The sequence below is a fragment of the Hevea brasiliensis genome, chromosome 15 (genome assembly GCF_030052815.1).
Source record: "Hevea brasiliensis isolate MT/VB/25A 57/8 chromosome 15, ASM3005281v1, whole genome shotgun sequence".
In the NCBI taxonomy this organism is placed as follows: Eukaryota; Viridiplantae; Streptophyta; class Magnoliopsida; order Malpighiales; family Euphorbiaceae; genus Hevea; species Hevea brasiliensis.
The window spans coordinates 54,098,764-54,170,852 of NC_079507.1; the positions used below are offsets into that span (position 1 = coordinate 54,098,764).

At 34.8% G+C, this 72,089-nt stretch overlaps 2 protein-coding genes and 1 pseudogene across 2 annotated transcripts; all 3 read right to left on the reverse strand.

Moving 5' to 3' along the window:
• Positions 1-7,341: 7,341 nt before the first annotated feature.
• On the reverse strand, positions 7,342-9,729 carry LOC110668360 (cytosolic Fe-S cluster assembly factor NBP35-like; annotated as a pseudogene).
• Positions 9,730-12,629: 2,900 nt separating this feature from the next.
• Positions 12,630-21,966, reverse strand: LOC110668361 (glucose-6-phosphate 1-dehydrogenase 6, cytoplasmic). Its single transcript, XM_021829557.2, has 16 exons — positions 21,576-21,966; positions 21,028-21,243; positions 20,692-20,777; positions 20,189-20,249; positions 19,731-19,917; positions 16,291-16,448; positions 16,125-16,193; positions 15,797-15,855; positions 15,462-15,498; positions 15,050-15,121; positions 14,631-14,778; positions 14,359-14,454; positions 13,980-14,050; positions 13,402-13,517; positions 13,144-13,189; positions 12,630-13,059 (listed from the first exon to the last, which is right to left on the reverse strand). The coding sequence occupies exons 2-16, from the start codon at positions 21,199-21,201 to the stop codon at positions 12,892-12,894; spliced, it is 1,548 nt and encodes a 515-aa protein (XP_021685249.2). The 5' UTR covers positions 21,202-21,243; positions 21,576-21,966; the 3' UTR covers positions 12,630-12,891.
• A 3,056-nt stretch (positions 21,967-25,022) lies between these two features.
• On the reverse strand, positions 25,023-39,759 carry LOC110668365 (plant UBX domain-containing protein 1). Its single transcript, XM_021829563.2, has 7 exons — positions 39,538-39,759; positions 38,268-38,361; positions 38,081-38,149; positions 37,695-37,762; positions 37,413-37,542; positions 37,186-37,290; positions 25,023-25,639 (listed from the first exon to the last, which is right to left on the reverse strand). Exons 1-7 carry the CDS (start codon positions 39,619-39,621, stop codon positions 25,437-25,439), a joined length of 753 nt encoding a protein of 250 aa, XP_021685255.1. The 5' UTR covers positions 39,622-39,759; the 3' UTR covers positions 25,023-25,436.
• Between the last annotated feature and the right edge of the window lie 32,330 nt (positions 39,760-72,089).

Genomic DNA, 72,089 nt, shown 5'->3' on the forward strand with positions numbered 1-72,089 from the left:
TCCTTTATCATTAAATTAATACACCAAAAATTTAATTTAAATATTAATAAATATGAATAAGAAATTAAGAATAATATTAAATTTTTAAAAATAATCAAATTAACTCTATTCTAAATGCAATAGACATTTATGAGAATTTAACCCAAAATCGTTGAAAGAAAATTCATATAGTCAATTTTAAATTTTTTAGATAAAATTTTAGTTCAGTAGTGAAAATTTTTAAGTGTTTTTTTAACATTGAATTTCACTACAATTATTTAAACCTTCAAGAGATAGACTATAAATATAAATATAATAAGGTTGAGCACTAAAATAAATTGATATCATAAGCTTTCTATATTAGTGCCACTTGACATAACTAGATATTCATATCAAAGATTTAACAATAAAATTTTTTTTTTTTATTTTTTAACTTTTTATCTCCTTCATTCATTTAAAAATTTATGACAATAGTTACAAATTAATTAAAAATACTAAGAGTTATAATTATAAATTATAAAACCAAAGCTACCATTTCATTATACACCATAAATAAAATTATGTACTTAATTCATTAAAATTAAAAAAGTTATGACAATAGTTAAACTTAATTAATATTAGGAAAACTAAAAGTAATAGTCACAAACTATATAAATCAATAGCACACATCAAAAATCAAACCATCTATGTAAACAGAAGATATAATGTCCAACTGAAATTTATTCATAAATCTACCAAATAATATTTTAGTAATTAAGATATTAGAAAAAGATTAAAAATAATTTACATAACTATCACTAAGGCAATTTTTTTTATCTTTTTAGAATTTATTTACATATATATTATTTGCATCTTATCTTTATTCTTTATTTTTATTTTCAATTTGTATTTATTTTTTATATTTATTTTCTTTATATTTTCATGATTATTTTTACAAATATTTTTTAAAATATTTCAAATAAATTAAATACAAATAAAAAATAAAATAATATATAATCATATCTTTGTTAAGTAATAATACAAGCACAACTCACGAACAAAAACCTAGTTTCTATCATAACATCCTTCCTTCACATAAATGAACAGGATAGAACGTATATGCAACAGCTATGGTTGTTAACTAGTGATTAGTGTATATACCATATTTTGGTCGACCCTCAAATGCATAATTTAATATACAATTTTCTTTTAAAGTTGTAATGAAGTTGTAATTTCAAATGTTTTCTTGAATAGATTTTCCATCTTAATGTTATCCGTTCTCAACTAATGATCCGATCACAGGTCACCTTTCTAAACTCAGCAATGGTTTGTCTTCGGAATAACTCTATCTCAAGTTCAAGTTAGGTTATTTTCCGATCTCTTCATCTTTATTCGACGTGTTTGGATCGATATTGGTTCTTCGGGCCATCCGATCTTACATGCCATTATTTTCCGATCTCATTATGTTTAAATACCTCAAAATTCCAAATCTGCGTATAGTTTTGTGATCAGGTATCTCGCTCGAATTGTTCAAACATTTCACAACAAAGCTAAGGTTTTATCTTATCTCTAAATAATGATTCTAATCCTAATAAGCTTAAGTCATTTTCAAATCTTTATAATTTTACCAAATCACTCTTCAAATGTTTCAAGGTTTCAGTCGATATTCGGTCACAGCACCGTCTGATCTCATGTTCACGTGTAATGGTTTTTCGATCTCTTGAAGTGGCCTGATGTTTTATGATTAATAACCAGTCTCAAGTTTAATGTTCAACTTTATTCAGTTGATTAAGAGTTAATTCCATTAAGTACTCATGCAACTTGGTTTGATGTTTTTCGATCTCATCAAGAAAATTGAGCATGAAAAGACTTAATTCATTTCAAAATAGAAAATATACAAGTCATTCGGCAGGAGGGTCTCCCCTAACCTGCTCTTCAGATACATTTTCAGTTTCATCATTCCTTCTCTCTCTCTTAGGCTCCTCCTGGCTATCTTCTTCAGCTCTCGGGACGAGCTCCTCCATCCAGGAGAAGTCTTCTTCAGGATAGCACTTCATAAGCTCAGCCAGAAGATCGCCATGTGCATTCACATAGGCACCAGCGCCTCTCACCAGAGCCTCTTCTTCTTTTGCTTTGATCTCTTCGGTAAATCAAGTGAGATCGGCAGATCGGCAAGCTCAAGCATCTTCAAGTTCTCACTCCAATTCAGCTATCCTTTCTTCATAAGACTTCGTCCGATCTTCAATTTGGGCGATGTCGTCCTGAGCAGTTGAGAGTTGGGCTTTGGCGGTAGCTGCATCCTGAACTGCCTTCAGAATCTCCTGTCTCAAGAGATGAGCCTTTTCTCTAATCATATGCTAGTTCGCAATAGTCTCCAAACCCAAGCTCATTGTCTGAGCCAGGAGATCATCAATGCTATCCTGGGCCAATCTATTTTGATCTTCTTGAAAATAGATGGTGGCGCCCAGGACCTTGGCTAAATCAGGATTACCCCGAACTGAATGGTTCCTTTCTAGAGAATGGATAAGAACCTGAGCACCTCAAGAGAGTGTCCTTACGACTGGTCGGGAAGGCCCCCCTTTTGCGCTTGAAGAGACCGATGGAGGTGGAGGTTCAGCTTGTCAAGGTGGAGAAGGAACGATCTCTACCTCTGAGGTTGGTTGCTCTGGAGGTCAAAACGGAGAGCTCGGTACTTCTACCAAGTCTCACCTTAGCGTCTGAGCAGCAGCTGTAGCAGCAGCAGCAATTTTCATTTCTCGCACTTTTTGGGTTAGCTCCCTCTTTCGCTTGCGGCTCTCCTTTGCACTCTCGCCTCCCGCCATACTTGCACAGAGAACAAGTTAGTGAGATCACAAAAGTTAAGAGACTAAGGATCTAGATTATATCGATCCTGAGGCTAAGGTCAGAGAGTTGCTGCTCATAGTTCTCACGAACGATCACTCGCATCATCCACCATTTCAGTTCGGCTATGGTCACATCCAAACATTAATATCTATGAGCGGTCGCCTGATCCTTCAACTCCTTCAACATGGCGTCCTCATCTTTATTTAGGACGATCTTCTTTGGAACTGAAGGAACTAAATACTGCCAACTACATGGAATGCCCTCAAAGCCATTCAGGTCCTTGCTCCTCAATATGAAAAATCGATCTTTCCAGTTCTTCAACGAGGAAGGGAGATTGGTGAAGAGCCCGCAGTTCGGCTTGGCTTGGAAAAACTAATATTCATCATCTTTTCGCCGAGCAAGTCTATGCAATTCAGCAAAAACCTTTGCCGTGGGCTTGAGCTTTTTAGCTTGGCATAAACCTCTGAAGGGCACCAGAGTCCGCCAGGAGTTCGGATGCACTTGGGCTACACAAACATGATGGAACTTCAAAACAGCTCTATAGAATCCGTCAAGAGGAAACCGAAGCTTGGCTTTTAGTTGTTCTTCGTACATCATGATCAAATTAGTTTCTTCAAAGAAATGATCGGCTTGAAGATCGCCATGACATCTGATAAGTTTGAAGGAGTCAATCGGAAGGTTGTACTCTTGGCTAATAGACTGAAAATCAGACTCCTTGAGGACCGATGGCAACTCATCCACGGGTAAGTTCTCTTCCCTAAAGATGACGCTTGCTTTGACTTGGTCGCTCGACCATGGACCAGGACGATGGCCGTAGAAAGTTCAGGTCACTCACTCAGTCTAGCCACATCACCTTAGTCCGATGTCCATGAAATGTGAATGGATGGAGGACTGGCAGCTCTCTGACCATTGGTACCGCTCATTTTCAAAGATAAAGATAAAACTGATTAAAAAAATATTAAAGCTCTTACCGGAGTGTAAATCAGTGCCAGAAAACTTTAGAAAGCAGGAAAGAACATCGTAGTTGGTCAGAGAATTTTAAAATGGCATAAGTAAGTAAATGGCCAATGCTCCTCCCTATTTATACCTGCCCGAGCATTAAATGCTCACGAAGCCCCAAGAGACGCATCGGTTAATGGGATTGGACTGTTTTGATGACTCATCAAAGGTGAATTCCAGAAACATGGCAGGGAGATCGGATATTTAAAGAGCGGTCAGAAGAGATTAATGGATGAGTGTGAATTGTGAAGATCAGATCGTACACAGTCATAAGAGATCAGAAAATAATGCAATGATAAAATAAAATAAACAATCAATTTTGAATAAATAAAACTTCATTTCATTTCTAAAAGATCATATTACATCACTTGGGTGATCTTTCAAGATCAATAATTATAAATTTCCCTTCACTACATTCTACCTATCTTGTTCCTGTGGTTTGGACTACTCCCGATTTCAAGATGCCATTCAAGAGATACGTGGAGATCTGGAGGGTAGCTCTCATCAACTATGGCAAAAACTACAGGAGGCTCGATGTCTTCATCAATGTCATTGACTAGAACCGAGCTACGATAGGGACCCCCAATATGGTTGGGAGCCAAATAAACTTCAAGAGGCGGTCACTGATATTAAGATTGAAATTAGAGGTTCCCTTGTCAGAGATCGGTTTGTAAGCCATACTGGTAAGCCAATCCGAGATCGGCACGGCAGTCAGTTTCGACCTTGATCGGTCAATTAGTCCAGTTCCCTCACCGTCATCAGACGATGCCCTCATAAACCTCTGATCACTAGAATTGTCCATTTTCAGGAGATGGACAAAGAAAACATTCAGAAAAAGATCAAGGTGGTTGTCGTGAGAAGAATTTTGGTCGAAAAAGCCAATAACGGAAAAAAAAAAAAAACATTGAAAATTCACCAGAGGAGGGAGGTTATGAGTATGTGAAGGAAAAAATTCTCTTACATATATATAAGGCCTTGGCATTTATTACATGTAGAACTCGAAGTGGTTCATTGGTAATCAGAAGATTTATCGCTTTGACTGGTATAGGTCGGAATCAAGGAATAAGAGAGATCGGGTAAAACAAGGAACAACCTATAGAGATCAGAGGTGATGGAGGAGTCTAACCGTTCCCAATCATAATCTTTAATTTATGAGTTTATCCCCTTGCCGTTGGATTGCAAACGGTTAAAGCAGCCCAGTACATTCCAATCTACACCGTTGATCATAATTATAAGGACGGATTTGAAGCCCTTAGATCAAAAGTAAATAACTAATTCAACACCTTTTGTTCCCATCCTTCGGATCCATTCTGTAAGGCATGACTCCTAACCGTTGGATGAAAGGATGAAGTACAGAAATTTGGAATGCAATCATAATCTTCAATTTTGATCCTCTTTAATTCTGGAACGTAGGATTATATCCTTTTGGGTCCTAACCCTCCATTTCCTCCTGCTGAAATCTTAACCCTCTATCTCCGAGTACCCATCTCCTATAAATACCTGCATGCAATGCTATGAAGGTAGCGGTGATTATTAAGGAAAAATCCTGAAATTTTGCTATAGCTTCATTATTTTCAATCAGAAACTCCCAAGGTTTCTAGAGACTTTAGAACAAGTTTTATAAAGAATCTTATTGCGGAAGCTATAGGTCTTGCAATCCATACCCTGAACAATCGCACACCATTTTGGAAACTCAATCACCGCCTGTCAAAAAGATCTCATTTCAATCACTTGTGACTCCTTAAGATCACCTTATCGTTTCAATTTTAGTGACTTTGGATTCACAAGGACATCGGTACCAGCTTACTCATTATTTCAGCCTTTTCTACAGGTAAGTGCTCAGTTTATCATTCTCAAATGTTCATGACATAAAGTCTTTGTTAGATTCTTCATTGCAATGAATCTTCAGAATAAGTTTACATCGAATCGAACTTATCTCACCTTTTTCTTATGACGTTCGTGAGTTTTACCTTTTGTCTTTACGTTGTCCTTAATTTATTTATGTTATTTCGTGTAAAAAAAAAGGGGATAGTTCAGGACACTAATATTCTGTAAGTACTGTAAAGAGTATGGATGGGAAATGACAACATGGAGATTCCCAATCAGGATTAAAATGATTAAGAATAGTACGGACAAATTGAGAGGTTAGCAACTCAGACTAGCTCTGCAAAACAGGAATGAGGTCGAGATTCGGGATTAAGCTTGGACGGGAAACCTCTGAAATAAGGTGTTTAAAAGATTCTAAATGAGGAGTCGTAATAAACTAAGGGGAGTTCGTATAAATAAATTATGAGATCAGAAATTAAAAGTCTGGGATAATATGAAAAGCGAGAGATAATGCGTATAACGCTCTTATATCTAATAGGGTCAAAAGAGTTCAGTCTCATGACCGAGACCTTTTAAAATTTACTTTTGACAAATTAGGAGGGGACCAAGAGAGAATCCTTTCCTAAATCCTCTCAACGAAAGTTCTAATATATAAGGGATCGGGAGAGAGTCCTTACCCGAATTCTCCTAGCTAAAATTCCAATAAAATAATCCAAAGAGATAGAGAGAGAGTCATTACCCGAATTCTCTTAGCTAAAACCCTAATAAAAACATTTAAAGAGATCGGGAGAGAGTCCTCACCCAAATTCTCTTAGCTAAAACCCTAACAAAAACATTTAAAGAGATCGAGAGAGAGTCTTTACCTGAATTCTCTTAGCAAAATTCTAATAAAAACATTTTAAGAGATCGGGAGAGAGTCTTTACCCGAATTCTCTTAGCAAAATTCTAAGAAAATTTTAAGAGATTGGGAGAGAGTCCTTTCCTGAAATCTTTTCAATCAAAATTTTAATGTTACTAACACCTAAATACCGAGGTACATAATATGTTAGCCGAGAATCCTCCTAATTCATTACGAATCTTTAGGGACCAAACAACACCTCTTCAGAATTAGAATCCTAATTCAAAGCAGGAGAAATTGGACAAAATACGTAACAAATCAAACAAATAAAACACCAATTCACTGTAGGGTCATTCCATGCACCTGTGTTCTTGGGAAACCCAAAATGGTGAGATATTAAATGCTACTTTTATCAATAATAAGGACCGACATCGTGACTCCAAACCCCCAAAATTATCAATAGAAACCCCCAAAGTTATGAAGAGCACATTATTAAGTTTGTCGACCCTCGTTAAGAGACGAGGTGGGGTGCCTAACACCTTCCCCACCCGTGAATGAACTCTGAACCTAGAATCTCTATTTCTGAAGTGATTTTTATTTTCAGCAATGGTTTCCTTTAATTTCCCTTAAAATTAAAGTGGTGACTCCTCACTTTTTCCACTTCGGTGAGAATCATTTAGCGACCGCAAAACCCTTGCGACAACTAGTGTAACTCGAATGAATCCATATACCACAAACAAAAGACTCCACAAAAATTAATTCAGCAAAGAAGGAATATCAAATATAAAGTTACAAGAAGAAAAGAAAAATCTAGCCATAAAATGGTGTAGAAAATCATTTGTGATCTTTTTTTAATCTGCTGCAGATTGTATTTTCTAATTCCACCTTTTTGCCACCAGTAATTTTTCAATAATATTCTTCAGTGCTGGTGCGCTTACTCCACACTTCTGATTAGCAAAGCAGGACCACCCTTCTTCAGCTGCCTTGCACAGCTATGGATCCAATGGTATCTTCCCAAGAAAAGGAACACCCATCTCTCTACACATATGCGTTGCACCACCACCACTGCTATCAAATACTTCACTAGAAGCAATCAAGCCAAGCATCTCTGGAGCTTTCTCTCTCATCTATTGCAAAACCTTTTCTGTGACATCTTGTTGTTCACCAGTCTCAGTCAATTTCATAAACCTAAAATCCATCAACAGTTGAAACAAGCCACTCATGTTCTCAACAACCCCAAGGACCTCGACTCTAACTTTCTTACAGAAATTCACTTCTTTACACACATCAATTAGAGAGACCTATTATGGAGTAGTGACAATAATTGCACCATCTATTCTAGTGGCCTGAAGGAATTGGACAATTGAGATATGCTCATTTGAGGTCCCAGGTGGGGCGTCCACTACTAGAAAATCAAGCTCTCCCTAGTACACATCCTTTAGAAATTGCTTGATGAGACCTTTCTTGCGGGGCCCCCTCCATATAACAGTTTCATTAGGGTTAGGAAGCATGAACCCTATTGACATGACCTCAAAGTTCGACTCAACATATACAGGAGACCAGCCAAGGTTGCTCTGATGAATGTTTTGACCTTCTAGGCCAAGCATCTTAGGAATGCTTGGTCCACAAAGATCAATGTCCAAAAGGCCAACCTGGAAGTCCATAGTCGCAAGTGCAAATGAGATTTGGGCAGAAAATGTACTCTTGCCAACTCCACCTTTCCTAGATAAAATAAATATCTTAAGTTTTAATATCTTAAGTTTTACTGTAGCCATTCGTTCTGCAATTGCAACCAAGTCTGCAGAAACCAATGAACAGAATATTAAGCAAACACCTGATTTTGAGTTAAGAAATAATGTTGTCATAAAAGCAGGAAAATATCAGAACAAGTCTAATCTATATGGGATGCATGGTTGCAAGTTCTTCCATTTTCAAATGAAAGAACCTTTTGAACACAGAATATCCCATCATATGAAAGCTCAAACGCATTCCTCCACACTAATAGGTTAGCAATACAAAATCCATATCAATATTCAATTTAACATGGAATGTTGCCCAATAAGGTTTTGGAAGAAAGAGCTAAAACTACATGCTCTTTAAACCATTAAAACAATTCTGGCTCATACATTCTTTAGCATAATCTGCCGACTATCCTAACTATCCTATCACTCACCTTGGTGCATAGCTATAATTTCCAAGGTTGTCCACCAAAAGTGAAAATAAAGAGGCAAAAAATACCAAAGATCTTTTCTAGAATTTGTTTCCCTATAATGTCTCAAAGCTTATGGAATAAAATCACAGTTTGACAGTATGTTTGAGGGCTTGGGGAAAGTTTTACCAAATCTTAATAGCTTTCTTTCCAAGACAATCCACAATCTCTTATAATTTGTAGCTTGTCCTATATGGCTGCATCCCAGAATGAAAAGTTATTTGATACTGTAGTTGAATAAATGAAGCAGCATTATTTTTTTCAGCTTTACAGGTATGGAATTTTGAACTATCCCTGTAGCCAAGGGATTCAAGTCTAAAGTTCCACCAACCAAAAGGCCATTGTAGTTTTCTGCACTCACAACACCAAAAGGGTGGCTGACCTAGAAACTATACTACTAAAAGGCTTAATAACAAGTGTAAAATAGGATTCTCAGACATAAGAAAGCAACTATATCTAAGTCCATGAGCTGAACGATAACTAGCATAAAAAAATGACAAGAATATTAATGACAGAAACAGAGACATAAATTACCTATTAGGAGATAAACAATCAATAACAAGCAATCAAAATCAGGATAATATCACAATTTTCTGATAATGTGAGCTGCAGAAGAAAATAAAGTGGCAATTTCATCCCCAAACTAAAACTAATGATTGTTTTAAAATATAACAAAGTAATTGGAAAAAAAATACTTGAAAATTCTGCATCACTGAGTATGGCAAGCACAATAAACTACAAGAACTAAAATTCTCCCAAATAAAAGTACATAGAGAGAGGGATAAGGAGTGAGAAAGAGACCAGGGTCAGGGCCTTTAGGGGCAGAGGCACAAGCTTCTTGGTTAGGGCATCCTTGGCAAGCATCTGATGTTCCAGCTAATTCTGATTGAGGACCAGGGCAATTTGTAATTGACAAGTTCCAGCAAGAGAAAAGGTGGAAAAATTAGGAACTGAAATAAATTTCAGGAGGAAAAATTAAGACATATAAAGAGGAAGAAGAAAAAGGAAAAAACATACTTTAGTTTGCATTTTCAAGAATTTCACCATTCTCCATTGATGCGGCTTTCTCTTGTTACTGTAATTTTGTTGTTTGCTCCTCTACACCTCCTTTCCCTGAAAGTTGATGGAAGAAGTGATTACTCGTGACAAGTCAGTGCTACGTCAGCAATTTTATTATTATTATTTATTTTAAGATCTAAGCATAAAAAGCTAAAATCACATATCCCTTAAGTGTCAAAGGCTGAAAGCACATGTCCCTTAAGTATCAAAGAAAGGAAAACTGAGACCTTGAATGCTAAAAGTTTGAAAGTATATGATACTTTAGTGTACTTTATACTTTAATTTATAAATAAGTCTTTAAATATTATAATTATTTATAATTCTTTTTACTCTATCTCTCCCCCTTTCTCTCCCTCTCAAAGATGGAGTGAGGGATACTGAGATGGAAAAAGACCCAAGTAGAAAGAAAGAGAGAGAGAGTCAAAGAGATGGATAGAGGAGACAGAAATGGAGAGAGACCCAAATAGGAAAAGAGAGAGAGAGAGAGAGAGAGAGAGATGGATAAAGGAAGAAAGACTTAAATAGGAAGAGAGATAGCGAAAAATATGGACAAAAAGAAAAGTGAGAGAGAAAGATAAAAATAAAAGAATTAAAATAATTATAATATTTAAAAAATTATTTGTTAAAATATGAGGATTTATTATAAATCGAATATAACTTAAATATTATGTACTTTAAATTTTTAATATTTAATATTTTATCTTTTTTTTTTATACTTAAGAGATATGTGTTTTTAATTTTTTATATCTAAAATAAATAAATAAATAGTAATGCTGATGTGACATTAATATCATGCCTCGCCAAGGTCACGTTTGCCAAGTCATTATCACGTCAACGCATACTTGCCGCAAACTTCATCCCTTAAAACACTAACAGTTTTAAATCACATGCCTTTATTTAAAAATTATAAAAAAAAAAAAAAAAAAAAAACTTCATGCCCCTTTTAATAGAACACATAAATAATAGGATATTTAAGTATATTTTTCCTTGAAATATATTTATATTGTAATCAAAGTGCCTACGCAATAATTTTGATGGAAAGGATTTAAATCGCATATGATAACTCACCATAATTCATGAAATTTTATTATTGTAAAATAAATTTTAAAAATGGTGTAAGGCATTTATCTCTCATGCGCAACAGTACACGTGGCTTAGCTTTTAATATAAAGGAAGTTATATTAATATTCGTAACTATTAACTAGCATATCTAATCATGTTTATTATGGCTTATCAATTGTATTAATCTTGATTTTAATGAGATTTATTTTATTTTATTTTTAAAAGCGAGATTATTAAAATTTATTCAATAATTTAAATGAAATATCAATAAAATGGTTAGGAGGTGGGTAGTTGAATTACAATAAATAAATTTTGGAATAAATATCAATTTTAATCAGCAAAGATTAAATCATTGCCTAACCTAACTTACAATTGATTGTTATTTTGGCTTTTAAGTTATGTCTAAGTAGTCATTAAATTCTTAAAATATTTTGAAATCCAATTAAATCATTCAACTTTAAAAAAAAATTAAATGAATGTTTCAAATTTTAAAAATAAATCAAATAAACATTCGGTGATAAATAAACTTTTAACTTTTAAAAATATAAAAATGAGTAAATTATAATTTATCACTAATATAAATCTAATTAGCACTGTGCATAGAATTCTCATCAATAATTCTGCATATCTAATTTGTAAAATCTCAATTGATATTTGTTATATTCTGGAGAAGATTAATAAATTATTTTTTTATTGAATGGTTCAAAAAAACTTCTCTAAAAAAACTATGAAGAAAATAATGAACTAACAAAGAAACTTATTGACTTATTAGATAAATAACAACTTATTAATATGTTCTATGACACAACAGATATTTATCGGAATATGACAAATAAGATATGCAGAATTACTTATAAAAAACCTATGCACTAGAAGATCATGACTATATTAAATGTAAATTATAATTTTTTTTATTTATTTTAAAAAATGATAAGGCTTATTTATTTCTAAAAATAGTAAAACTATTTATTTAATCTGTTTTTAAAATTTGAAGGATTTATTTTATCTCTTTTAAAACTTGAAAGACTTGTTTAGACCCCAAAATATTTTAAAAATTTATATAACTATTGGCTGATATTTTAACCAAAATTAACCTTTTGGCTTGTTTATTTATATATTTTTCAATTATACTTGCCTTCAATGGAATAAAGTTCTTATAAGAAAAGATAAAAAGGGTGATAAGGAACAATATGAACAAAATTATCCGCATAGTTTTGTATATATATATATATATATATAAACAACTTTGTCTTTGTCAAGTGTTTAGTCTATAATTTGACCTAAAAAAGAAGAGGTGATTTTAGTCTAATGGCAAAGTAACTCGTCAATAATTTGGAGGTCACAAGTAAAGTTGTATACATCAACCTTCCTCAAAACTCACAAGTGTGAAATACTTCATATTTGAGTCACTATTTTTTATAATATTATAAAACAATTATTAAAAAATTTATATTTTATATTTTATATTTAATTTTATTTTTTATATTTAATCTCTAAAATTATGTTATGTTTATTCATCTTATATAATCACATTTTTAACAATCTGTAGTCACTATAGTACTGTTAACCGTAGTGAGACACAATTGTGCATATATCATATAGGTCTTGAAAAGCTTGATATTAGAACATTGAATTGATTTCAGTTTAAGCAATTAAACTCAAATGGGCTTTCAAAAGTTATAGCCTTTTCACCAATTATTGTCCTTCTATTGTAGCTCACTTGCAAGATGCTTATCATTAGCAAACTGAAGTCCTTCATGTTGGTTTAAAAGCAGAATTCATTCTTTTGTGGGAGAACTGGAGAGGACTTTGATCCCATAATGGATATTAGGATATTCTTCAACTCCACATTTATTTCACAAATTTATTCTGCTGTATATTTATTATACACACAACAGATTTTATGTTCTGGCTGGGTGGCAATTGATCAAGATTACAAGAAAAGTTCTCTCAGCAAACTATTAACAAAAGGCTGTGGTATGTTAAGCATAGATAGGTTGGATTACAAAATTAGCTATAATAGACTCGCAGAAAACCCTATAAAATTGTATGGCAACTAGATGAAGGATTATCCATGGCCAACCATGCTGCATTTCTACAGTGTGGGAGGAATCCAGATATAGCCATGTGTTTGAACATAACCAGCTTTTTCCAGCAGTTGATCGGCTTCTGCAGGACCTCGGCTGCCTGGTTCATATGGGATTGGCTTCATTTCACCATTGTCAATCCTATGCAGAAGGGGTGTGAAAATCTCCCATGCCGCCTGATGATTGAAAAATGGCGTAGCTGTCAAATTTTGAACTTTTCATTTCAGTCAAATAAATATACTTGGTTGAAATAATTTTACCTTCAACTCATCTCTGCGAACAAAATGCTGCTGATCGCCCCTGATTCTGTAAAATCAAATTCCATTCTCAGTTTCTCATTATCATTTTTACTGTATATATCACACTACAATTATGAAACTTTATCTTTGTGTTTTAGCATGTATAGCCCTTCTATGTTCATTGGACTTCAACGCATCTTTCTAATCATACAATAAAAGCAGCATTAGTGGTTATTGCAGCAGAAACATGGCCTGCATAAATTAGGATGGGAATCATACGTGTCGAGAATTAGACGTTCATAAGCCTCTGGAATGGTAACACCTTGGTATCGTTGCCTGTATGACAAGTCCAGTTCACTTTGAGCAGTTGACATCTCCAATCCAGGCTGCTTGACCTGCAGCAATTCAGAGAACAAGTACAAAGATTGCTCAAATCTGTGTAGCTATCGTCTTCATAGCATAAAAATTTCCACTTGACCTTAATTTATTTTATTTAGGCTGGGACATGTTGCCAATTGTTAAGAAGGAATACATGATGTTGTATCTCAAGAACACATAATCATTTATTTCATTTTTATTACATATGTAGTAACAGGTAAATGACAACAGTAAAATAATAGGACCAGAAAAATGATAAATGCAACTGATCTGAGACCCAGTTGTGGCAGCCTCATACTCGGATTTTTTTTCAAATTTTAGGAACATATAGAAGGGAAGGTTTCTAGTAACATCTGCAGCTACAACATTCCAGCAGACATAACATACATGCAGTTCTGGATGCAAATATAATAATAATAATAATAATAATAATAATAATAATAATAATGCTTTGCATAAAATACGAGTAACATACATACCGTAAGTTTCATGTAGATAGCCTCTGAGGGTTGCAGGCGTATTACAAACTCATTTCTTCCTTGCTTTTTACCTAAATCATAAGACACAAGTCAAGCAACAAAGCAAAAAGGAATATGCCAAAGCCACAAACATGGACAGGCCAAAATAAAGAATGCCACAGCAGCCAGCAGAAATAATTGCTCATAAAGGTAAAAGAGTTTGAGATAAAAACTAATTGCAAAGCATCCACTCATTGAGTGCTATTCTGCTTATTGTGAGACACTGCAATGTTCTAAATTCAGATTATATTGTTACTTCCTTCTCCCAAATTTAACATAGCCGCAGCACAAGTGCAATGGAAACAGGAAAATGCAGAATTCTAAAGTTCCAGTGTCATACACTTGAATATATCACCAGGAACATCCTTAAATTGAACACGTATCTCTGCCTTTCTTGAGTTTAATGCTTTCCCTGCCTTTAATATAAAAGGAACGCCTGAAAAACAAACCATACAGTTAGCAGCTAGAACAAATTAAAATAAGGATTTTGCTTTGATCAAACTGATATGCAACACGTACACAAAGTTCCAAATGGCAGATTGAGAAATCAAGTCTAAAAGTCAGAATAAATTTCATAAATAACACATTAAAGAATAATAAGGTAAATATTACCTTCCCATCTTTCATTATGTATGCGCAGAACAACAGTAGCAAATGTTGGGGTGTTTGAATGGTCAGGAACTGTTGGATCATCCCTATAGCCTTCATACTGTCCAAGAACAACCTCTTCATCTTTGATTGGAAGTACTGATTGAAGAACCTGAATTTCACCAGCAATAAGAATTGGCATTAAAATGATATATTCAGAATCTACAGCACAAACTCTGAAGGAAGATGAAGTATATTCACCGGAGTGGGAAAATCCACACAGTTAGGTCCACTAAAGTTCTTTTAATCCCTTATGGAACCAACCTCTTGGTTCAAGGATCAACTTGTACTGACTACTGAAGGGTCTCAGGCCATATGTTTTGGAAAATGAAAAATACAAGGCTGCTGATACCTTAAGTTTGTGGAGTGAAAAGAACACAAACCTTCACTTTCTCATCTCGAATGTGCTCAGGTTTTAGAGAGATGGGTTTCTCCATGGCAACCAGGCAAAGAACCTGAAGTTAATATAGAAAAGAACAAATCTATCAGGCAAAAAAATAATTTTTTTTCACTTTTCATTCTCTGCTTTTTCACTTGCATGATACTGTTGGAAAAAAAAATTATACACGTAGTATTGGGAAATTGTCCAACAGAATACATGGTCTCAAGTTTTTTTGAGTTACCTACCCTAGAAAATCCAAGCACACAGTTAAGTTATTTTATATAACACGAGAAATAAATAATTTTCCAATATCCAAATGCTCCAATAAAAATGGTTTCTCCTATATGCAGGATGATTTGCACTTCAAATAAAACTTTATTAAGTTATATTTCAGCTTAATATTACACCCTTACCTGCAATAGGTGGTTTTGAATGATATCACGGATGATACTGCAGGATGAAAACAAAAAGATAATTAATAATGTCAACTTCTTAATTTTGTAAATGTACAACATGCAAAAAGGTCGACAACAAAAAATATTTTTTTCAAAATTCATTTGATTTTCCCCACATTTTTGTGAATACATCAATTTAAGTTGCACATTGAAATATTTTCTTTTGAAAAAAAGGGCCTTAAAAAATGCAAATATAAATTACATATATAACAATAATGGAGAAAATCCACGATTCTTTGCTAAGAGATCCTGCTTTATAGACTATCTGGGAAGTAACCATTTATTGAGCATACCCGTATTCATCAAAATATCCACCACGTCCTTCCGTTCCAAAATCCTCCCTGAACACAATCTGCCAAATAAGCAATCCAAGGAGATACAGAATAAAATTTCTGAAAATGTTAGTGCCAGGAAATAGCCACAGGTACACTTGACAAACAAGACTCATTTGTGTACTGAGATAATCATTGATAAATGTAAATTCAAAGCTCTGGAGCATGATCCAAAGGCTAACATTATCAAGATCAGTTTGGTTATGTGTTTTCCTTTGGTACACACAATCTACTTGAGCTACCTTTTTTATTATGTTTAAAACAAATTGACTAGAAGAAAGATACTCACCTGTACATTATCGATGTTGTCACGATTCCAAAGGGGTAGAAAGAAGCGATTTGCAAAACGAAGTACCAACTACAAAATTCAAGCAACAAAGAGATAAAATTAAGCAGAGTTACCAAACCAAGATGAAATATGATAAAGCACCTATTTACACATATCTTATTCTTACCATGTTCTGCACCAATTCTTTTCCCAAATAGTGGTCAATGCGGTAAATTTGTGGTTCCTCAAACAACTCTCCAATCTGAGCACTAAGTTGTTCTGAAGATTCCAAATCCTTGCCAAAAGGCTTTTCGACAACAATCCGAGTCCATCCACCAAAATCAGCTGGAAAGGATCACAACAAGAAAGGAATTCCTAAAAATCAAGATAGATGTTCTGTTCTGGAGTTTGAGGGCCACAAGATGCCAGCATATGCTTAGAGTGATTAAATGCCAATTGTTTAACCACAGACTCTAGCTCAGAGGAACATGAATTTCACTGTAACATGTGACTATGCTATGCAGATTATCATGGAACATCAAAAGACCAAAGAAGAATTGATATATGGGCATAAACAGAGAAATTCAGAGGTCTCATTATTATATTTGCTAAAACCCAGTCAAGTATCAGTCATCTAATAATTACCACCTCAGTCATATATTTAAATATTATGTGAAAATAAGTTCCTGAATATTGCTTACGTTGTACTTGAACAAAACTAGAAAGTATTGCAACCACTACAACATGATATCCTTGTCAAGCCAATAAATGAGCAAATTAATTTTTCTAATCCAAGCAACTGAAGAAAAGTAGAATGGCAACTTTAATCTTTAATTAGGTTTTCTGGGTCAATGAAATGCATGTTGAAGGCAGTATCTACTGCAATAACTCAACTCAACTAAACTCAACTAAGCCTTTATCCCAAAAATTTGGAGTCGGCTATATGGATTCGCTTTCTCCACTCTAAACGATTTTGAGTTAAATCCTCGGAAATGTGTAATGCTTCTAGGTCATGTTGTACTACTCTCCTCCAAGTCAATTTAGGTCTACCTCTTTTTTTCTTTCTATCCTCTAATCTAATGCGCTCTACTTGTCTAACTGGAGCCTCCGTATATCTACGCTTCACATGACTAAACCACCTCAATCTCCCTTCTCTCAACTTATCTTCAATTGGTACCACTCCTACCTTTTCTCTAATACTCTCATTACGGACTTTATCTAGTCTAGTATTGTCACTCATCCACCTTAACATTCTCATCTCTGCAACTCTTATCTTAGACGCATACGACTCCTTCAGTGCCCAACACTCACTACCATATAACATAGCTGGTCGTATGGCTGTACGGTAAAATTTTCCTTTCAACTTATTGAGAATCTTGCGATCACATAAAACTCCTGTGGCACGTCTCCACTTTAACCATCCGGTTTTAATCCTATGACTAATATCCTCCTCACATCCCCCATCTACTTGAAGGACTGAGCCGAGATATTTAAAGTGATTACTTTGGGACAGTACCACTCCATCCAAACTAACTCCTTCCTTATCACCAGTTTGGCCTTCACTGAACTAGCAATGCATGTATTCTGTCTTTGTTCTACTTAACTTAAAGCCCTTTGACTCTAGAGTACTTCTCCAAAACTCTAGCTTTCTATTGACTCCTTCTTGTGTCTCATCTATCAAAATAACATAATCCGCAAACATCATGCACCAAGGAATACTCTCTTGTATATGTTTCATCAATTCATCTAAAACTAATGTAAAAAGGTAAGGGCTTATGGTTGATCCTTAGTGTAATCCAATTGAGATTGGAAAATCTCTTGTGTCCCCTCCCACTGTACGCACAATAGTAGTTGCTCATTCATACATATCTTTCAACACTTAATAAATACCCTCTTTTGTTCTAACACATTCCATAAGACATCTCTTGGAACACTATCATAAGCCTTCTCCAAATCAATAAAAATCATGTGTATATCTTTCTTCACATCTCTATATTTCTCCATCAAGCTTCTAATGAGAAAGATCGCTTCCATAGTTGAACGATCGGGCATAAAACCAAACTGATTGACAGAGATAGAAGTATCATGACGTAGTCGATGCTCCACAACTCTCTCCCACAACTTCATAGTATGGCTCATGAGTTTAATTCCCCTATAGTTTGAGTAACTCTGTATGTTTCGCTTATTTTTAAAAATAGGTACTAAAATACTCCTCCTCCATTCATCAGGCATTTTCTTTGAGTTTAGAATCTTATTAAATAATTTAGTTAACCATGCCAATTCCATATCTCCCAAACACTTCCACACTTCAATTGGTATTCCATCGGGTCCACAGGCTTTACCCACTTTCATTCTCTTAAGTGCTTCCTTTACTTCTAAAGATCCAATCCTTCTAAGATAATTCACATTCTTTTCTATTGTTCTATAGTCTATATTCACGCTATTACCATTTTGACTATTATTAAAGAGATCATTAAAATAATTTCTCCATCTTTTTTTAATGTTCTCATCTTTCACCAACACTTTTCCTTCTTTATCCTTAATGCACCGAACTTGATTGAGATCTTGACATTTCCTTTCTCTCCTTCTTGCTAATCTATAAATATCTTTCTCCTCTTCTTTAGTTCTAAGTTTCTCATATAACTTTTCAAAGGCCTGTAATAACATATATAACTTTCTCATATAAATATCTACTGCAATAACATTATTTAAAATTGAGGGACAAACAAGAAACATAAACTGAGATTGTCCAGTACAAGCAGACTCCATGGTGGTTGAACACATCAGTGGGTAACCAAATTTCACCTGTCTGATAATTAAACTTTACAAGTACACTTCAGAAATATTTCTAGGCCAATGAAGAAAGGTGAAAAGGAAGGCAACTTAATATTCCCATCCCAAAAACAATCTCCATGATCTTATGCCTTCAATATGGATGAAATAAATGAATTCATTCTTTTTCATATTCTCCTACTCTGAAAACTAAAAAACTACAAATGATCATATGTTATGACACAGAATATGAACTTTAAAAAGTGAATGATCAGATAACGACATCCTGATATATTGGCCCCATTTGTTTCACAGAAATATATCCTCAGAAAACATTAAATGCATTTTCGATATTTGGAGTCCTCAAAAAATTGGTCAATGGAGAATAGTTTCTAGGTGGAAGGGAAAAAGTAACCCTTTTTGAAGGAAAATGACGCCCATTTTTAAAACAGGAAGTCATTTCCTGAATTTTACAAATTTATAAAAGGAAAAGGAATTTACAAGAAAATCAGATAAGCACATGCCCCTTAATATATTAACTACCACCTATCATCTCCAGCCATCAGCAACTCTCTGTGACGGGCAGCAATAACCAAAATTTGTCCTTTTTTTTTTTGGTAAAAATTTATCTCATATTCAACTATAAATAGAAAAATATGTTAATAAAAAAAAGAAAAATATAAAGTACTTATTGAAAGAAAATAATATTTCCAATTGCCCAAAAGCCACAATATTTTCCAATTGATTTTTAGTATTTAAACCTAACGATAGAACATTAATTATTATGTTAGAAAATATTTTCCAAAAATAAGTTACTTTCTGTGACACATACAGGATTAAATCAGCAAAACTTACATTTATTCATGCAACATTTTTTTATCATCTTGCAAACAATTGGATATACTGATGGCGGAAGTGCAAAATAAAACAGTCTCCGAGATGATCCTTCTGCACTATTTTTGGCTAATTCATGCTCTGAAATTTCCTTATCCAACAGCTTAAATCCCTCTTCAGTATCATAAGAACCACTTACATACTTGATCTGCAAGATCACAAAAGCATTAGCCCATTACTGTTGGAGGCAAGCAGATGGGAACAGTCACAATGACGGAGCTAGGTCACAAATTTAGGGGGGCCAAAGTAACATATAGTATATATTTATATTTATAGTTATAATATATTTGTTATTCAAAAACTGTGTAAAAAAATTTTTTTTTTCACAAATTTAGGAGGGCCATGGCACCTCTCAGGCCCCTAGCTCCGTCGGTGAGAATAGACAACGGAATAACAAAGTAGAAAAGGACTGAACGAACCAACTGTAAGAACTTTGATACATCTTCTGAGTGCCCAGGTGATGCATCTTTGCCAAGATATCTGCAATTATTGTTTCAATCCGAATTAAATCCTATCATTTGAAATAGTCATTTAACTTTGGAAATTGACATTTCAAAGCCACAATTGGTGAGGTGATAAAAGTAACGTTTTATATGGAAATTTATAAGGAAAGGATTACCAATATGATCATATGAAAATGAAAATTTAGCATACATAATGTCACAAAGAAACAAATAAGTGAAAAATAGCAAGCAGCTGTCATCAATTACAGCTCTATTTTTCCAGTATGAAGGAAAAACTTGAATCACTACCAATATCAAAGCTGAAACTAGAAATCACGTATCAATGAAAAACTTTTTTTTTTCTCGCCCATTATGTATGATACCTGGAGGATTCTTAAAACACACACTTCTCACTCATGCAAGCCAACCAAAAAAGAAAAAAAAAATTCATGAACAAACAAAATGGCAAGAAATCTCACCCACGAACACGATTTCCAAGCTCATCGTCTGAAATCTTAGTCCTTGCATACCCAAAAATATGAACTTCATTTGATTGCAGAAAACCCTGCAAATACCCCAATATAAAGATGATCAAACTTCAGCTAATTACTAGCAAAAAGAAGAAACCGAATATGTACTGTTTGATCCAAAAATCATGCCCACCATGTAGACAGTCTTCTATATCAATTAGCAAGACAATTGAATAATAGAAGATCAATTGATCAATAGCAATTCAATTCCAAAACCAAAAAAGAAAATACCGCACTATAAAACTACTAATTCCACATCAAATTAGAAAAGAATTATCGCTATACCTGGCGGTAAAGATTAAAGAGAGCAGGGAAAGTCTTCTTCTTGGCGAGATCACCAGAGGCACCAAGCACAATAATGGAAAGGCACCCAGTTTCTGGCACATTCTCGTATTCTTTAGAAAATGAATCACTTCTAAAACTAGATCTCTTCTCCATTAACCACTGACCCGAACCCATTTTCTACCTCGTTACAGAGTCTTTGAATCAAAATTTGGCTTCCTGAAATATATAAGCAAAGAAGTAAGGTTCCCTTGATCTGTTTTGGCATAAGAAACGAGAGAACTCGGCAAAGATACTGTATCATAGGAAGAGAGGTAAAGGAAATCACCACTGATTAAGCAAATTATACTAGGCAAGCAAAAACAGAATTCAACAGCTTTTTAAGAAAAATCCATGAAACAAACGGATCCAAACAAGAATCAGAAAACGTTCAAAACCCAAAATTAAAACAAAAAAAAAATATGCACAGAAACCCACAACAAGAGTAAGTTTGAACTCACGAGCTAGAAAAGACATGGGAAAAACAGAAAAGGTACAAACCAATAACATACCAAACAAAGGTCCACTGGGAGCTGGAGAGTCAGAGAGAGATATTTGATGTCAAATACAGAGGAAGAGAGCTACTTGAATTCAATGTTTTGAAAAGTGGTTCACAATTTGCTCTGATTTTTGTTGTGGTTGAATTCTCCACCAAACTCCTCTTGTCTGGTATGAAATTTTGAGTTACGTCATTAACATCGCCAGCTGCCGAAGACTGTACTTTTTTCACACAAAACTCCCTGTGTTTCCTGTTTATTTCAACTTGTGCTCAGCTCTGCAAAAGAGAATTCAATTGCATCCCATGAATGATTTCACTATGTAGGGATATGCTTATCCATCTAGCTCAGCAGAAATTCAGCTGGCACAGTGAAAATGGGAAATTCTTGATTGGATTAAAAATTTTGTCATATTTGGAATATTATAATAAATATTTAATATTTTATAAGATTATGAAATTTCTAAAAATATTAACATGCATAATTTTATTTTTATAGATAAAAATTATTGCTTTTCATGAGTAATCAATATATTTAGTATTAATATAATTACTGGATTATAATTTTTTTATTTTTTATTTATGACCTTATTTGTTTTTTCTTTTTTCCATAAATGAGAATCATTAATCTCGTTCATTTTAAAAAAAAAAATTATTTTTGTATATTTAATTTAAATTTAAATTCTATTAATAAAAAAGTTTTAACAATTATCATTTTCAGGAAAAAAAATATTCTTTTAATGTTTTTTATGCTTATTATATAAAATATGTAAACATACAAATTTTCATTATCACTATTTTAGTATTTTTAAATAAATTATATATATGCTAAAAGTTTAAATTATAAATTTACATAAATTAAAATTAAAAAAAAATCTCACTGTTTGAAACTCCAAAATGACAAATAGAAAAAGGATGAGAGATTAAGGTCCAAAATGTAAAATCATAAAAGCAGAGGGGCACAAGTGAAAAATATAACAAAATTCAAGGAGTTGGCAAGAAGAAAGAATTCGGTGGCGGTTGGGCGTTCCCACCAATGCATAGTAACCGTAAATTAAGCTCTAATCAGGTGCGTTAAGGATCACGGGAAGAGGATAGTTTCCACTATCTTATTCTTATTCTTTATTTCACATTAAAAAAAATAAAAAATAGAAAATTTTGATATGGACGGACTAGATTGAAATGACCAGAAAAGAAGTCGACAGATATTGACCAATGGACTGCTTCTTTTAAGATTTGAAAGGGCCCCACCTGACGGCCGTGCCGTTTTGCAATAATCCTCTATTCAATGGATTTTTTATATTAAAAAATTATTTTCTTATTCTTAAATAGAATATTAAAAGATATTTTGTGCTGCAATCGATTATTTTATTTAAAATTATGAGTATATATAAAGTGTGTATTAAAATTATTTTTTTCTTCTATTTTAAATAGATTATTGCATAAAAATATTAAATAATTAATATTATAATAAGTAATTATTATTACAATACATTAATATATATTTATTTTATATATCTATAATTTTATGAATTAAATACATATTTTTTTCATTTTACACTATTTATATATTTTTTAGGTTATTAATATTATTTTTAAAATATTATTAAAATTATTAAATAGAGATAATATTTAATATATTATATTTTGGAATTTTATTTTTAATTTCTTTGGAACGGAGGAAAATATATGAAAGATATTAATGACTGCATATTTATTTATTTTTAATTATAATTTTTATTTTTAAAATAACCTTTTATTTATCAAATAAAGAAAAAATTTTCAATCTCAAAACTTATGATTTTTTTATTTCCATTTAAATTAAAAATTATAAATTTATTTGATTATGCAAATTTCATTTTATTTAATACAGCCAATATATTATAAATAATATATAGTTATTAATATTTATATGAATTTACATTCTATATATTTATTGTAAATCTTCTTTATTGTTATAAATATAATAATTATATGAAATAATTTCTTTAATCTTTTTAAATAATTTCTCTAATTTTTTTTTCTTTGACTCTGCACGCATGATATTTTCCATAAATAGAGGTTTATTTAAAGGAAATAAATAAATAGTTTAGTCCATGATGTCATTGTTTCTGGTTAGTTGATCACATGACTTTACAAGCTTATATATATATATTTAGAGAGAGAGATTAGGAAATAAATAAATAGTTTAGTCCATGATGTCATTGTTTATGGTTAGTTGATCACATGACTTTGCAAGCTTACATATATATATATATATATATATATATAGAGAGAGAGAGAGAGAGAGAGAGAGAGAGAGAGAGAGAGAGAGAGAGAGAGAGAGAGAATGAAGTTAATTAAGCTGCTCACAATAGATGATAATAGAGAGGTAGTTGAACACATTTTTTAACTATAAATCTATAATAGTAGATAGGTAGAGCTTAAGTGTTTCCATTTGGCTATGATCAACATTAACCCATTATTTATGCTAAATACTAACCTAAATGCCATGTGAGAGGAAGGTGAGTGTGTGTATCACCAAACAACAATTGCCAAAAATAATATACATGGTTAGTTGGTATTATAAAATAAATACTTTATTATAAAATATCATTTGATTAAGGACATTTTACTATTTATATTCTCATATGAAATATTAAAAATTATAATCCTTTAAAATTGTGCTAATAATCTTCCAAACTATGCTAAAAAAGTGTTGAGGGTAGGTAAATGGATAAATCCCACAAGAATTGAAAGGGAAAGAACAAATGTTGGTTGGTGGGTTGATGAAGAATGAAAGAGGAAGAAAGAGAAGTTTGTGATAGTGTGGGAAAAAGAGTTTGCATTTTGCAAGCTTTATTGAGGATGCAAAATGGTCTCAATTTTCTAAGTCAGAGACTTTGGAGACACAAAATTCCCTCTCTAATGGAAGACCAAATTGGAATTTGACATTCTAATCAAATACCAAATTGGAATATGCAACCCCATAAGTAACTATTTTTCCTAAATTCCTTTTCTTTCATCTCAACTCTCAATCTTTTACTAATATCAGGCTCCAACAAGATAGCCTTATCTCACCCTAATTTTAACTCCTCACATATTCTTAAATATTATCTCAATTTAAAAATGTGAATAAATAAGTAACAAATTATCTAATTACGCATCTCACGTAATATCATCTCAGCCTTAGTAATAAATCCCTTATGTAGGATTAGATTAAATTGAGTACACCAACAAGTGATCCTAAGCCTCGAGTTTAAAAGAACAATTACCATCATACCCGAAGAGTTCTTTTTTTTTTTTCTCAGATAAAAAACAAAAAATCTTGTCAACATCCTACACTTTGCTTGGCAGGGGATAAAACAAAGAACAAGCACAACAGTTATTGCAAAAGTATAACCCATTACTTCAATCCCGTCCCATTTCCCAAATCATTGCTAACACACAAAATTACTACTTGCATCACATAATAATCACCAAAGACCAGTTTAAGCCTTGTCAAAATGGATAAAAATTCGGAATCAGTAGGGAAATTATAGTTACATTATGAGCTTCTACATTATTATTTCATTAGATGATTAGAAAATGCCGCCTTTGTGAGCAGGAATATTGTGATGGCCTACTTCCACTCTTTAGTACAGCTAAAGAATGGATCAACATACGAAAATTATCAATTAATACAAAGTTACCAACAGAGCAATGACAAGCCATTCGTGAAAACTTGAGGCAAGGCACAATTAATATTCACATGATACACGAGCTGAGGGTAAGAAGCAAGTCATTTCCTTGAGCCTTTTACAACTTCCTAAAGATTCAGTTTATAATGGATTCCACACATTCTATATCCCTTCAGTTACCCTCAGGAATGGGGTGCTCACTGGCAGAGTTGGTTGTATCACATTTTCAGCCACTTCGGTTTGATGGGTTTTTTCCCAGCAGACTTGGACTCTTGAGGGACAGGGGAAGGAGCCACTGTTACAGGTTCTGGTCCAGCAGACTGAACAGGCTCTGCTGGTTCCGAAATCAATTCCCAACCTTTCAAAGACATTATCTCTTCTTGGAGGAAGGGACCAGAACTGAGAGCTGCAGAATCATCTCCTGAACATTGCAATAAGAATAAATATTAGTTATGACATATCTTTTATTCGACAACTAATAAATTGTGAATATCAAGATGGAATCTCTGAAATTTCACTTCAAGACAATATGCCCAAAGGAAGAAAAGGTCAGGTCAGGCTCAAAAATAGAGTAGAGAAACAGTAACACAATACATTCATGTGATATACAGCAACCAAAAACAAATGCAAATGTGAAATGCACAAAACTCTTGTTTTTTAGAAAATACAGGTTGATTTAGTAATATCCACAATCCAGTAACAAAAGAAAATGACATTCTGTACATACCACTAGTTTCTAAATGCCTCAGCCTGAGTTTGATCAAGTTGATTGAAACGAACTACTATTCTAAGACTAACGGCCATAACATTTCAGCTATAAGTTTTAGAAGGTTGCCTCAATTACTCTGGTAATTATCAATCCAAACAGTAAGACTATTTATCATTCATGTCTATTTCTATTTCCCGTCTCTTTTTTTACGGGGGAGAGCAGGGAAATCAAAGATACCTGCAAACATCAGCGAGTTCTGCAACTTTACATTAGAGGTCAACAAATAAACTGGACTCTAAGATTAACCAACTTTACCTACTTACACAGTTTCACTAGGAACTCTCCATACGCTTGAAGATGCGAGCGCAGCTAACCTGCACCCATCACATCTATAGAAAACTCAAAATTGGAATCCAGTTTTCAATAATCTACCTCGGGGAACGAGGCAGCTCTGACAATGAGTTGTGGGGACCACAAATTTGTTTCTTACAATGTGAGCACCACAGCCCCATTTTCTTTCCCCCCTCCCCTCTCCCCCTTCTCGCCACCTAACCACCCCTCCCCTCTTCTCTTTCTTCTTTTCCGTTTCTCTTCCTCCCCACTTCTTCTCCAGTTACCAGTGACACAAATCACAGGCGAGAGGGACCAATCGGCGAGGACCACCTTAGGCGATGTTGATGGAGCTGCCAACGGTAAGCAACAGCTCTTGGTTTGGGTTGAATGAGCGAGACACGGATGAAGGGAGCGGTGCCTTCCAAGGTCGTTTTCCTCCATCTCCAGCAACGGGAGAGCATGGGACTGACGCCAACAAACTTTTGGCACCTTAGAGTTTCTTTCCTGACCAAGAAAAGCAGGTTTTAATGGGGTTTCTGTCCAGAGCAAGAGGAGAAAGAAAATGGGTGGCAGCACGCTTGTCGGCCATTTTCCTGATGATCCAAGACCATCGTTGAGTTTAGCATGACGAAACCTTCGAGATAGGACCAACCCCACTCTGTTCAAACACCGTTTGAAAAAGGCAATCATCAGACGGTCTAGATCACTTGGTGAGATTTTTAAGTTTTTTCGATTTTCGTAAATTAAAAATAATTATGTTATAATTATTAACAATTTATAAGCTTCGATTGGCTGTGATTGGATTGGCAATAGCTCATTGGCATTTGGGATTGAGTTTTCGACCCAGTCTAAACGCCTGGCGGGCCTTTCTAAAAGGTAGTCATATTTACAGTCATTTCTAACATATTTAGACGTTTCTAACACATTTCAAGTAGCAAATTTTACAAAAGTAATCTTAAACTCAAATTGTATAGTTTTTTAAACTAGCTAATTAATTTGTAAAATATTAATGACTTAGTAAAAATTAAGTAAAATGAATTTAATTAATACAAGAACGGTGCAAAGAACCTCTAAGAATATTTTCATGATTTTAGCACAGGAAATAATTATTTGGACTGTAAAAGAATTAGGGTCTCAAACTAGAGTTTGAAAGTTTGGACCTAGATTAAGTTTTTTGTAAGCCCCAAGCCTATGACTCTGTGTTGCATTTTGTTGAATTTTATTACAAAGAGTTAGATCTAATTATAGGAAAGACTCTACTGAAATTTCAACAAAAACCTTAAGATTTATTCTTACTTCTATAAATTAAATTAATTGGTTAATTTTGTCGGTTAATTAATAAAGGTCAATGTGTCTATATAAGTGATTATAGCCAGTTATCTTCTTCTTTCAGCTAGACCAGCTACAATCGGATCGTCAGCTCTATGAGTTGGATATTGATTATTTTTATAATTTCAATATTATTTATATTTTTCATATTTTATATTTATTGGCATGCTCATGCATTCATTTACACATACGTAATTAGTTATTATATCATAAGCATCCTCTATTTATTGCATTGTAAATCTTCTGTGCTGTGCAGCCTTGGGGATAAGTTGAAGCTTTTATATATATATATATATATATATATATATATGAGGAATCCCAAGATAAGTACGGTATGGGGAATTCGCCGACTCCCATTAATATGAATATGGATGGGCGAGGTAGGTACGTGCATTATATTATTGTCAACTTTTGCCACCTGTGAGGTAGATACGTGCGTTATACTATTGCTTATTCTACAATATGGACTAAGGGAACATGTTGGGTTTTAGAAAACCAGGGCATGAAGTCGACTTTCAATATCTATTGTGTGTGTATAACTCCAATTTATCTCCTTATACAATGACATGGGTGACTTAACTGTTTGATGCATTTATTCATTTGTAGGATTGCATTAGCATTATATAGTTATAGAAATTAGGATAAGTTTACATGCTCATTCCTATTCAATATTTTTTTCCCCAAGTTGTAGGAGAAGCATTTTTATTCAGAGTTTAACCTACATTTTTCTTCAAGAGATATTAAACCGTGTTATTGACATGTTCAGTTTATTTATTTATTTATTTTATTAATTCTTAGAACTCCACGGTGATACTACTCAGTGTGTGTGTGTGTGTGTGTGTAGTTTTAATGAATAGTTTTAAATGTATTAAATATGTAAGGGTTAAGGTTGAGCTGGGCTCCTCTAAATGTGTAATGTGTAGTGTGTGTGTGTGCGCGCGCGCGCGTGTGGTTTTAATGAATAGTTTTAAATGTATTAAATATGTAAGGGTTAAGGTTGAGCTGGGCTCTTCTAAATGTGTAGTTATGATAGATAATTGGGTTGAGTTGGATCCCCCAATTTATTTTATAATATTTTATAATGTTTAATAATATTTTATACAGATGATGGGCCTTAAGTTTGAGTTTGGTTATAGGTGATTATACTCAAATATTATAACCAAGGAATAATCAATCTCTTCACAAATAAATAATGTGATTTAATTAGGTTGATCAATAATCAGTTATAACTAAAAAAAATGATCGAATTCAATTTTTAAAAAGTTCAATTTCGTTCCATGAATATTGAAAAAACTAAGTTATTTTAGTTTGTTTTTAAAGGAAAAAACACAAAATAACCGAACCAAACTTACAACCTATGCAACATAAATTGGGCTTAGGAATTAAGGTGGTTCTCTCTTTCACAACTTCATAATCCTTGCCTCCTTCATAGCTCCCTCCTCCAATCTTCGCTGAAGCCACACCTACACCATCACAAAGCCCATAAGCAAGCCGAAGGCTGTAAGACCCCTAAGCCTGTTGGGAAAAAAAAATGGCACTCTCTGCTTTAGCCATCACATCCCCTTGAAGTCCCTTCAACATTCATAAACCAATTTTCCTCCTCCTCCTCCTCCTTCAATCTTCTCTGAAGCCACACCTCCACCATCACAAAACTCACAGGCAAGCCCGAGGCTGTATGAACCCCAAGCTTGTTTGGAAAAAAAAAAAAAAAGGAAAAAGGTACTCTTTGGTTTAGCCATCACATCCCTTGAAGTCCCTTCACCATTCATAAACCAGTTTTCCCCTCTAAGCCCATTTCTTCTTTATCACCATTTTCTTGTTCTTCTTTGTCACATGATGAAGATCCAAACCTCTCATCAAATTTTGATTCCACAAGAAAGAAATGCATATTTGATGCGGGAATTGAGCTTCAAGCTACTTCAATTCTTGCTTTCTTAGCAATGGATGCTAATGCCACCGAGTACTACGCTAGTATAGGAGAACCTTTATATAACTTCAACTTTTTCCATTCAACTTTTTCCATTCAGGTCATAGTTTTTGAGATATTTCTAAGGGGTCTGATTAAGAGGTGGCTCTGTAATGTAAGTTCAAAACATTAGCAAATGCATTCTCATTAATTTTAATTTTTGTAACTTCGCAATTTTTCAATTTTGATGTAGTCTCATTTCTCCTCTATTTCAGACCTTCAATTCATGGATTGAAATTTTTTTTTTTTTCTCTGTTTTCTAGCTGATGTATGACTTGTGAATCAGAAATTTTGGTAGTTGCAAATTAGCATATTTTTCGTTAGGCTATTCTGAAACCAATGATCTTGCTTTCTTTCACCACCTCAAATATGTGTTAAGATACTTCCAAACATAAGTAAAATTGATACCTTTCTTGTTTTGTTCAACCATTATCATAATCTGAGTGAAAAAAACCAATCAAACCAGTAAGCATTTGATAAAATCTAAATTAAATCATATGTTCTGAGCTAGAATGTGCGAAGGAATTGCTTTAGGGCCTTTTGTGGTTGACATGTTGGTATGACAAATGCTTAGGAAAGCCAAATAGCCAATGCTACTGTTTTACAATTAAGGTTGACAGGATTCGCAGAATTGCAATAGGGAAAAATACCCAAACTGAAAAACTGAATCAAATCAAACCATATTAGTCAATTCAGTTCTGTTTTGTCAACCCTAGATTTATTACATATTTATAGAAGAATTATTAAAACCAAATCATATGCTCATAAACAGTTGACAAATAGTGATATGGTGCGCAAATCAAGACAAGACTCAAAGACCTGCATTTTTCATATTTCAAAAGGATTTTTATTTTTAATTGGATTTTTTATTTTCCTAAATAAGTTGTATTCATATTTTTTAATTTATTTAGGACTCTAAAATATTATTCCTATTTAGTTTAAGTCTTTTAAATTATTTCCTACTAAGATTACGATTTAAAACTCTACAGATACCCATTTTATTCTCATTATATATAAGCTTTTAGAAATATTTATTCATATTTAGTTTAAGTCTTTTAAATTATTTCCTACTAAGATCAAGATTTAAAACTCTATAAATACCTGTTATGGAAAGTCAATCACTATGTTATGGAAAATCAATCACTATATTATTTTTCTGTATATTTTGTATTCTGTATTCCTATTTAAGATTTCTTATTTAGAATTTCTTCCTAATTAGTAGAACACAGTTATAGGAATCAATTGTATATATATACCCATGTACAGATTAATTGAAATCAATAAGAATCATCTCTTTTTACATTGTATCAGAACAGGTCATCAATCTAAGGTGACTATTTGTTCTCACTACCCAGCTCAGGAGAGACCTTGGTCGCCGACCGGCCGTTTCAACCCCGATCAACATTGCCGGCGTCGTCTCAACCCCCTCATTCCACCACCGTGTGCTGTTGCCTGATCCAGTATAACCATTAAAGGACTTATGAGGTTTGGCTCTCAGATCCTATTTCGGTATTTGCTTGATTTGTGATTTTGGGTTATTTTGCTGCTATAAGCACTTTGGATTAGCGTTTCGGTTAGTTTTCTTTGTCTCAACAAATGGCAGACAATAAGAATATTATTTCTGATGTGATTCCGGTGATGACTAAGATCACGGAACACAAACTTAATGGTTCGAATTAGCTGGAGTGGAGTAAGACTGTTAGGGTCTATTTGCGTAGCATTGATAAGAATGATCACCTTACTAAAGATCCACCCACTGATGATACACGACAAACTTGGCTAAGGGAGGATGCTCGATTGTTTTTGCAGCTTCGGAACTCGATTCATAGTGAGGTAATTAGTTTAATTAATCACTGTAAATTTGTTAAGGAATTGATGGATTACTTAGATTTTCTGTATTCTGGTAAAGGGAATATCTCCCGTATTTATGATGTTTGTAAGGCATTCTACCGTGCTGAGAAAGAGGATAAGTCTCTCACGGCTTATTTTATGGATTTTAAACGGGTATATGAGGAACTTAATGTATTATTGCCTTTTAGTCCTGATGTGAAAGTTCAAGAGCCCAACGGAGCAACGTTATGAGTTTTCTTGCGTGCCTTCCTTCAGAGTATGAGATCGCTAAATCTCGATTCTCTCCAAGATCGAGATTTCCTCTTTGCATGAAACGTTCACACGGGTCCTTCAGAGTACTCAATCTTCACAACTGTCGAAGAGTGCTCTTATTAGCCGTAATCCAAATGGACAACAGGTAATAGAAGAGGAAGTAGAGGAGGAATTACAGCAAGTAATCAGCGTAATGGAGAGGCTAGTTCTAATCAGACTCAAGAGGAGTCATTTGTTATTATTGCCATGAGCACGCCATACAAAATATAATTGTCCGCAACTTCGAGAAAAAATCAGATCACAGATGGCAAATATGGCGCAGAGAATTCTACAAGATCTTCCTTTGAGAAAACTATTTTGGTATCTGCAGAGGATTTTGCACAATTTTCCCAAGATCGTGCATCTCTAAAGCATACCGCTTCCTCACATCGCGATCACGAGTCGTAAATCTACTACCTGCCTTGTGTATTCTTAATCCAAATGGTTTATTGATTCTCGTGCGATGATCACATGATGTAATTTTAGTCTTCTATCCGCTTTTCACTAATCTCACTTCCTCTATTACTTTAGTGATGGTTCTACTTCTTGTGTCATGGGTTCTGAATCGAACCCGACTTCAATTTCTTTGTCTTCTGCTTTGTGTCTACCAAAATTCTCTTTAATCTACTTTCTGTTAGTAAACTTACCCGTACCTTAAATTGTTCTGTTTCCTTTTTCCCGACTGTTTGTTTCGTGATCTTACGACGGCGATTATTGGTAGAGGACGCGAGTCAGTGGTCTCTACATTCGAAAATCATGTACCGCGGTCGCTTGTTTGCTCGATTTTTAACACCTCTTGAAGCTCATTGTAGATTGGGTCATCCTTCTTTGTCTACCATGAAGAAGCTGTCCTCAATTTCATCTTTATCGAGACTAGAATGTGAGTCATGTCAGTTTGCAAAACATCATCGTTTGCCTTCTGTGTCTAGAGTCAATAAACGGGCTTCATCTCCTTTTGAGGTAATTCATTCTGATGTTTGGGGTCCTTGTTCTGTTACATCTAAAACTGGATTTCGTTATTTTGTTACTTTTGTTGATGATTACTCGTGTTACCCGTTATATTTAATGAAAAATCGCTCGAGTTGTTTTCTATCTTTTGTGCCTTTTGTAATGAAATCAAAAATCAATTTAATATTTCCATATTAAGAAGTGACAATGCCAAAGAATACTTTTCAAAGACAATTTCAGCCTTATATGACACAAAATGGCATTCTTCATCCTTCTGTGTGGATACCCCATCCCAAAATGGCGTGGCCGAAAGAAAAAATCGTCATCTTCTTGAGGTAACTCGTGCTCTTCTTTTTCAGATGAAAGTACCTAAACACTTTTAGGCAGATGTAGTTTCCACGGCATGTTTTTTGATCAATCGTATGCCGTCTTCTGTCCTTAATGGGGATATTCCTTATACTACTTTATTTCCTACAAAATCTTTGTTCCCTATTGAACCCCGTATTTTTTGTTGTACTGTTTTGTGCGTGATGTTCGCCCACGTTACTAAATTGGATCCAAAATCTCTCAAATGTGTCTTCCTTGGGTACTCCGGCCAAAAAGGGTACCGTTGTTTCTCTCCTACTCTTAATCGTTATCTTGTTTCGCAGATGTCACATTTTTGAGTCCACTCCATTTTTCCTCCATCATCCGTGTATGAGAGTCGGGGAGGAGGATGATCTCTTAATATATACTTGCCCAACCAATGTCTAGTACTCCCCACACTGCTCTTCCGTCTCTAGACCTACTCGACCTCCCGTTGTTCATGTTTATTCCAGAGATTGAGATTCCCGACTCGGATCCTCCACCAGCCTACTTCGTTGGGAGATCCTGCACTTCATACTAATCATGATTCTCGATCTAGACTTACCCATTGTTCTTCGTAAAGGTAAACGCTCATGTACTTACCCTATCTCTTCTTTTGTTTCTTATAATCAATTGTCTTCTTGTTTTCGGTGTTTTGTTACTTCTTTAGACTCACACTATCCCTAAAATTAATGAGGCATTGTCTCATCGTGTGATGCTATGAAAGAGGAAATGGAGGCTTTAGATGCTAATGGTACATGGGAACTATTGCCTTTACCCAGTAAGAAAGCTATTGGTTGTAAATGGGTATATACAAGAAAGGTAAATCCCGATGGTTCTGTGGCTAGGTTAAAAGCACGCCTTGTAGCAAAAGGATATGCTCACATATGGGGTTGATTACTCGATACTTTTTCTCCGTAGCTAAACTTACTTCTATTCGCTTGTTTATCTCTTTAGCATACATATGATTGGCCCTGCATCAATTGGATATCAAGAATGCTTTCCTTCATGATGATCTTCGTGAGGAGGTATATGGAGCAACCACCGGGTTTGTTGCTCGGGGAGTTGGGTAAAGTTTGTAGGCTTCAAAGTCTTTTATGGCTTGAAACAAAGTCCTAGGGCATGGTTTGGGAGATTCTGAAGCAAGACAGAATTTGGTATGCAAAAGAGTAAGTGTGATCACTCAAGATTTTATAGGCAATCTGAGGTCGTCTAATTCTCTTGGTAGTCTATGTGGATGACATTGTCATCACCGGGAGTGACTCTGCAGTATTTCATCTCTTAAAACCTTCCTCCAAACTCGCTTCAAACCAAAGACTTGGGATTGTTAAAGTATTTCTTGGGTATCGGGTTATGAGAAGTAAGAAGGGTATTTTCTTGTCTCAAAGAAAATATGTCCTCGATCTATTGACAGAGACAGAAAATTAGGTGTTAAGCCTTGTAGCGCACAATGACTCCAACTTTACAAGGATAGTGAGTTGTTTGAAGATCCAGAGAGATACAGGAGATTGGTAGGAAAATTGAACTACCTTACAGTCACTCGTCCTGACATTGCTTATGCCGTTAGTGTGGTAAGTCAGTTTATGTCTTCCCCAACTGTTACTCATTGGGAAGCCTTGGAACAAATCTTGTGTTATCTGAAGGGCGCTCCAGGAAGAGGTTTGCTATGTGGTAATCATGGGCATTTGAATGTTGAATATTTTTCAGATGCCGACTGGGCTGGATCTAAGGTTGACAGGAGATCAACTACTGGATATTGCGTTTTTATTGGAGGAAATTTGGTGTCTTGAAGAAGCAAGAAGCAGAGTGTAGTTTCTCGATCTAGTGCTGAATCCGAATACAGAGCCATGGCACAATCAGTATGTGAGGTAACGTGGATACTTCAATTACTAGATGAGACAGGTTTTAAGACCTCCCTGCCTGTGAAATTGTGGTGTGATAATCAAGATGCTCTTCATATTGCTTCTAATCCGGTGTTTCATGAGCGAACCAAACATATTGAGATTGATTGTCACTTTATTCGTGAAAAGATTCAACAACAGATCATCTCAACAGGACACATCAAAACTGGAGAGCAGTTAGGAGATATTTTCACAAAAGCTCTGAATGGAGCTAGGATTGACTACATTTGTAACAAGTTGGGCATGATTAACATCTATGCTCCAACTTGAGGGGGAGTGTTATGGAAAGTCAATCACTATGTTATGGAAAATCAATCACTATATTATTTTTCTGTATATTTTGTATTCTGTATTCCTATTTAGGATTTCTTATTTAGGATTTCTTCCTAATTAGTAGAACACAGTTATAGGAATTAATTGTATATATATACCCATGTACAGATTAATTGAAATCAATAAGAATCATCTCTTTCTACAATACCCATTCTATTCTCATTATATACAAGTTTTTTAGAAATATTCAACGAAGTTTTCTTCTCTATAAAGTTGTCTTTGCTTTATTTTATCCTTAAGTTCTGAATTGAATCTTAAATATTTAAAGGTCATGGATTAGATCTTGTTTATTTTCAAGGGTTTGATCTTATGTCGATTCTTTTCCGTGCTACACGCTGCATCAGGTGATATCAGAGCAAGGATTTCACCCCTCACTACAATAGCCAATACTGATAGTAGTAGTGGCAATCAACCTCATGACAGTGATCAAACGTTACAAGCTCTTTAGAGAATCATCGATGAACAACGGACATCTACTTGCAATATTGAGAAGCAGTTGTTAGATATTCAAAGCTAATGTGAACTTTATTAAGAGTTGGTGACCATGGGAATAGGAACAATGTATTGGATTAGGCTAGAGGAGATGGTCACAATAGATTCAATAATTAACCTATCCTTTTAAATTCTGGAAGAGCAAAAGCTTAATAAAATGATCAACCTGAATTAGAAAAGCAACCAGAAGATCCTAAGCTTGAAGGATTTGAAATTGAAGAGCCTTTTAGACATTAGTTATATTGCCTTTCGCTATGATTGATGATGATGAGGTTGAATTGAAATTTCTAGATCAAGTTATCATAGAGGAGGAAGTTGAAATTCACAAAGAAGAGCAAGGAGAGTTGGAGATGTCAACGGAACTTGAAGAACAACCAGCCATGGAGAAATCAATGAAGATTAAAAATTTATCTAACCCGTTAAATCCTATTGCTTTCATTGATTTTATTTGTCAAGAGGTTTCTAAAGATGCAAAAGAAGATGTTGAATTCCTCAACTCAATTTTGTTCAAGACAATCTTACTACCATCATCCAAGAAGACAATATGTCGTGTTCTACCAATCGTGTTTTTTATTCTTCAAAACTTTAAAATTTGAGATCGAATTTTCTTGAATATGTGAGTAAATGATGAGGTATGCAAATCAAGACTAGACTTGAAGACCTGCGTTTTCCATATTTCAAAAGGATTTCTATTTTTAATTAGATTCTTTATTTTCCTAGACAGTTTTTATTTATATTTTCCTAGATAGTTTTTATTTATATTTTCTAGTTTATTCAGGACTCTAAAATATTATTCCTATTTAATTTAAGTCTTTTAAATTATTTTCTACTTAGATTAGGATTTAAAACTCTATGAATTCCTATTCTATTCTCATTATGTATAAGTTTTTAAGAATTATTCAATGAAATTTTCTTTTTTATAAAGCTATCTTTACTTTATTGTATCCTTAGATTCTAAATTGAATCTTATTTATTTTAAGGTCTTAGATTAAATATTATTTATTTTTAAGAGTTTGTTCGTATATTGATCCTTTTCAATGTTACACGCTACGTCAAATAGCCTTTTCACTCATGCAATACATAAGCTATTATTATAAATACATTCCTGCCCAGATCATGCTAATAAGAACCTAAAGGCACTAAACCCATAAAGAGACTTCAATATTACCGGCCAAAATCCATGGTAAAAAAGTTGAAATCCTCAACCAAATCACCAACAATAGGGCAAAGAGCAAAGATTCAATATTAAGAATCAATGAATACAAGGATTAGGTAACAAAGAAATGGTCAACACAACTTGGGATCTTTTTGGCATTGTTGGAGCTACTGTTGAGAGTAACACATCTTTAAATATATTACTTAGAGAGTATTAAAATTTGATTTTAAATTAGATTTGACATGTTTTAGTCGTAAGAATTCAGGCCAGATATATATTTTAGCAATTTAGAGCATCCCAAGTGTGAACTAACCTTGCGGTAGATCATATGAAAAATACACAATTGCACCAGGAACAAAGCCAGCCGAGTAAAAATCCTGCAGCATGTCTTTTATTTGCTTCTTGGGAGGAGTTGTATCTGTAAAATGAGAAGATATTAGGGTTCACTGCTTCATTTTAAGGCTTCAAGTCCTCACATCAGTACAAAATAAGTAAATAAATTACTCAAGAACAAATAAAATTTGGCCTTTTCTTGCATACATAAATAGAAAGGTACTTCTGGTCGTGCAACCACTTTCATGAGAAGATCAAATAAACTCTGAATCTTTTCTGATGGAAGAAAAGCTACCTCCAATGTATGATTATCAGGAAAGCGAACCCTAATCACAGCCTGAATACAGGAACAAATAAACAGGTCAAGCCCTAACCAAACTAGCATAAGATGTGGAATGCATAATGTATCAAACACTATTATAGTTAGAAAAGAGTTTAGTTCTTAGGAATGGAACTAAAAGAAATTCACAAAAAGAATCCAGTGAGAACCTTTGTTATTCTTGACCTGCGAGCTGCTTCTTCGGCATCTCGAATTTTTTTAGTCTTCAAATATTTATCTGTTTATTTTTCCATCCACACATTAGTGACCACACAGATATGGACAAGAATATGTTCCCCATTCCTCAATGACATATGTAGCATACGATAAACTGGATACGACAAACTGGACTCCACTTAACTGATCCCAAAAATTTATAAATTATAATGTGATCATAGACTATATTATTAAGCAAGAGCACAAATGGAACATGTTTATCAATGAGAACATGGACCAATCTTTTAGAAACTGCAAGAAAAGTAAGAGCCATAAAGGACAGGCAATTTTTTTTTTCCTCACTTAAATAATATATTTTTCTTAGACTCTTAGGTGTTACCTTCCTTTCTTGTTGCCAAAATTCTATGATAATCCTCTGCAGTGAACTCATAGAAGTCATCTGACTCCTCTGCCAGTGAGGGGAAAAAAAACTTTATCAGGGGTTTATAAATTAATAATGTTCCAAATTAGTCCAGAATCACATTTTGGCCTTGATAAGGGCATAAAGGTTGAGTCAATCACGCTACCATCAGACACTTGATTTGTTGAAGAAGAAAGCCCTAATGTTTCAAAAACACGGACATCTCGCCCAACCTTTTCCTTGACAGCTGCAAGTTTGGCCTGATATGATGAAAAAGAGTCATAACCAAGCCACCCAACATTAGAAAAGCTGAGTATAAGCAACTCAAAAGTAACAACTACACGAAAATGGGGAGCAGCTAAAAGCACTTTAAGAATCTATCTCGTTCAAATTTTTGGCTATAAAGCTCCTCCAAGGACTTCAATATCAAGCCACAAAGCAATGATTACGTGATCCTCTAAACATTTATCCATCTTCCCTTCCTCACTTGGCTTGAGGTAAGAACAAAAGCAAAACAATAGCATGACCTATTTTGGGAAGAGAGCTCATAAACCCTTCCCCTTGTTCAAAGCTGCTAGCAGATTCAGGTTATTTTCTCCAAGAAATCCCAAAGCTTTTGAACAGACAAACTACAGACTAGAAGGTAGTCACCAATTACTCCAAATGTTGATAGAACCCATTAAACTAAATAAGAAAAATTCCACAGTTTAAAGGCAACCATGTCCATAACAAAGCTACAATCAGAACACCAAAACCAGCCATAAGATGATGAAGAATTTGAAAGAATCAATACCGAAAACCCAGCTAGCCCCAACCTTTAAAATGTTAGGGTAAATTAAGTAAAGAACAATGAACCAGTTGCAGTAATATCCATAAAGGAATGCATAATTCAACCCAAAACGTCAATATATTGAAGAACCAGAATACAAACAACAGTATAAGATCCAAGATCAAAACGTTAATCAATGACCACTCAAGGCATTATTCTATGAACTTAACTAGGCAACTGAAGGAAAGCTACAACACAACTCCATATCATATGATCTTCAATAATGCTAAAGGCAGTGATCGTGATTTCAGTTTGCATCATTGTGAATTTAATCTCCATCCGTAATAGCCCAATTAAACACTTCCAGAGAGTTCCCAGCTGCTGTCACTAAATTATGATCCCAATTTATGTCCAACTTACTAATTCTTTTAAACTATCTAGTGAGATAACGATTCAAAACTAAAGGAGCTAAAGAATCAATACAGGAAACACAGCCAAAGCAAGAATCGAGTAATCGACCAAGGCACAGATAATCAACCGCCCAAACAAAAAGACCTCCTTTTAAACAAAACCCAGATCGACCCACATATCAAAACAAAAGATAACGAACCAAGATTCACATATAGAGATGACAAAAAGTTAAAAGCCGAAAAAAACTGAATAAAACCTTAGCTGCTTCAGCTTCCATGATATCAATGGTGGTGAGTCTCCTTCTCTTCAGAGGCAGAGGTGCAGAACCATCAACAAACATCAGAGAATAAAGGCGACCCAAAACGCAAAGCGAGAGAGAGGGAGATAGTATTGAGTGTATGTACGCGCATATATGTATCCGTGTGTATAGTGCAAGCGTTCTACTCTTGAACTTGAACGTCCCCGTCCCTTCCCTTTGCGTGGGGATCATTGATAGTCCCATTTTATATTTCTGCGATTGCACGTGGTGTCCGCACGTGCAAGTGCCATGCTTATCGTTATACGGTGCCGCTTGGAGCCTGGTTTATTTGAAGTCCATTATCTATCCACAAAAAAGTTTCGACTTTGGGCCGCAAATGGGCCTAGCCGGTTTAAACCGATTACTAATTGGGATTTTCCCCTAATACAAAAATATAAATTTTTTTCCACATTTTTATAATTGAATGCTCACATTCACGTGATCCCATTTACACAATTCATAAAGATATAGAGCTCTTCAAAAGATATATATTTGATCTAGTAACTCATATTCTTGAATAGTTTAATAGCCTAATCATATTAATAATTTAGTCATGAGATTCATTTAATCAATTCAATTACTGTAAGACCACTCAATAAAAAGAAAAAATATTGATTAAAGATAAGTAATTTTGTAGGATTGTCAAATGTAGTAATACTTATAATTATGCACTATAAATAAAAATATAATCTTATAATTATACTAATTAATAATATCCATATAATTACATAGTTGACTTATTATAATTAATCATTGTCTATATCCTATATAAAGAGATCAGATTATTTATGGAGTTATGTTCTTCTCCCTAATCAATCTGATACACTATTTTCTAATATCAGCTCTAACTTGAGTGTCGGAGGGTCCTCACTGAGTCCATACCCAATAAACCTCTAACTCATTTATTTTTTATTTTACATGTTTATACCCACAAACAATTTCCATAGATCACAATAGTGACGTCATCTGTGGAAAACGGCACAGAGAGTCGTATCTCTTCTTTATATTCTTTATATTATGAACTCAAGATGAGAGAATAAACCAAGTGAGAGGATGGCTTGTAGTTTATTTATCATGCTCAATAAATTTTTTAGATTACTCAGGTACAATCTAAAAAATTTATTTGTAATCACGTGAGTTTTATTTTAAATTTGCCTGAGGGCTTTATATCATCTCGGATGATCAATCAATGATATTCTTGTAGAAATGTTTTATCATTACATCGCTCTTTTTTCTTTGCTATTGCGTGCATATATATAACCCATATGCTTTAGGCAATATTATCATATTTTATTTTATAAAGATTTAACATTAAAAATTAAAAAAAATCACATTTTCAATTGTTATAAAGTATTTTTAATAGTTTAAAAATTGATGGAAGATCATTGTGAAATTCCAAAACTTTCAAATTATTTGAGCTTATAAAAATTCTTCTTGTTTATTTTACAAAATTGTAAATATTTCTATGGTAAGAAAACAGTCTCAATTTACACTAATAGCTATAAAAGAACCACATTTAACAAGTCTATCACTGCACCTTCTATCCAACAAGATAAGTATATTAGCATGGCTTGGTAAGCCGATTGGAAAAAATATCACAACCATCGTATATAAATAAGCATCTAAAGCGTAATAAAAGAACGAGGAACAAATATATCAAGAACGGGCTACTTCTTTTATTCATTTATCATAATCAATACAATTAGATTGGTTGTTCTTAAACTACTTGTAGGCAAGGGACAACTTACAAAGAGCAGCAAGAGAGAAACTCACTATGCCAGTGGCTAGCTATACCAGTCGCTTCACGGTAGTCAACTAGTCACTTCCCCCCAAAGAGCATTATGAACACAATGAGGTGTGGTAGGATGAGACATCAATATGCTTGAGCCATCACACTCTTAACATTACATAAATAGAATTAAATAAGTTTTATATTTTGGGTCATTGCTGTGTTTTGTTGAAAAGTATCTATAATGCTTCCAATCAATATTATTTGAATTTTAGTCAATTTTCTTGATACAGAATTCTATTATTATCAAAATTAAATTCATTGATTGGCTTTAAACGAATAAAAATTATGATTGTATTTTAGTTTAATGGGACTTGAAAAAATTTTATGATTCTAAAAATTAATTTTTAGAATTATTTGGGGGCAATAGCATAAGCTCTATTAGATTAAATTATAGTCCAAATTTGTTTTCAAGATTAATGGTAATTAGAAATACCTGAAATTATTTTAAAATTTATCACTTTAATTTCTCTGATCTAGCATTGCTTTTGATTTCTATCTATCCCCTATTTATCTATGTATATATGAATATATATTTATGAATAACATATCACTCTTAAATATTCTTTAAACCTAAAGACCTTTATTTTTATCAAAATTAGCTAGTAAATCTCTTGGAAGTACCCATTATACATTCCATTTATAATATTATTTATTGAGAAATCTTGGATAAATCTATAATATGCATTATATGGACTATCTTCACAAAAATATTTGTACAAGCATTATTTTTACAGATAATTTCAAAAAAGCCAAAAGCTCAAAGGCGATAATTCACCATTATCACGATTATAAAGGCAACAATCTACCAAGCTAAAAATAAACTGAGGGTACTTAGCCCTTCCACAGCAATAATTCGTTAAGTTAAATAAATTGGGGGTGCTTAGTCCATCCACAGCGATAGTCTATCAGACTAAATAAACTGAGGCTGCTTAGCCTATCAACGGCGATAGTCCACTACACTAAATAAACTAAGAGTACTTAGCCCATCCACAGTGATAGTCAGCCAAGTTAAATAAACTAAAGGTGTTTAGCCCATCCACGACGATAATCCGCTAGGGTTAAAAAATAAAAGAGCTTAACCTACTCAAGGTAATAGTCTGCTAAACAAATGAAAGTGTAAACCCACCTAAAGTGATAGTCCGCCATTATTAAGTTCAAGGTGATAGTCCGCACTCCAAAAATTATAAGGTAATAGCCAAAATTTTATTTTCTAAGTATAACAAGCCTAAAGATTCGTATTTGAAGGGTGGATTAATGATATAGCTCCTCTCTCTCTCTCTCTCTCTCTCTCTCTCTCTCTCTCTCTATATATATATATATATATATATATATATATATATATATATATATATATATATATATATGTTTTACCTAGTAACTTGGGTTTTCGGATAATCCATAAGCCTAATCATATTAAATGGTTCAGTCATGAGATTCATTTAGTCGATTCAACTACTGGAAGACCCACTAACTAAAAAAAAAATCTTAATTAAAGAGAAGCAATCTTGGTAGGATTGTCAAATATAGCAATGCTTATAATTATGCTAGCTAATAATATCCATATAATTACATAATTGACTTACCATAACTAATTATTGTCTGTATGCTATACAAAGAGATCAGATCATCTATGGAGATATGTTCTTCTGCCTAATTAATTTGATACACTATTCTCTCATATCAGCTCTAATTAAAGTGTCAGAGGGTCCTCACCGGGTCTATACCTGGTAAACCTTTAACCCATTTATTTTCTATTTTGCAAATCCATACCCACAAACAATTTTCATGGACCGCAACACATAAGCAAACTGAATTTACCTAAGTAGAGAGGCACTGAAATTTGTCATGAAGCTGACTATTTTATAATTAAAATTTTCTAATGTTGTTGAAAAAATGTATATTCAAATTGTTTTTCATGAGGTTCTCAAGAAACAAGACTTTCAAGATTTTTTTTTCTCTCATTTAATGTTTTTACATGATAATCAAGAAATCATTTAAGATTTTTACATTATAATTAAAAAATAATTAAATCATCTGAATTATAATAAAATATTTTTTAATTTAACTAAATTACTCTTTATTTGAGAAAATAATAAAATGGGGTTTAGGAAATTGTAAAAATAGTTATTATTTTAATAGAGATAAGGATAAAATTAAAAAAAAAAAAACTTCTCAAGCTTTTTAAAAGGATAAATAAATTTGGAGAAAATAATTTTTCATAAAATGATAGATAAAATTAATCGGATGGAGTATAAGGCATAAAGTATAATTTCCCTTTCGTTTTGAATTAATTTTTGTTGACTTTTGGAATTTAAGGCTTATTTAGTTTTACTATTGGATATAATAGATGGCTAATATAATTAATAGTTGATATATATATATATATATATATATATATATATATATATATATATATATATATATATATATATATATATATATATATATATATATATATACTAAAATATTTTTATAAATTATATTATTTATAAAAAAAAATTAATTAATAATATAAATTAAAATATAATTTTAAAATTATTCATACGTGATTTTTAACTTAACTCTTAAGGCCATAACAAGTAAATGTGTATTCCACTATTATTATTATTAAGAGCTATTTAATTAGTAATTTTTAATAAATAGGACTTTAGTAATGTTACACTAACTAAATAAAAAGCCTAAAATTTATTGGTAACGTGAGTATAACTCTAAAGTTGGATGTTAAGCAATATTAGGATTAGAATTTTAGTAAGATTGTGATTTTTATATGCGAATTGATTAGGATTAGAATTGTGTTAGAATTTCTAATAAGAGTAAAGCTTTGTAAACAATAATTATATTCATTATTTTATTATTATATTAAAATAGTGAAAACAAGTATTCAAAGACTAAATAAAAAAATTATATGTATTATAAATTATTAATTTTATAAAATAATTACAAATAAAATAATTATACATACTTTAAATATTAGTCTATAATGTAAGTTATAATTCTATATTTTATATCCATAATAATTTATTATATAATCTATCAATAATTGATATGAACAAAAAAAGACATAGTTAGTGGAAAATGGGGATATAATGGAATAAAAAAATAGACATGGCTATTTTTAATTATGATAATAAATGACTAAATTTAATTAATTATTAAAAATTAATATATTTTAAATAAAACAAGAATATAAATTATTAGTGCAAAATTTTTTATTGCATTAAAATAAAATCAAGTAATAAAACATAATTTATTTTTTTACCTACAATATCTACTCTAAATGGAATATATTTACTTTTATTAAATATAATTAAAAAAAATTGAAGCTATTTTGAGAAAAAATTTTATTAAATAATAAATCTTAATTTATAAAATTAAAATATTCGTATTTTTTACCATATATTTATAGTATTTTGTTTATAACATTTTAATTTACTAAAGTAATATATCTTAATAATATTATTTCCTTATAATTTTTTGAGCCAACTTTAATTGGAAGTAAGATACAATCATATTAATTTAATATTGTGATAATAAAATACTAAATTTAATTAGTCATTAAAAATAATAATATTATTATAATTATATTATATTATATATAAAAAATTAAGAATGTATACAATGAGTACAAATAATGTTAAATTATTCATAAACTTTAATTTGTAATATAAAACTCTATATACATCAATTTATAAATAATATAATTCTTTTAATTTAATTTTCTTATATGTTTTTTATTATCCTGTCGAGTTACACTGCTATTTAAAATTGAAAATAACTTAAATATTATGCCCTTCTCTTCCCTTCTTGTCTCTCACCCTTTCTTTTCAATCTCTCTCTCACCATCTATTCTCTCCTAACATTTTTATCTCTTTTTCTCGCCTTCCTTTTTATTTCACTCTATATTTCTTTATATTCCCATTGTAATAATTGCTCGTTAATAAAAAAAAATATATTAAAAGCATTCATAATTTATAGTAATATATTATCAATATTGATCAGTTCAATCTAATATTAAATATTAAGATTGACAATTTATTAAAAAAGAATATTGAGGAAAACCTATCATACCCATTAGAAATTATTAAAATTAAGATATGAAATTCACTTGTGCAATCATAATAATTATAATATATGTGTGTGTTTAAGAGTATATTTATTAACTGGTGTTTATAATGATTTTTTTAAATTAAAAAATATTACTGTTGTAACAATCCAAATTTTTAAATTATAAATAAAATAAAAAGAAAATACTATGTTATTAATATTATGGGATTTATTTGATTTGATTTTAAAATAAAGGAAGATAATTAAATAAATAAATAATGAAAATAAAAATATATATATATATATATAGTTATATTATATTATATTATGTTGTGGGTTATAGTATTTTAATGTTAAATATTTTGAAAGTTTAATTTAATAATAAAAATTAATAATAATAATAATAATTAATTAATTAAAGTTAATTTATTAAATAAGAATGAAATAATTAAATTTTCCTAGATTATATATGTTTTTATCATTTCTAAAGTTTTATTAAACTTTAATATAATAAAATAATTTTGAACCCAATTGTAAACCTCTAAGAAGTTGAGGGACTAATAGTGTAATTAGAAGTTAAAAAAAAAAAAAAGAAACCCAAAACGTAGCCGTGCAGGACACCCCTCCCCCCCCCCCCCCGCCCCCCACACACACACACTCTCTCTCTCCCCGACTCTACCTTTCCTTTCACTTTCTCCCCCCACATTTTCGTCCGGCCGGCTAGCATCAGTGCCGACGAGGTACCGACGGCCTTCCCCCACATCAGAACGGCAGCCAAACGGCAGCAGCACCCAGCAGGAGGTGGCAGAAAGAGAGAGAGGGAGAGAGGAAAGAGAGGAGCAAGAGAGAGAGAGCGCGACAGGGGGCCTGACTTTGCAACGTCGCCCCGGCCAACTCCAGCAGCTGTTTCAGGTGATTTCAAGTATCATGGACTCCTGAGATGATGAGCTTTCAGATGAGACCAGTGGCACCCCGTTTGGTAGCCGAAGGAAGGAGAACCGGCGAGGGAAAGTTGAAAGAAAATCAAATGGGTTTCCCGATTTTCGGCTACTTTTTCGGCGATCCGACCGTTAGATTGGAAATCCGAGACCACCGATAGACTCAGGGTTACAAGATCTTCGAAATGGGACTGGCCTTTGTAACACCCATAATTTTTAAATTTATTATTTTGGGTAAATATTGAAATTTTATTTTATTTGAATTTTAGGAAATTATTTGAAATTTTTTGGATTTTAGAAATCGGGTTCGATTTTCTGAAAATAAAAACTTCGATGATTTTTAAAAATTAATTTAAAGACCACGTGGCAAAAAAAAACTAAAAATATATTTAGAGTCTACAAATTTTTCTGAGTTTTCTAGAATTTTTTCGAAATTTTTGAATCTCGTTTTCGGTCCCAAGGTAGAGTAAAAATTTAAAATTTTGTATCTTGAATCGGACCGACCTAATCGAACCGGACGAATCGGACTGACCGGTCGAATCGGATCGGCTTCTTCTTCCTTTTTCTTTCTCCCTGCGCGCGTCTCGACCTCTCCTTCTCTCTCTCCTATTTTCTCTCTCCTCCCTCCTCCCCTCGCCAGCTAGCCGCCACCCCAGCCTCCCCCCATCGCCAGCCGCCGCCTGGAACGCCGGGAAACCGCACGCGAAGCCGCTCGACGCGTAGCGCGCCCCTTCGTCTTCCCGGCCGAAATCCGACCGATCCGGCCACCGATTGGGTCGGGTCTTATGTCAAATAACATTTACACCTCGAGAGCTTTTCATAGACACCAAGAACACCAAAATCCATCAAGCGGTTTGTCCAATTTTTATCCGGGAAGTTTTAGCCCATTTTGACTTTTGGGTTAGATTTCTCGCAAACCGTGAACCCCACGAGGAAACCAAAGTACCAGAGCGCTCCACTCGTCGAGAGCTTCGCGGCAATATAAATTTTGAAATTTTCCAACACCGTTTTTTAGTGGGTCCCACAAAACTTCGTAGTATTTTTTCGAGCATTAAATGAGCTTAGAAAATTTCGTAAAATTTATGTACTAACCCCGTGTTGTGGGCTTCGTGTAGGTATCTTCAATTCACGAAAATTCGACAGTTGTCTGGGTCTGTGAATTTCCGGCTAGACAAACCGGCTACCAAAAAGGTCTCCGAATTGGATCGAGATTTTGGTTACCCCACCATTGTCAAACGTCCCAAGCGCGTCCCCTGAGTCAGAATCGGCATAGGTAAACCCGAACTTTACTTTTTCATAATTTTCTAGTGCTTAAATGAGATTAAAAATCCATAAAATATTCGTGTTAGCTCAGAAAATTATGATTCTTTTTGCATTAGCCTAGTAATATTGCTAAGGCCCGCGGGACAAAGTTTTAGAATTTTTAGAATTTATTTGGGTGATTTTTGCAAAAAAGGTCAATTATAAGGACTAAACTGTAATTTTACATATTGTGATTAATGACTGTTTGGATGGGCCTAGGAGGGGCTGTGTGATATGATTGAGTTTTGGGTATATGGTTGGTGGATATAGAAGTATGTTTTAAACCCATTTGCAGGTTGGATAGGTCCTAGGTATAGGGGAGACTCTATCGGATTTTCAGCACGACTTAGGACGTATTTGGTCTTTTCTTGGTTTGTATTGAGTCAATTGTATAAAATAATTGTAATAAAATTATCAGGTGAGCCGGGACAGCCTTCTTCCTCTGCCCAGCCGCCACAGTGACTGCTGTTAAGTCTGTGAGTAAAATATTAATTTTAATTGTAATTTCGATATTATTATATATTCAAGCATGTCCATGCATCACTTATATGCATATATCTATGTAGTTAAACTCTAGGCACATTTTATATTGCATTCACAACTGTTAAAGTGCCATGGATGTTGTTGTAGTAATTTGGAGCAGTGTGCGTGCGTTGGTGTGCGTGTGATGTGGTGTTGACTATGGATAGGACGGGTAGACACGGCTTGAGATCTTCGCTGGGACCAGGTCCTTCGGGGTAGACACGGCTTGAGTTCATCGCTGGGACCCCGATTTGGTTTATTAAGCGAAAGTTCGGCTTGAGTTCTTCGCTAGCACAGGTTGGATTTAAGAGAGCTGTATAGGGGATCAGCTCCCATATATTTATAATTTGACATTACTGAGTGTGTGAGTGCTCCAAATTACCTTTTTGCTGTTATGATATGAAAATATTGCTGATGTTGCATTTCACTCTACAGAGTGCATTAGTTTTAGATAGTTATAGAGATTATGGTTAAAATTGATATTTTACTCTCTGAGTCGAACGCTCACTCCTGTTCAATATTTTTTCAGGCCACAAGAGGATATTTTTTGAGGTTAACCTGCTTTTATCCCTCGCAGGTTGTTTATTAATGTTTGTATAATTCTGTTAACTTCTAGAATTTCCACATGTGTCAGAAATATTCATTTGATTTGGGTTGTAATATAAATTACCATGTTGGACTTGTAAACTTATTATTATATGTATGTTTGATGTACTGGATGAGGGAGCTAAGCTCCCATTTAATTTTTATGACATTTGAGTATGTGGAGGGTGAGCTGAGCTCCCCAATTGATTAGATATTGTGTTTACAGGTCGGGTGAGTCAAAAATTCCTTGTTGAAAGGTCCACTTTCTAGCCGGACTCTGTCCAGATGAATTCTTGAAATTGGGCTCAAATGGGCCTTAGAGTTGGGTTAAGGAATAGTTAGACTTACTACGGGCCTCGGGGGCTTTAGGCTGGCCCAGGTCCTAGTGCCGGTCTGGCCCATAAGTTGAGTCGTGACAAATGTGGTATCAGAGCCTAGGCTCCAGATTCTTAGGAAATGTTTGTCTAAAGTGTTGGGAAGAGTCTACTAGGAGTCACATGCGGAAAATAGGGTCCACATTCGTCTTGTAATGTCATCTTTGCTTCTAGTTTCTGCTTCATATAATTATGTATAAATATGAGTCTATAGAGCTGTGTAACATGCTGTTTTGAATATTGTGGGCTAATGCTGCTGAATTTCAGGAAAATGCGTTGAAGCAGGAGAGCTGCCATCGCACTGAACTGCATGTGCCTGACGAGGTGTCGGCACAGGATGAGGCGCCTGCCCCGAGGAGGCGGGGTAGGAGGCCTAGAGCTGCTCAAGTAGAAGAGCAGCTGCCACCAGTTCAGGATCAGTCTTTTATGGCACAGGGTCCCATGGACCCAATGGCAGCTACTCTAGCTGGTTTACAGAGAACCATCGATGTGATGGCACAATATATGGTCCACCCTCCCCAGCAGCAGCAGTCTACCGCACCAAGAGAGGAACCTTACAAATAGATAATCAATTTCAAGAAATTGGTGCCTGTTACTTATGATATGTCAGACGATGTATATCGATTTTTGGATTCCTACAGACAGGCAGGAACAGAGTTGCAGTTGACTGATAGGAGATTCATAGAGTGTGTGCAGCATGTCATGGGGCCTATGCCTAAACAATGGATGAATGACTACGTATTACCTCGGATGGAGGGTTTGTCGTGGACTCAGTTTGTGGAACTGTTCATCAACTTGTTTGTATCAGAAAGTTTCAGAGATCAAAAGCAGTGGGCCTTTGAGGCCTTAAGGCAGAATGGTAGGTCTGTAGATGAATATGCTACAGAATTTTTGGAACTGAGCAGGTATGCCCCTACAGCAGTAGCTACAGAAACTATGAAGGTGAAGAGGTTCCTAAAGGGGCTTGACAGGAGGTATGCAAACCTGGCCATAATGTCTGATCAATTTTTTGATGTGGTGGTTGATCGAGCCAGACAGATTGAGATTAGCTATGTTGTGGATGACAGCGGAAGGGCAAAGAAAAATATAGCAGAGAGTTCTTCAGGTGTTCCCCACATGGGTGCTCTGGATAGTGGTGGTCAGAGTAATTACAAAGGAAGAAGTAGGAACAAGAAGAGTGGTTTTAGACACAAACCTCGAGGGTTCAAGCCAGGGTACGGATCCAGCAGTGGTCATAGTTCGGGGTACAGCAGTTCTGGGTCTGGTTCAGGATCCTCCTTTGCACCTTGTGTACAGTGTGGAAGAGGACATTCAGGACCTTGTATGATGGGGTCAGGAGTATGCTTCAGATGTGGCCAACAAGGTCACTTTGCTAGGGAATGCCCTGTGTTCAGCGAGCCACAGATGGGGTCACAGGGTTCTGTTGCAAATGTTCCTCGTCAGTTGTATCCTGGTGCTTTCAGCATGGCAGGCAGTCAGTCAATTTAGTGGCCAATAGGGCCAAGGACAAGGGGGATGTGGATTTAGAGGCAGATCAGGAGGTAGAAGTTAGTATCAGGATTCTGCAACCCAGGGTAGGGGTCAAGCTCGGGTTTTCACCCTGACCCACCAGGATGCTCAGGCTTTCAATGCAATTGTGGCAGGTATTCTTCTAGTCTGTTCCTATGAGGCTCGTGTTTTGAAAGATCCGGGTGCTACGCACTCATTTGTCTCTCCTGTGTTTGCCATGAGGTTGGGTAGAAACCCTACAACTTTAGAATGCCCTTTGTCTGTAGCTACCCCACTTATTGACAACATAGATGTAGACATGGTTTTTTCGGGTAGCCCAGTAGTAGTGGATGGAAAGATCCTCCCAGCAGACTTAGTTCCTCTACCAGTAATGGATTTCGATGTAATCTTGGGAATGGATTGGTTGGCAACTCATTATGCCACTTTAGACTGCAGGAAAAAAAAGGTGTATTTTCACATACCTGGTGTTGAAGAGTTTAGCTTTGATGGTGGCAGGAGCGTGGCTCCATATAATTTGGTGTCAACAATTAGTGCTAGAAAAATGTTGAGGCGTGGATGTCAAGGGTATTTGGCATTGGTGAGAGATACATCTGTAGAAGTTGTCAACATGGAAAATATTTCTGTTGTCAGAGAATTCATGGATGTCTTCCCTGAGAAGTTTCCAGGGTTGCCACCAGGAAGGGAAATAGAGTTTTGCATTGATGTTGTGCCAGGTACAAACCCCATATCAATGCCGCCTTACAAGATGGCACCAACGGAATTGAAAGAGTTAAAGGAGCAACTACAAGAGCTTTTGGACAAGGGTTTCATATGTCCGAGCATTTCACCCTGGGGCGCTCCTGTTTTATTTATGAGAAAGAAAGATGGGTCATTGAGGTTGTGTATTGACTATAGACAACTGAACAAGGTGACTGTGAAGAACAAGTATCCACTTCCTCGAATCGATGATCTGTTTGATCAGCTCCAAGGGGCTAGATTCTTTTCCAAGATAAAGCTGCAATCAGGCTACCATCAGTTGAGGATTAGGAATGAGGATGTGTCCAAAACGGCATTCAGGACAAGATATGGTCATTTTGAGTTCTTGGTGATGTATTTTGGACTCACTAATGCACCAGCAGCCTTCATGGACTTAATGAATAGAGTGTTCAAGCCATTTTTGGATCGTTTTGTCATCGTATTCATAGATGACATTTTGGTATACTCTTGGACCGAGGAAGAACACGTGTGGCACTTGAGGATGGTGTTGCAGACTGTGAGGGAGCACCAGCTATATGCCAAATTTTTAAAATGTGAATTTTGGCTAGAAAGCATCTCATTCTTGGGACACGTGGTTTCTAGTGAAGGCATTCAAGTAGATCCCAAGAAAATTGAAGTTGTAACTAATTGGCTTAGGCCTACAACAGTCACTGAGGTGCGAAGTTTTCTAGGTCTAACTGGCTACTATAGGCGTTTTGTGCAGGATTTTTCCAGGATAGCGGCTCCCCTAAAAAAGTTAACTAGGAAGAATGTTCCATTCATTTGGACAGATGACTGTGAGGAGAGTTTCCAGAAGCTTAAGGAGTGTCTAACCACCGCCCCGGTGTTGACACCACCGATGAGTGGTGAAGGATATACCGTGTACTGTAACGCCTCCAGAGTTGGCTTAGGGTATGTTTTGATGCAGAATGGGAAAGTAGTGGCTTATGCTTTAAGGCATTTGAAAAGGCATGAGCAGAACTACCCCACCCATGATTTGGAAATGGCGGCTGTAGTCTTTGCACTAAAAATCTAGAGACACTACCTGTATGGTGAAGTGTGCAAGATATACACCGACCACAAGAGTTTGAAGTACATCTTCCAACAGAGGGATTTAAACTTGAGACAGAGGAGATGGATGGAGCTTTTGAAGGACTATGATTGCACCATCCAGTACCACCCTGGGAAGGCCAATGTAGTGGCAGATGCTTTGAGCAGAAAATCTTCTGGTAGCTTGGCGCACATATCAGTGGAAAAGAGACCGTTGATTCAGGAAGTACATGAGTTGATGAATCAAGGTTTAATCCTAGATCTTTCAGATGAGGGGTATTGTTGACTCATCTTTCAGTGAGACCAGACCTGCGAGATAGAGTTAGAGTTTCCCAGCACAGAGACCAATAATTGATAAAGATCATAGAACGAGTACAGCAGAGTGAAGGTGGTGAGTTTGGATTTGCCAATGAAGGCGCCCTAGTGCAAGGTTCTAGGATATGTGTGCCCAATGTGGACAATCTCAGAAATGAAATCATGCAAGAGGCACACTATACACTGTACAATATCCACCTAGGCTCCACCAAGATGTACCATGATGTGAAAAATAGCTATTGGTGGAATGGCATGAAGAGATACAGAGCAGACTTTATATCCAAGTGCTTTACTTATCAGAAGGTGAAGTTTGAACACCAGAGACCGTCAGGAAAGCTGCAAGAGCTCCCTGTCCCAGAATGGAAGTGGGAGATGATTACTATGGATTTTGTGATTGGGTTGCCTCGTACCATGAGAGGATATGATTCGATATGGGTAATTGTAGACCACTTAAATAAATCAGCTCACTTCTTGCCTGTGAAGACTACATATTCTGTGGCATAGTACGCCAGACTCTACATTCGAGAAATAGTCAGATTGCATGGAGTTCCTGCTTCCATAATATCTGACAGAGAGCCCCAGTTCACTTCTCGGTTTTGGAGGAAGTTGCAGGAGGCACTTGGCACACAGTTGAACTTTAGTACTGCTTTCCACCCTCAGATAGACAGACAGTCCAAAAGGACAATCCAAACACTGGAAGACATGCTTTGCATGAGTGTTTTAGATTTTGGAGGTCAATGGGATGATCAGCTAGCTTTGGTGGAGTTTGCCTACAACAACAGTTACCATTCCAGCATAGGGATGGCACCCTATGAGGCACTATATGGAAGAAAGTGTAGGTCTCCTCTGTGTTGGATGGAAATGGGAGAAGCGAAGGTGCATGATGTAGACCTAGTGCAGTACACTTCAGAGATAGTTCCTTTAATTAGGGAACGATTGAAAACAGCTTTCAGTAGGCAGAAAAGTTATGCAGACCCCAGACGGAGGGATGTGGAGTTTGCAGTAGGCGACTATGTATTCCTGAAGGTTTATCTGATGAAGGGAGTCATGAGATTTGGAAAGAAGAGCAAATTGGCACCTCGGTATATTGGACCTTTTGAGGTTACTGATAGAGTTGGAGCAGTTGCCTACCGGTTGGAGCTACCACCCAACCATTCTCATGTTCATCCTGTGTTTCACATCTCCATGCTCAAGAAATACATTCCTGATACTTCTCATGTGCTACAGCCGGATGTAATAGAACTGAAAGAAAACTTGACGTTTGAGGAGCAACCTGTAGCCATAGTGGACTACCAAGTGAGGCAGCTAAGATCAAAACAGATCCCTATGGTTAAGGTTTTGTGGAGGAGCCAGTCAGTGGAAGAGTGCACCTGGGAGTCAGAACGGGACATGCGTAGCAAGTACCCTTATCTATTCAATGTGTAATCCTATACTTTATTCTGCCTTGTGTAAAATTCGAGGACGAATTTTCTGCAAGGGGGGAAGAATGTAACACCACTAATTTTTAAATTTATTATTTTGAGTAAATATTGATATTTTATTTTATTTGAATTTTAGGAAATTATTTGAAATTTTTCAGATTTTAGAAATCGGGTTCGATTTTCCGAAAATAAAAACTTTAATGATTTTTAAAAATTAATTTAAAGACCACGTGGCAAAAAAAAAACTAAAAATATATTTAGAGTCTACGAATTTTTCTGAGTTTTCTAGAATTTTTTTGAAATTTTTGGACCTCGTTTTCGATCCCAAGGCAGAGTAAAAATTTAAAATTTTGTATCTTGAATCGGACCGATCGAATCGAACCTGACCGGATCGGACCGGTCGAATCAGACCGGCTTCTTCTTCCTTTTTCTTTCTCCTCGGGCGCGTCCCGACCTCTTCTTCTCTCTCTCCCATTTTCTCTCTCCTCCCTCCTCCCCTCGCCGGCCAGCCGCCACCCAGCCCTCCCCACCTCGCCGGCGCGCCACCCCAGCCTCCCCCCATCGCCGGCCGCCGCCTAGAACATCGGGAAATCGCGTGCGAAGCCGCACGACGTGCTGCTCACTGCTTCATCTTCCCGGCCGAAATCCCGCCGATTCGGCCACCGATTGGGCCGGGTCTTGTGTCAAACAACATCTACACCTCGAGAGCTTTCCATAGACACCAAGAACACCAAAATCCATTGAGCGGTTTGTCCAATTTTTGTCCTGGAAGTTTTAGCCCATTTTGACTTTTGGACTAGATTTCTCGCAAACCGTGAACCCCACGAGGAAACCAAGAGTACTAGAGCGCTCCACTCGTCGAGAGCTTCGCGGCAATATAAATTTTAAAATTTTCCGACACTGTTTTTCGATGGGTCCACGAAACTTTGTAGTGTTTTTTCGAGCATTAAATGAGCTTAGAAAATTTCGTAAAATTTATGTACTAACCCCCGTGTTGTGGGCTTCGTGTAGGTATCTTCAATTCGCAGAAAATTCGACAGTTGTCTGGGTCTGTGAATTTCCGGCCAGACAGACCGGCTACCGAAAAGGTCTCCAAATTGGATCGAGATTTTGGCTACCCCACCATTGTCAAATGTCCCGAGCGCGTCCCCTGAGTCGGAATCGGCATAGGTAAACCCAAACTTTACTTTTTCATAATTTTCTAGTGCTTAAATGAGATTAAAAATCCATAAAATATTCGTGTTAGCTCAGAAAATTATGATTCTTTTTGCATTAGCCTAGTAATATTGCTAAGGCCCGCGGGGCAAAGTTTTAGAATTTTTAGAGTTTATTTGGGTGATTTTTGCAAAAAGGGTCAATTATAAGGACTAAACTGTAATTTTACATATTGTGATTGATGACTGTTTGGATGGGTCCAGGAGGGGCTGTGTGATATGATTGAGTTGTGGTTGTATGGTTGGTGGATATAGAAGTGTGTTTTAAACCCATTTGCAGGTTGGGTAGGTACTAGGTATAGGGGAGACTCTGCTGGATTTTCGGCACAACTTAGGACGTATTTGGTCTTTTCTTGGTTTGTATTGAGTCAATTGTATTAAATAATTGTAATAAAATTGTCAGGTGAGCCGAGACAGCCTTCTTCCTCCGCTCAGCCGCCACAGTGACTGCTGTTAAGTCTGTAAGTAAAATATTAATTTTAATTGTAATTTCAATATTATTATATGTTCAAGCATGCCCATGCATCACTTATATGCATATATCTATGTAGTTAAACTCTAGGCACGTTTTATGTTGCATCCACAACTGTTAAAGTGCTATGGATGTTGTTGTGGTAATTTAGAGTAGTGTGCGTGCGTTGGTGTGCGTGTGATGTGGTGTTGACTATGGATAGGACGGGTAGACACGGCTTGAGATCTTCGCTGGGACCCGGGCCTTCGGGGTAGACACGACTTGAGTTCTTCGCTAGGACCCCGATTTAGTTTATTAAGCGAAAGTCCGGCTTGAGTTCTTCGCTGGCACAGGTTGGATTTAAGAGAGCTGTATAGGGGATCAGGTCCCATATATTTATGATTTGACATTACTGAGTGTGTGAGTGCTCCAAATTACCTTTTTGCTATTATGATGTGAAAATATTGCTGATGTTGCATTTCACTCTACAGGGTGCATTAGCTTTAGATAGTTATAGAGATTATGGTTAAAATTGATATTTTACTCTTTGAGTCGAACGCTCACTCCTGTTCAATATTTTTTTAGGCCACAGGAGGATATTTTTTGAGGTTAACCTGCTTTTATCCCTCGCAGGTCGTTTATTAATGTTTGTATAATTCTGTTAACTTCTAGAATTTCCGCATGTGTCAGAAATATTCATTTGATTTGGGTTGTAATATAAATTACCATGTTGGACCTGTAAACTTATTATTATATGTATGTTTGATGTACTGGATGAGGGAGCTGAGCTCCCATTTAATTTTTATGACATTTGAGTATGTGGAGGGTGAGCTGAGCTCCCCAATTAATTATATATTGTGTTTACAGGTTGGGTGAGTCAAAAACTCCCCGTTGAAAGGTCCACTTTATAGCCGGACTCTGTCCTGTTGAATTCTTGAAATTGGGCCCAAATGGGCCTTAGAGTTGGGTTAAGGAATAGTTAGGCTTACTACGGGCCTCGGGGGCTTTAGGCTGGCCATCAGACATCGTTTGAAAAAGGCGATTATCGAACGGTTCAGATCGCTTGGTGAGAATTTTGAGTTTTTTCGATTGCCAAAAATCAAAAATAATTTTATGATAATTATTAACAAATTTTTGGTGTAATTTAGGTGCAATCGGATTGATGGTAGCTCACTGGCGTCAAGACTGTATTTTCGGCAAGATTCGGTTGTTCGGCGGCCTGTCTCAGAACGTGATCAATATTACAGTCAATCCTAGTATTTTCAGACATTCTGGACGCGTTCCAGGTGTCAGATTTGGCATAGGTAAACCTGAACTCTAAGTTGCTCAATTTTTGCCTCATACTGAGTTTAGAATAAAATTCATAAAATATTCATGGATGAATAAAAAATTATGATTCCTTTTGCAATAGCCTTATAATATTGTTAAGGACCATGAGGCAAAGTTTTATAATTTCTAGAGCCTGTTTGAGTAATTTTTATAAAATATCAGTTTTAGAGGCAAAACGTAATTTTTTATTTTTGCTTGGATTGGAGGGCCCAGGAGGGCACATGTGTTGTTGATGAGATGTGGAGATGGGATGTGTGATTTTATAAGTATAATTTGAACTATTTTGTAGGTTGGGTAGGGCCTAGGTACAGGAGAAATTCTGCCGAAATTTCGGCAAAATCTTATAAACTATTTTGATTTTATGGTCTAAATCAATTATTTAATTTTGTCAGTCTTTTGATAGAGGCCAGTGTATATATTTAGGTGGTCAGTGCTAGCCATTTTCTCCTTTCAGTCGGACCAGCTGCAGTCTAGTCGACTAATCTGTGAGTAGATATATATTTTATTTACAATTTCAATATTATTATATTTTTGGCATGCTCCTGCATCACTTATACTTATATTTATATAATTAAATATTAGGTATACCCTGTTTTGTATTTAATCATAATGATATTACTTTGGTTGCTTTGTTTTGATAATCTGGAGTTGTATGTGTGAGTTAGTGTGTATGTGGAGTATATGGATATGGGTAGGACGGGTAGGCGCGGCTGGAGCTGGACTCGATTGGACTCGATCCTTATTATGGATAAGTCGGGGTAGACACAGCTTTGAGTTGATCTCGCTAGCTCCCACATATGGATTATTAAGCGAAAGTCTGGCTCGAGTTGATCTCGCTAGCAAGTCTTGGATTAAGAGAGCTGGGTAGGGGGATCAGCTCCCCATATATGTATGTGTGAGTATGGGCTTGACACGAGTGCATGAGTGCTCCAGATTATCCTTGATGTGACTTAATATGATTTGTTTGACTTGTATGAAAATGATGCATTTTCATTTCTAAGGATGCATTAGAATTAGATAATTATAGAAATTATATGTAAAATAAATATCTTACTCTATGAGTCAAACGCTCACTCCTGTTCACCCTATTTGTAACGCCCTCACTTTAGGTAGTCCGTTCATTCTACTATTCCGATGACTAACGTCTATTCAGACAATCAGGATGTCTAGAACTACACCTAAACTAGAGCGAAGAGGCATAAATTGATTGAATAAAGATCAAGAAAAACTAAGGAAAAATAAAAGAAATGAAGTGCAAATAGGTTAAATGAGCAGGAGGTCTCGGCGATGGGTAATCCTAACGGAAAGCGACCGTGAAGACAGTTGCCAACCCCAGACCCATGAGGAAACCCTGTAAGATAAATATTGGGACTAAATTGAAGGATTTAGGAGGTTTAAATGACAATAAAAATGTCAAAGGAATGCAAGAAAATAAAGCCAATCGGTAAAGGTAATTATAACCTGATGAGCACAACAAAGGGCGTTTTGATCATTTTGTCCTCAGTGTTGAATGTTGACCTAAATGTCAAGCAAAATGAGAGAGAATAAAATAATTAAAATGAATTAAAAATCATGAATTTGTATTATGGAAAAGGGAAAAGAAAGAAAAGAAAAAATGAAATATAATTATAACCTAAGCATGATGTCATAATGACATCATTAAAATTACAACCAATTAAATTTAGAAAACCATATATAAATAGAGACAAATGAAATTAATTAGCCAAAAAAAAAAAGAGATCATCTTCTTCTTGGAACCTTGTTGGCCGAACCACCATTGCTGAGAGCTTCCACCATTTTTCTCTTCTTCTTACTTGATTTTCTAGCAAATCCTACCACTAAAAATTAATCCGACACCTTGAGGAAGCCTTGGGAAACCAAGAATTGAAGAAAAATTGAAGTTCTAGCAAGTCTAAGTTGGTCACAAGTGAGGTTAGTGCACTATCTAAGTTTCCTTTCTCTTCTAAGTATAATTAGCATGTTAAACTAAGTTAAAATTTCATGAAATTAAAAAAAATATCATGAGTAAATGGAACCCTAAATTTCAGTAGCCATGGGAGTGATGGAAGTTTGATGAATTAATGAACATAATTGAGTTTAGTAGTGCTGTTTAACAAGTAGATATGAGTGGCATGACGATGTGCATGTGTTATGCATGAGTTGAGAATTTGAAGTTAGGGTTTTAATCCAAAAATTTAGGGTTTTGTGAATTGATGCCAATTTGACATTTTTGAGACCATTTGTTAACTATTTGAAGTGCCGTGAATGTGATTGAAGTTTGGAAGTTGGGTGGAATTGATATTGAGAGTGTTGATTTCCTGTACAAAATTCTAGACCTATAAGTCCAGTGTGGTTTTAAGTCCATAAGTAGAGCTATGTTGCTTCAATTGGTGTGACGCTAATTGGAGATGAAATTTAGGATAATTTGCCACATTTTTCATGTAGAGATCCTACCCAGAAATTGTACCTAACATGACTTAAAATTGGCTTGAATCCCAGTAACCATATGTTGGACTTGGAAAAAAAATGACCATATGAATAGTAAATATTCAAATGGATATAAGTTACTCTAGGAAGGTCAGAATGACCTGATTCTTTAACCATTGGAAATGTTAGACATAGGAGCACATTTTTCCTAAAGAATATAGAGCCCAATTCTGTCTCTAACCCAACCAATTTGCTGGAATAATTTAGGTCAATAATTTTAACCTGAAGCAAAACTAACATGAAATTCTAGACTTGTACCTACTCGACCAGTTTGGCAAAAATGCCATAACTTGGTCCACAAAACTGCAAATGCAGTAAAACTAAAGCTAAAATTCTCGTTCTGGGCTTTCTAATATTGCTTTTCAGTTCATCCTAGTTACCTTGCCCAGGATGGCACTTTATGTACTTTATATCTCACTTTGATCTTTTTAATCTTATCCTATTCTTGGCTATTCGGTTTGCTCTTTAATTCATCTCTTTTATCTTATCCAAAATAAGACCTTGATTACTTTATTCCTTAGCTCCACTCTTTTTCTTGAGTTGACCACTATGCTAGATAACTATATTTTTTAATGTCTCTGCTAGGTCATCTTCACCATTGTACTACTCAGAATTGGTCTTTCAATCACTCTAATTAGCACTTTCACTGCCATTCAAATTTCTTTTCTGTTACATCTAAAACCAACTATCCAAATTTTCATGTTTATATTTCCTTTAATCTACCGATATTCTATGACTTATTTTTGCTTATTTGCAGTCATTGGCCTCTTCTCTGCTTAACTACAAATTACTCTCTAATAGTTCAAGGAGGGGATCTGAAAGGATTCCATTTCCTTATATCCACTCAATTAATCAAAACTTAAGATACTGGACACCATAACCCATCATTCAATTCACAGGCTTTTCATCCATTAAGATCCAATCACTTATGGTTCCTACAATGAAACTTATACCCTCTCCAAGATACCTAAGCCAACTATTCTTTACCACACTTTATAGTCGCATTTAGGACATCATTTCACAGATTATTATATTATTGGTACTCTTTTGTCTCTCCTGATAAGATATTACCATATGTTGACACCATATTTTGGCCGATCCCCAGAATCAATAAACCTTGAAACCGATCCCCAGAATTAATAAACTTTGAAACCGATCCCCAGCACTAAATTTTCCTTTGCCAGCCAACTACATTTCCGACCTTTCTTTACCATATTACCGATCTCTCTTCACAGAGAATCGAATCAATGCTAAGCCCTCGTATCATCTAAGGTCTTGCCAAGTCGCTCACCGATCTCTCAAGCTAATTGTCAAATTTCCTGACCGGTCGATTACATTCCCGATCTCTCCTGTCAAACAAAATTGAATCAATACTAGATCTTTATGTCACTGGTCTTATTGCCGATCTCTCATTTTAAGTTTAGGAATAATTAAGATTCCAATCCGATGTAATGATGATCTTGATTTTAAGTGGGTTCACCAAATTTCCAATTTTAATCAAGTCCCGATTAACGTTGATTCCCTATCGATCTCATGCTCATTATGTTTTCCGATCTCTCACACTTAGGTTAATAATCTCTTTCAGTTACTTCGATGTACTCAGACAATCAAGTATTAAGTAATTTAGAGATTTTCCGATCACAATCATTCATTGAACAAAAGAGGCATTCCATTTCATTTCAAAAATTGTACAAGTCATTCAGCTGGAGGATCACCCCCAGTCTGATCTACATTTTGTCCGTCTTCTCCCTCACCCTCCTCCTCACTATCCTCACCCTCACCTCCGGGAGCCAGGTCGGCCATCCAAGAGAAGTCCTCCTCTAGGTAAACCCTTCTGGAGCTCGGCTAAGAGATCCTTGTGAGCATTCACGTAAGCACTGGCTATTCCTGTCACCATCTCTACATCTTTTGCCTTAAGCTCCTCGGTAAGATGAGCGACACAGCAGCTCGTTGGCCGGGCGCTGGACTTCTCAAGAGCATGATCCCTCTCGGCGAACATGAGTGCATTCGGCGGCTTATCCTCATAGTACTTCATCCTCCCATCAATTTGAGATATGTAATCTTGAGCGGATGAGAGTTGGGATCAGAGGGATGCCACTTCTTGACTCTTCCTTTCGACTTCTTGACTCTTCTTCTCGACCTCCTTACCTAGGTGTAGACCCTTAATTTGTGATGAGTATGTGCATTGAGGCCGTGGGAAACCCGATGATGAAAAATTATATGACTGTAAGATATAATTGAAGGCATGGAGCTGAATTATTAATTCCGTGGCATGATCTTGAAAAAATAAAAATAATAATAAAGTTTTGGGGAAATTAATTTAATTAAATTTAAATAAAATTTTATTTTGTTTAAATTTAATATGGGTAGTTCTTAAATGGATCTAATTAAGTTTAATTGGGCTCTATGGGCCTAAGAAAGCCTAGTTAGAAATTTTAAATGGGACCCATTTAATTATTTTCTAAAAATTAAAATAATAAAATATCTCTCTCCTCCTTGGCCCCACTCTCTTCCTCACTCCCTATTGGTGCCTTCCATTTTTTTTTATCTTCCTATTGGTTGAAACACCTCACCCATATCCCGGTCTTATTCGAACTCTGCAATTATAGTTGTTTAAGTCATCTAAACTTTATCATCCTAAGACTCCAAACCCTATCACACCTCTCTCCCAAAACCCTATAAATACCCTACTAGAGAAGAGAAGAGAGGATGATGGGAGGAAAGAGGAAGAGAAAATTCAGAGCTATAAGAAATTTAGAGATATTCAAGACTCTTTGAGTTCTTCCTTATTTTTTCTTTTCTTCAAGAAGATTTTCATACAAGATTTCTAGAAGGTCAGTTTTTATTGTTTTCTTTTCAAGATCTATGCCACACAATATTTTAATTCTATGCTCTTTGTCTTCAATTTATTTTATATGTTCATATTGATCATGTAATCATGTTTAATTTGAGGGGATACACAACTCTGCACATGTTTAGTTTCTGTCTCTCGTATTTTTATTATTTTTCTTTATTTTCTGAATCTGTAAAAAATTTGTAAAAATTATATTCATATTCTACACAAAATTCCATTAATTTTAGGCTTAAGAATCACTAAAAAAGCTTTAATATTTTGTAAGTTATGGCTGTTTGAAGTTAGGGTTCTTGTAAAATCTGATTTGCAGGATATCCGATTTGTGGAGCCCATATCTCCCTTGTTCCTTAATATTTTTGTACAAATCTAGTGTCTAAAATTAACTTTAGAATCTTATGAATCTTTTTCAATTGGCTTTGCATTCATATCTGTTGTGGTTAATGAGTTATGAATTTTACAAAAAAGTAGTACGATTCTGTCACTTAGAAAAGTTACGATTTATGTAGACCATTCAGCTAGGGTTTTATTTGATTTATAAATTTTATGATCTTGTATGATATGTAGGCTATCTTCTGTAATTTTTTTATGATTTTTAGACATGTGCAACTATTTTTAAAAAATCGGATTTCTTGCTACCGTTAATCTGCCAGAATTTAGAAATTGTATATTTATGCATGTTATTGTATTTTCTTAGGTTTTAATTGATATTTGATCTATTTTTCTGTGTTCTTTTAATTCAAGAAGTGTTATGAAGTGTTTGGATCATGTTAGAAGACTTAGACTATTAGATAGTTGTAACTAATTAGGAGTCTTAACCCTTTAGGAGACCAGAGTTAGAATCCAATGTAAATTGTTATTAATATTTTCTTTATTTCTTTTATTTTCTTTAGTTTCTTTATTTTTTTATTACAAACAAAATTGGTAAGTAGCCCTAAGGTAAGTATCAAAGACGGCATTTGCGTGGAGCTTATATGGAGCTAAACGGGAGTAAGCCAGGGATATCATTGCCATACTAGAAGAGAAGACCCTTTTTTAAGGGTAGCTTGCCCCAATGGCAACTGCATTTACCAACAGGTAAGTAGCTCTAAACTTCTCGAATAACCATTGGCATGAAATTGTAGTAATAATAGAACTTTTATTTGGTAAATTAAAATTAACTTTATTTTTAATTTAACTGACTTTTGCATGTAATTAATTTAAATAAATATTTTGTAAATTAAAATTAATCTTGTTTGTAAATTAAACTAACATTGGCATGTAAATAAATTTAATTTAATACTTGGTAATTGTAAAATAAATTTGCATGTTAGAAATCTTTATTAGGTTGTGATTGTTTGGGCCTTATGTGATATTAGAATAAATTACACATGTACATAATTAACTTAGTTTAATTATCCTTAGGGTAACTTGGTGAAAATTAATTAATTATGTTAAATGGAAACGTAGGGTTATTTGAAATTGAATTTGTTTGTAAATTAAATTCTCAATAATAAATTAATTTTAGTCATCTGGTAAATATCATTTAAATAATTAGCAACCCCATAGATAGGAATTACTTGTGCATGAAAATTGTGTGTAAACAACAATCCTTTTGTGAATTACTTGCGTGTGTAGGATTAGAATTGCATTTTTAGGATAAAGTTTAATAAAGGAATAATAAACAAGACTTCTAGAAACATTAGTAGAGGACTGGCACTCGAATTAACGAGGTTAGACCAGGCGTAAGGGGTGCCTAACACCTTCCCCTTACGTACCCACTATCCCGAACCTAGACATTGGGCTATGGTAATGACGGTTGTGGAAACTCTGCAAGGAGTAAGTTGCTATCCATGACCCTCGAAAGAAACATGAATATGTCGGTTATTACCGGGTGGCGACTCTGTCTATCTATGCCTTTGTGGCATAAATCCTTAATCGTGGTAGTGTTATGGGAAGACGGTACTTACAAGTGTTTTGATTCTATTAGGATTGTATGAAGTGATTGTCTAGTAAATTTTGTCTAAGGAGGTGGTACTTAAGTGAGACCATTGTGACTCCACCATCTTTCCTGGGCATTACCTGGTGCATTTTATATAATTCTAATGGATGAGATTTCGTCTCACGCCCCCACCCCCTACAGTTTGGCGACTCCACTGGGGAACTAAATGGATAGTTACTCCATCATGTTTCTATTAGTCTAATATTATTCCTTTGTTAAACTTTTTGCATTGCACTACACTATCACACGGATCACCCTTACCCTTTTAGCCTCGTTAGTACTAGCCAAGGAGACCATGGTTCTACTCGAGCTATGACAAATTGGTGAATGCTAGCACCCCATGCCCGTACCTTTGAGTATATAAAAGAGCCACACTCGTGGTTGTGCTTAATGGACAAGCTCTCGCGTGGGTGACCCTTTTCCTACCCGATGAAGCCCATGAGCCATAGATTTTAACCCTAGGTACCCTGTAGATTTTTGTTGTGCTAGATTTATAACTTTACTGTTCAAACCATAAGTTCTAGTGGTAGTTGAGATGAACCTAGGCCTATGCATAGGCCCAATGTGTGTATAGGCCCAAGTCCATTTCAAAACCCATGTTAAGCAAGAGGATGCTTACTTATGGTTAAACTTTAAGGATATAAATCCTGTGTTTGTGAGGGAAGGATCGTCCTGGACCATCCCCTGTTGGTGTGTCCAGTGTACCGTAGCCTAGGATAGAATTTTTTCTTACGCTACACGTGAGAGTTGAAGGTATAAGGAGGCGAAGATTCAGTTCTTGAGATTTTTTTTTTGTCTTTGGTTTTAATTTTGTCTTTGGTCCAATTTTAGTTCAGTTTATATGGTCTGGTTTTGGTTCTATTGGTATGGTTCAGTTTTGGTTTTGTAAAAGTAAAGGCAAAAAAAAAGAAAAAGAAAAAAAAAAGAAAAAAAAATGATTCATTCATGCACTACGTTCATGTACATAGTATGCTTAGGTTAACCCTTAAATCCTATTTTTTTTTTAGCAAACATAGCCTCAAAACACACCAAAGAGACTTCCAATTAGGTCACTTGGGTTAGGGAATGGAAGAAACTAGTAAGGATTTCTCCTGCACTACTTAAGATGGAAAAAACTATGGCCGTGCTTGATGAAATATTGAACGCCAAGATGTTTGAGCTAGAAGAGACAATTGTGGTCAACTTTAGAAAGAGGCCCTGAGGTAGGCCAATTAAGTGGCATTAAAGTTATTGAGGTTCAAATTGTGTCTCACACCCCAAGGAGATTTTTTCCAAATCAGCTAACCCTTATCCTAAGTTTTGGAGTGTCTCAAAGTTCAAGACCTCCTACAGCTCTTAGCACCCAGACCACTACCAAATCCACTCCCACCTAGCTATGATATCAACCAATGTTGCCGGTTCTACCAAGTCCACAATCATGACACCGACTGATGCTTTCAACTTAAGCATGGTATCTAAGACCTAATTAATGCCAAAAGGATAATTGACTCAGAAAATCAACCCAAAAGCCCCATGCCTAGCCAAAATTTCCACCTACACCAGGTCTCTACATGATCTCCATCACCCCAAATAACCCTAACAGAATTATTGACTTTATCCAACCCATCCAAAAGCCCAATAAACTTATCCAACCCATCCAAAAGCCCAGTGAACCTATCCAACCCATCCAAAAGCCCAATGAACCTCAGTCTATAATGGTTGTTGACATTTGTGATAATTCTAGCTATGATGAGGGTCCTTTAGACGTTTTGATCAATTTTGATGAGGAGGTAGTTGCATTACAACTAGATGGTTCAGTTCCACTAGTGTTTGATTTTCAAGTTGTTGGGATCTATAAAAACTAGATGGATCTAAAGGTGGCTACTATGAAGAAAGGGATGAAGTTTTTTCTTAGCACAGGCCTAGAAGAAAGTATAGATGGTCTGGTGACTTTTCTTGAAATGAAGGGGTAGATCACAAGGTATGGTTTGGGCTATGAGCCAACTAAAGAGGAAAAAGAGTCAAAACCTCCTAAGTTCTTGAAAGAGAGGGGCAGTTATCTAGACATATGATTAGGGGTTACTACATGTGAAAGTGCTAAAGCAAAAAATCAAGACCATTGATCTAAGGATAGCATGGAAAGCTAAGCACCTAAAGTTACACTCCTAAGTTTGAGTTTGTCTTTTGTAATGCTCATAGTAGTGATACAGATGTTTCCATTTTTGATGTACTTGATGCTGATTTTAAGGCGAAGATCAACAACATGACCAGTCCTTCTGCTTACTTGTTTGATGTTTATTCTAATGGGCATATGCATGGCATTCATAATCATTTAGAATCAGTTTCTATTAATGCATCAAAATCGATCTCTATTAATTTGGGTACACCAAATAATCCTAAAGACATTAAGTTAGCTGAAGATTTAATCCAAGAAGAAAGAGATAAATTTATAGCCTTGTTAATAAAGTACCAAGAAGCACATGCCTCGAGCTTAAAATTAGATGGCTGATTCCCAAGCCAAGCTAATGTCCCCATAGGAAAAGAATGATCAAAAGTTGACTTGGCTAGTTATCCTAATGAGGAGTAAAATTTCATGCTATGAAGAATTAATAGTGGCACCTGTTGACCTAGAGGGAGAAGGAAAATGATATGAAGACATAAGGAGGTCTCTGGAAGTGAGAGAATACTCGCAATAAGCCTACAAAAGAGATAGAGCAATAATTCATAAATTAGCTGCTCAACTTACTTTAGCTGGGGGGCAATTCTACAAACTCTTATGTGTGATAGAAAAACAGGCTGTGCAAATAATGAAAGAAATACTTGCAGGAAATGTGTGGTCCCCATATGAATGGAAATGTTCTAGTTGGGAAAAAATGTTTGAAACATATAAGGATTGGCCTGAAAAACTCCCTTATGTTCTTTAAGATTATCGTAGTATTACAAGGACATCCACGAGGGCAACCCCATTCTCTTTAGTGTATGGGATTAAAGTAGTGCTATCCATTAAGCAAGAGGTCAAATCCTTAAGAGTGATGCTAGAAGCTAAGATCCTAGAAATTGAGTGGGCCTATAAGAGATATGAAGAACTAGCTTTGATTGATGAAAAGAGGATGCGAGCCTTGTATCATATGCAGGCTTATCAAAGGAAGATAACTATAGCCTTTAATAAGAAGGTGAAGCCAAGAAAGATCAAAGAGGGAGATATGGTTGTGAAACAAACTCGGCCCATCCCTTTTGATCCAAGAGAAAAGTTTAAGCCAAACTGGGATGGTCCACACAGTCAAAAAGATCTTGCTACTGTAAGAATATCAGACCTGGATGGGAATGAATTTCAAGAACCAGTCAACTTAGACAAGCTCAAACGATACTTTGTGTGAGATAGGCCCGCTAGGCTGAAAACTTACAAAAGACGGTCTAGGCAAAAATAAGGGTCAAAGAAAAAAAAGAAAAGAAAAGAAAAAAAAAATGCTAGATTGAAAACCTACAAAAGGCAGTCTAGGCAAAAGGAGAGATGAGAGAAGATCTGGATGGAAAACCTGAAAAGGCCATTCGGCAGGTTATAAAGCTTATTTCTAACTTTGGAAGGTTAGAAATTTAGCAAAACTAAATGTAAGAGGGAGTAATGGTGTACCTGAATAAATAAAGAAGTTTTTATTGTATTAACCAGGAATAGGTTTTATTTAATTATGATTGTGAATGTTTGTGTCTTGAGGGATACATCAAAAGATTAAGTAATTGAACTGCATTGTTTTGATTTAACCTATTGTCTTGTGAGCATGATAGAATAGGTGCTTGATATGAATATCCTGGTGATTGTCTAATTTCAAAGAAAAAAAAAAGAGAAAAAGAACAAGAAAAAGAAAAGAAAGAGCTCGCTAAGTGGAAAACCCGAAAGGGTTGCTTAGGCAAAAGTTAGAGCAAGCCCGCTGAGATGAAAACCGAAAAAGGCATTTCAGGCAAAAGTTAAGGCACAGAGAATGGAGTTCATGGAAGAGAAATGAGTCAAGGAAGAAACCATAGGGGGAGAGAAGAAAAAGAAAAATCAGAGGGAAATTGTATTGTGACCTTAAGGAAGTCTTTTTAGTGAATGGTTTTTCTCAAAAATTTTGAGGCTAAAAGAAAGTTTTTGCAAAAGAGATCCCTCAGAGGACTATGTTTTTTTATAGAATCTCCAATAAAATTTGCATTCTCATGATAGGAAATAGCATACAGAAAGCACAAAAATCAGAGAGAATTTTGAGACCAAGTTATCCCAATTTTTTTCAAATCACGAATTAGATATTTTTTGGTAAGTCCTTAGACGTTGTTTAAGGCGCACAACATAGTTGTGTAAGGCATAGAAGAACATGCATCAACATGTCATCTGTAGGTGTGTAAGGCGTAGAATAACATGCATCACCACAGTTTCAAGTATCGAACTACGAGGGGGTCTGATTCTTCCTCAGGATAGCGAGGGGGATACGTAGGTAGTTTAGGACTGCGGTCCTAAATACGAACCCACAACATTTCATGACAGATATTTTTTGGTAAGTCCTTAGACGTTGTTTAGGGCATATGGCATAGTTGTGTAAGGCGTAGAAGAACACGCATTAACATGTCACCTGTAGGTGTGTAAGGCGTAGAAGAACATGCATCACCACAGTTTCAAGTGTCGAACTACGAGGGGGTCTGATTCTTCCTCAGGATAGCGAGGGGGATACGTAGGTAGTTTAGGACCGCGGTCCTAAATACGAACCCATGACATTTCATGACAGATATTTTTTGGTAAGTCCTTAGACGTTGTTTAGGGCATATGGCATAGTTGTGTAAGGCGTAGAAGAACACGCATCAACATGTCACCTGTAGGTGTGTAAGGCGTAGAAGAACATGCATCACCACAGTTTCAAGTGTCGAATTACGAGTGTGTCTGATTCTTCCTCAGGATAATGAGGGGGATACGTAGGTAGTTTAGGACTGCAGTCCTAAATACGAATCCACAACATTTCAAATCACACAGTTGCCATTGTCATGAGACCGTAGCTAGTCTCATGACACTGAGTGTATGGACAGAGCAAGATGCACTCAATTTTCACATGACACAGTTATCACTGTTATGAGACCGTAGCTAGTCTCATGACGCAGAGTGTATCGACAGAGCAAGATACACTCATTTTTCACATGACACAGTTATTACTGTTATGAGACCGTAGCTAGTCTCATAACATAGAGTATGTCGACCGAGCAAGATATACTTGATCCTCATAGCCAATGTTTCATAGTTATTAGAAATTTGAGTTTCACTTTGACGAAACTTGAGCAATGCTTTCGCATTGATTTCAACTTTCGCCAAAGTGGGGGGCAAACTGTAGACCCTTAATTTGTGATGAGTATGTGCATTGAGGCCGTGGGAAACCCGATGATGAAAAATTATATGACTGTAAGATATAATTGAAGGCATGGAGCTTAATTATTAATTCCGTGGCATGATCTTGAAAAAATAAAAATAATAATAAAGTTTTGGGGAAATTAATTTAATTAAATTAAATAAAATTTTATTTTGTTTAAATTTAATATGGGTAGTTCTTAAATGGATCTAATTAAGTTTAATTGGGCTCTATGGGCCTAAGAAAGCCTAGTTAGAAATTTTAAATGGGACCCATTTAATTATTTTCTAAAAATTAAAATAATAAAATATCTCTCTCCTCCTTGGCCCCACTCTCTTCCTCACTCCCTATTGGTGCCTTCCATTTTTTTTTATCTTCCTATTGGTTGAAACACCTCACCCATATCCCGGTCTTATTCGAACTCTGCAATTATAGTTGTTTAAGTCATCTAAACTTTATCATCCTAAGACTCCAAACCCTATCACACCTCTCTCCCAAAACCCTATAAATACCCTACTAGAGAAGAGAAGAGAGGATGATGGGAGGAAAGAGGAAGAGAAAATTCAGAGCTATAAGAAATTTAGAGATATTCAAGACTCTTTGAGTTCTTCCTTATTTTTTCTTTTCTTCAAGAAGATTTTCATACAAGATTTCTAGAAGGTCAGTTTTTATTGTTTTCTTTTCAAGATCTATGCCACACAATATTTTAATTCTATGCTCTTTGTCTTCAATTTATTTTATATGTTCATATTGATCATGTAATCATGTTTAATTTGAGGGGATACACAACTCTGCACATGTTTAGTTTCTGTCTCTCGTATTTTTATTATTTTTCTTTATTTTCTGAATCTGCAAAAAATTTGTAAAAATTATATTCATATTCTACACAAAATTCCATTAATTTTAGGCTTAAGAATCACTAAAAAAGCTTTAATATTTTATAAGTTATGGCTGTTTGAAGTTAGGGTTCTTGTAAAATCTGATTTGCAGGATATCCGATTTGTGGAGCCCATATCTCCCTTGTTCCTTAATATTTTTGTACAAATCTAGTGTCTAAAATTAACTTTAGAATCTTATGAATCTTTTTCAATTGGCTTTGCATTCATATCTGTTGTGGTTAATGAGTTATGAATTTTACAAAAAAGTAGTACGATTCTGTCACTTAGAAAAGTTACGATTTATGTAGACCATTCAGCTAGGGTTTTATTTGATTTATAAATTTTATGATCTTGTATGATATGTAGGCTATCTTCTGTAATTTTTTTATGATTTTTAGACATGTGCAACTATTTTTAAAAAATCGGATTTCTTGCTACCGTTAATCTGCCAGAATTTAAAAATTGTATATTTATGCATGTTCTTGTATTTTCTTAGGTTTTAATTGATATTTGATCTATTTTTCTGTGTTCTTTTAATTCAAGAAGTGTTATGAAGTGTTTGGATCATGTTAGAAGACTTAGACTATTAGATAGTTGTAACTAATTAGGAGTCTTAACCCTTTAGGAGACCAGAGTTAGAATCCAATGTAAATTGTTATTAATATTTTCTTTATTTCTTTTATTTTCTTTAGTTTCTTTATTTTTTTATTACAAACAAAATTGGTAAGTAGCCCTAAGGTAAGTACCAAAGACGGCATTTGCGTGGAGCTTATATGGAGCTAAACGGGAGTAAGCCAGGGATATCATTGCCATACTAGAAGAGAAGACCCTTTTTTAAGGGTAGCTTGCCCCAATGGCAACTGCATTTACCAATAAGTAAGTAGCTCTAAACTTCTCGAATAACCATTGGCATGAAATTGTAGTAATAATAGAACTTTTATTTGGTAAATTAAAATTAACTTTATTTTTAATTTAACTGACTTTTGCATGTAATTAATTTAAATAAATATTTTGTAAATTAAAATTAATCTTATTTGTAAATTAAACTAACATTGGCATGTAAATAAATTTAATTTAATACTTGGTAATTGTAAAATAAATTTGCATGTTAGAAATCTTTATTAGGTTGTGATTGTTTGGGCCTTATGTGATATTAGAATAAATTACACATGTACATAATTAACTTAGTTTAATTATCCTTAGGGTAACTTGGTGAAAATTAATTAATTATGTTAAATGGAAACGTAGGGTTATTTGAAATTGAATTTGTTTGTAAATTAAATTCTCAATAATAAATTAATTTTAGTCATCTGGTAAATATCATTTAAATAATTAGCAACCCCATAGATAGGAATTACTTGTGCATGAAAATTGTGTGTAAACAACAATC

What these genes read in the sequence shown, in the direction of transcription:
- LOC110668361 (XM_021829557.2), bottom strand. Translation starts at nt 21,201, where the DNA reads ATGGGTTCGGGTCAGTGGTTAATGGAGAAGAGATCTAGTTTTAGAAGT. An exon ending in TATCAAAGTTCTTACAGTTG is followed by an intron (nt 19,918 to 20,188) that starts GTTCGTTCAGTC and finishes GTGATCTTGCAG; the next exon opens with ATCAAGTATGTAAGTGGTTC. An exon ending in AAGAATTGGTGCAGAACATG is followed by an intron (nt 16,194 to 16,290) that starts GTAAGAATAAGA and finishes TGAATTTTGTAG; the next exon opens with TTGGTACTTCGTTTTGCAAA.
- LOC110668365 (XM_021829563.2), bottom strand. Translation starts at nt 39,621, where the DNA reads ATGTTTGTTGATGGTTCTGCACCTCTGCCTCTGAAGAGAAGGAGACTC. An exon ending in TTTGGCAACAAGAAAGGAAG is followed by an intron (nt 37,763 to 38,080) that starts GTAACACCTAAG and finishes AAAAATAAACAG; the next exon opens with ATAAATATTTGAAGACTAAA. An exon ending in TTCATATGATCTACCGCAAG is followed by an intron (nt 25,640 to 37,185) that starts GTTAGTTCACAC and finishes TGCAATGTTCAG; the next exon opens with GAGATGATTCTGCAGCTCTC.